The following is a 72089-nucleotide window of genomic DNA, read 5'->3' as shown; positions in this document are numbered from 1 at the left end:
CTCCAGTGCCCTGGTGGCAGCCTGCCACGTGGGGCTTTTAAAAGCTTAGGGAAGGTGTGGCAGAATGAGGGTATCTATCACATACACTTTCAATAATGCGCAGCATTTCCAAAAAATATCCGATGCGTTGATTCATTTCAAAGGTCTGCCAGAATATTGTATTGGTTTATTTGTCTGGGCAGTGATTTCTTGTCGTGCTCCGTAGTGATTAAGCAGAGACTTGGTTGAAAGTCCACCCCTTGACACACCCGCTTCAAGCACGGTTACTTTGAATTCAGAGTCATTGCTCATTTTTTGTGACATCACTAAAAAAAACAAAAAACCCTAATTAGAATCTGCAATCATTCCTAATGTAAACCACATGCTGCAGCAGATAAAAAAGCCTGGTAACATTACTGTAGTTCTAGCTACTGTGCATTATTCGTTTTTTGGTAATACATGGATACATAAAATCAATAAAGCAAATGCATAAAATGTTTCTTGAATGGGATGCTTACAGTGTCAAACTATGAGTGTTATAATAATACCGCCATCTGTGCAGGCTGAGTGGGTATAAGAATGAAAACATGGTGATGTCTCATCCAGTATCATCCTCTTCTACCCCAATTGCTGTTTGATAGTCATTGGAGAGATTGCCTGTGAGGGACTGGAACCTCAGTCCACTACTATGTAGTCATAAGATGTGCATCTAGTCTGTAGCACTTAAGACCACTTGATTTAGATGTCTTTTTTTTTCTGTCTCTCTCTCCTCCCCAAATGTCTTCAGCCTCTATCAGAGCTGGGATACAAGCTACAGCTGCCAGGCTGGAATCCATGCCAAGGCAAACACTACCGAATGACTTTGCCATGTTGAACCGATTAAGGCCTAAATTCGCATTGTATTGACTGACAGAATTGGATAGAGCAGTAGAAATCCAATCGATGATGTAACTAATTCTATACGTTGGTGGGCAAAAGCTTGCACAGCCCATGGGTTCACATAGCAAAGAACACCAATTTCTGAACGTCAAATTGAAAAATACCAATAATTGCATAGTTACATGTTCATGAATATATGCAGTAGTACGGGGGACACACATAGAGATATGAAATATTTGAACATGATTTCTAGTTCAGGCATATACTTAAAGGACCTTTGCACATTGTGTGCACATTTAAAGAAAAAATCCTGCCTATTTTGATTTTGTTTTCCTTTTATCTTTGAATAGGATCCAATGAGCTCACAATGCATTGCACATTTAATTCAATTCACTCATTGTGTATAAAACAAGGCCTGTGTTTGGGGATGGGAATAGTAACAAATCCAGACAATACCACAGTCTTTTTTTTCCACAGTGTCCAGACTTGACATGAATTGTATGGGCACAGGGTTGGGGGTAATGAATCCTGCCCCTGTTGCTGGTTGACAAGAAGGGAAATCACACAAGTGGATCCCCTTACACAGCGTGGTGACAAAGCCTGGAATCAGATACAGACTTGGGCCCACCCACTAATTACAAATTATACACTTAGAGCTGATGGTGGCCTGTTTATATGGCTTTAGGCTATTCTCAGAAGCAATCTAACCCCACTCCTCCACACAAAGCATGGGATTTGTCATCTACTGAAAGCGAATGAGTCACTCCTTGCCAATCTCATAATGTAATGATATAATGTGGGCCAGACGCAGATAATCCTTAGATGGTTTAAGCATGTTCATTTTATCAAGTGATTGCTCTATGGCAATACCAATTTCACACTGCCGCTTTTAAGCCAATTCATCATTATTGACAGGATGAGCTAGAAATAGAGAGCTGAAGAGACTGAAATAGAGGTAAGAAAAGCTGTATTTTGAATAAAAGAGTTTATTGAGAGATGGATTCACAGGAATTACATTGACAGGTGGAAGAGCTGATATTATATATGTTGACAGGAACACATTCTCAAAGAGATACAGCTGTGTTTCTGTCAATACACCATTCAACCCATCCAAATTAATTTCCAGGTGTTTCAGTTAATTTGCAATCAAAATGGTGTTTCTCTGTTGATAGTTTTTGTTTTCATATTTAAAGCTGATGTCATGATGTCCTTGGCAGATAATTTATGGCTTTAATAAGGGATAGTAAAGGCTGAGAGAACTGACACTGCAGAGGAATGTTCCCTGCACTGACTCTTTTCTGTCTTTTTTTAACCCAGCTGCCAAATTCTTAACAATGTGTAATTGTACGTGATGCGTTTGGAAAACACCTTTCATACTTTTGAATACTTTGGGATTAGTGTCTGCTGCTAGTGTGGACAATATTGCTTTTGTCTTTCAGTTCAGTCTTGCTATTTTTTTTTCCCTCTCTCTCTCCAACAAGGTGCAGATTCTTGATACTAATCTTCAGAAGCCTGAGATTTCCATGATGTGTACACAAAGGCTGACGCTGGGGGTAACAGAGGCATAAGCTGCGACCCCTTTAAACAAAAATAGGCTGTCAGAATAGTACATTTGGCAATTTCTCCACCATACACCAATGGTAGAGATGCAGAAGGAATAGTAAAAGGGCATTTATGTATTATTTGTTTTCTTATTTGTTGGATTCACCTGTCCAAGCTCATATACATTGAATGTCCCTACAAATCCTTTGGATTGGTCTAAAGATGGTTTTATAGATTGTGATACAGCTGTCATACTGGGTTTAAATGAAAGGGTGGCAGAAACCAACCTTAGGTCTTAATCTTAGGGAAATGTTGGCAAATCAGAAACACTGTTGGTTTCCTTGAAAGGGCAAGTTAACAGTCCACACCAGCTGATGTGAACATTTTCCTTCCAGTAATACATAGCCTGTCCCCCTGTATGCCTCTAGATAAGGAACAAGGACTGTTTCATAAGGAACACTTGTCACCTGCTTGTGACACTGCGGGTGTAGGCCCCGTCTGCAGAGAAATAATCAAATGCTCTATTGTTTTGAACTCCAGGAAATGATATCTAAAGAATGATGAGGTAAACACTAATGCCTGGCAAGTATGAAAAGTATGCTTATTGCTCTCATCTGTTCAATGAAAGACGTTGACACGTATGTCAGTTTGCCCTTTTTTAAATGAACGTTCATGTTTATTTTGACGTGTTTTATATTAATGAAAGCATCCATTTCCCTGTATAAACTCAAATCACCTCCCTCTGAGGTGTTAGTGGATTAGCTCATATTCAGCCAGAGAAACTTTCTCCTATTATCTTTTTCATTACATAGCTTCCTTAGTGTATGAGATAATTATATGAAATTGTAAAATTATATCTCATTATTTTGTCCCATTCCATTGCAGTCAAACAAACAAACAATCAACAAACCCATCAATGACTTTGTTCTGATATTTGGTTTCTTATTAAATGAACCTCAAAGAATATGCATATTGTTAAACATATGGTGATGGCTGTAAAATGCTGTCATGTAGTATGGAGAGACCATAACATATTAATTACTTCATGGTTCAACGTTCATATTCTAGCACAGTGTCGCTTAAAGTATCAAGCATGAAAGTAAATATGTAAATGTTTACATGTAAATGTAGATTTAAATTAACCCTCACCAATATTATTTTAAAGTATATGATTATAATTGATTTTTTTCATTCATATATCCCTAACCCACAAACACCTTGACTGTCAATGAAAAGATTGCACTGTTTGGGAAACTGAGGTTTTTGGAAGTGTCCTGGTCTGTACAGGACAGACTACATGCAGTGCTGAGATGTATTGAAAAATGAAGGCTGTCAAAACCAGACTTGGTTAGTCTGCGGTTTTCAGTGTAAAGCATTCAGATTATCGTGCTCTCTCAGAGCTATCATTTTTACCTATGCATTTTAGAAATTATAAAACGCAGTTACACTACAAAAATCTGTGAAGTGTGATGAGGCAAATTTGTATAGCCTCACTTGATGCCATCTGTTTGTCTATATTTGTGTGAGTGAGGTGGTAATTATGTGCATACTGAAGTGTTCAGTTGAGTAAAACACATCAAACATCTATCCATTTCATTCCACTGTCCAGAATTGGAATGCAGAAAAAAAGTATTACAGGTGAGAGAATAACTTAATAAAATGAATGTCAGTTTAGATAATCTGGGATAATGGGTTAATCGTAATGACACCAAAAGTCTAGAGATTTGAAGTCTTTTGAAGTCATCTCTTCACAGGATTAAATCATCTTGTGAATGACTTGACACCCAATATGTATACCCATCCACGTATCTCAAATAAAACACAACCAGTTCTTTCAGATGACACCCTACGACTGTTACCTACCAAACCTACAAGACCAAACCTGCTCAGTCATGCAAATCTTCATGAAGGAAAAAAAAAAAAAACTGTCTCACTTTTAACCTCACTTTAGTGAGTGAAAAATCCCAGGTGTTTATTATTGTAAGAATCGACTGTTAGCTTCTTCAGACGTATCCCAGCATCCGCCTGTCAAGCCATGCAGCGAGTGTCTGCTGGAATGCTGTTTGTGAGTGAAAGCGTTCACTCGGCTCTCCACCGCTCCCCTCAGGCCACGCTGTCACATTCCTCTGTCACAGACAGCCAGCTGAAAAGGGAGCTGCATGTTTATTTTGTTCCACGTCTGACCAGCGCTAAGACTCAAGGAAAACTGATAGTAGGGATTTCAGTAATTATTGCTGCGGCCACCATTTTCACACGTTGAGAAAAGACTGCGTTCTCTTTCTTTTTCATTATTTTTTTTTTTTTTGAGGAAACTAATACTTCAAGATTTTAAAAGCATAAAACATTAACAGTGTTTTATTTTATATATACAGCAAAGAGTACACCTTCAAAGTGATGGCATATTTTGTTTGGTCCTTTCTGTTCTGCCTGATAAACATACAGCACTGCAGAGTTAAGGAGACTTGGACAAGCAGTGTCACAGCATGATATTTGCATACTGCTATGTAAACAATAACAGTGAATCAACCACATAACCAAATGGTCCCTCCTGTTTTTTTTTTAACCTCCTGGGATGCAGATCACACAAAACTCCATTGTTCTTTGAAAGAACAGGAGTTGTATTGTGGTTAAGCTGTTTTAGTTCACGGAAATTTACTGTTGAAAATATTGCATTCAATTAAAAAAGGCCAGAAACTGCCAATGGGTTTTAGTATTTGTATTTTTTTCCTTCTTATCAGTTGCTGTTGGCGTATTCATTAAAGAACACAAACAAGGTAATTTATCTGAAATGAAGAGAATAAAAAAAGTCTTTGTGAATCTCGGATATTATGATATAATAAAAGTGGTTATAGGTTAGAAAATGAAGTGCGCATTCTAATTATTTTTTCTGCTCTGTTAATTACAGCTGACACCATGCAGGTGCTTCTGTTGTGTCTGAAATAATAACTGACTTATTCACTTCTGTATGAAAATGATAAATGTGTTCGATAATCGATTTAAAAAGAGAACTATGTCAGTGCACCCCCAGTGATGTGTTGAATGTGGCTCACAAAAAATGCATCTAAACACAATATAACTAAAAACAGATGTATTACCAGTAGACTGTTTTAAGTGCTGTATAAGCATTAACACAACACTCTGGACAGAATAGACACATATCTGCCACTCACAAACACATTATTAATGTGTACTTTCTCTCACACAAGACTAAAAATAAGGAATCAGACCATTGGAAAAGGATGACTGTGGTGATGACTGTAATCAGTGCTGTCATCATTGCTGTAACTGGAAACTGCGTCAACCAATGCAATTTTGCAGCGGGCGTCCTCTCGACATCTAAAGGTTGGATTAACTCATCCTCGCCCCATGCCACAAAGAGAGCAGTAGGGGAAATATTGATATTAACAATATTGACACAACTCTGTGTTCCTTCGCATAAAAGTTTTATAGTATTTATCCTGAACAAAAAAAAGGTTTGGAATCATACGCAATAAAACTATGATAAAAGGCCCAAAGGCCCAAAGGCTTGCGTTTTATTGGAGACAGATAAACAAGGGGGGTACTGACTAAGATTTGGCGTCTGCCATCCTTGTCTAATTGTTGCTTGGCCCTCACGACCTCGGCACACTTGCCCTCTGCCTCTTGTAGCTGAAGTATTGTTAGAGCTGGGGCACTGCTTTCTGGAACTATATTGCAGCAAACAGGAAGCACGTGGGACACCTAAATACCTGGAACTTTTCATGTAGAAATGTTTATTTCAACATTGCGAGATATTTTTTCTCTGCTCTAAAATGGTCAGTCTTCACTTAAAAGGGCACACCTCCCATTGGTACAGTAACATTTATATAAATGACCTCCTCAAAGGCTTTCCCTTGCAACAGCATCACAGCTCCAAAGCACCGTGGCTAAACTGCACTCTGAAGTGACACAATCAGCCCTGACAGTGAATACCTCAGGCCCTTGTCTAAACAGGAAAGAGTTGGAATCAGTACCTCTTTGTAGTGGCTAACTCAGCAGGCAGGGCTCCAGCTCAGGGTGCTGCGATACTATGGAAAAAAAAGGAACAGTATTAAACAGACTCTGTCCTGGAGCTGGATCTCTACTGTGTGTGTGTGTGTGTGTGTGTGTGTGTGTGTGGGGGGGGGGCATGTATTTGTGTGTGTGTTTCTGCGTGTGTTTCTGTGTCTCTGTGTGCATGTGTGTGTGCAGTGTTTCACAGTGGGCCTGTCTTGGATCTCTGGTGCAGTTCTGGGATATGTGAGACACTTCTGTCTCATCCGGCAGCTTTGTGTCAAGAGGCCCTGTGTTTTGACAAGGAGTTCCTTTGCAGAGCCACTGTTCATCACGTCCTCTTGAAATATGCTTTCATTTTCATACACAGAGCATATCCATGGTTAATCCATGTAACACCTGCATGTTTCTTATACTGCTCTCTATGTCAGCTCAACTCTCAGAACTACCTTCACACCAGTAAGTTAAATATTTTACTTATCTATCTATCTATCCATCTATCTATCTATCTATCTATCTATCTGTCTGTGTGAAAATATATAAGTATTTTATATGGATATTTCAAATAACCTGCAAAAACTGCTGATAACAGTCTGGTGTTATTCCATGCTGTGAAATCACAGTGTACAGTATATTTTCCTGCCACTGCAGTTATTTTCCAGATGAATGCATGACTACAGCATATGTAACTCTCACATTGTATCCATTCTATTTCAGTGGGTATACATTTTGGTAAGGAGAAATCATTAAGTGTTCGAAAGATAAACAGCACAGAGCTTTGACTGGCCCTACACGTTTTATTTGCTGACCCCAGTTTTTAACTCCTGGATATACAGTCTGTACGAGGGACTGTTTGCTTTATACAACATAAATTCCACATTGGAACACTCTTAAAATGTAATTAGGTTGTCAAGACCCAGCAGAACTTGAAAAGGGGAGAAAACGGCTTTGTTTGTGAAGCTATTTTTCAGTGCCATGTTGGTGATTGAAGGATTAACTGTTAACCTCACATCACAGCTTTCCAGAGAGAAGTATGTCTTTTATCAAGTCTGTTAATGGTGGAATGTGCTTACGAATGCCACATCGAAGCATCGGCAAGATGTGGCACACACATACAGAGGCTGACTTTGTAAAAATGGTTGCAGTTATTTCCTGTGTTATGTACCCAGATTTTCTTTTCTTACCCCCCCCCCCCCCCCCCCAACTTTTTTGGCAAGGGGTTGATATCCTCTTTTTGAAATATTACTGTAACATTGAATTTTAATCACCAAAGATTAATGTTTTCAATACAAGTATCCAACTCCTCAGCCCAATTATTTTCACCACAATTTTCCGGAGAACTGCACGGAGAGGAAATGTTTCACTGGGGAAAAAAGAGCAGTGCACACAAGACACTGCAGGGAGTGTTGCTTTCAATGACCTTCAGAAACTCCACACAAGGGAAAATGAGACATGACTAAACCCAGTTTATGCTTTTTTAATATCACCAATCAAGACTGTGGCCTGAACTTAAGCAGCATATTCTCAAAGTCTCCAGCTCACATCAATCTCCAGTAATTATCATGACATGGTTGCATGACAATTGACGCATGCATCATGTGTGCTAACTGCAGCAAGGAGATGGGTGGAACTAGACCAGGTATCTCACGCATGTTGCATCAGCGGTCTCTTTATGCAAAAGGACTGTAACCCTTAACAAAGCGAGAGGTCGCTGGTTCAACACTCCATATTTAGGAGAGTATGTGGAATGATCCTGATGAATTGAGCACATCACATTGCATACTTGCCCTAGAAAATGGACTCACCCCAGCTAGGTATCACAGTTGTTTCCCTGCTTGACTCATCCTTAGACTGCACTCCAACACTGATAGAACCTTGCTTGGTCCCCCTTGATCAGGCAACAGTTAAGCTGTCCGGCTACTATGTAAATCAACCTATCATGAGATCTGAGAACAGTGCCCCTTGGTTAAACGCCCAGACTACATCTCCAATTAAATCAATTATTGCCATAATGGACCTGATGATTTAACTCACCTAATCTGTGGGGAGAACGGAAGCGTGATTCATGAAATAATGATGCTGAAGTCAGGATCGCCAATAATCGAGATCGTTCGCAAATATCGCATGATCATTGCGCCGATTGACGCTTGTCATCCATCACCACAAATTGGCCATCTCCAGAGGCCAAAGGAGTCCCCTTCTTCCTTTAGACAGGAACTTCACATTCGGAGTCTCCACTGCAGTTGTGTAGTGCATGTCTGACAGAGAATGATTTTCAGGTAAACGGCTCCTGAAACATCCCTCAGTTCCCAGAGGCTCAGCTGTAGTGGCATTGCCTTCATAAACAGGTCTGTGTTGAAGAGATGTGGGGGCTAGCGAATGGCCAAACTGCTGTTATTGGCAAAGTGTAGCACTAATGGGTGGTGGCTGTAAAAAAAAGGAATATGAGGAAGAGCGAAAGTTTTTTTTTTGTTTTTTGAAACCATTGCCAGATTGTGAAGGAGGCTTTGCATAAATCACATTCTGCCATGTGAGATGATTTCAGACTGCTACCAGTTTCATCCCTTTCTGTGTCTCTTTTCTTTCATCGGGTCCATTATCAGCAGATCATGTTTTCTGAGGGGAATCAAGAGTCCCTGCTATGCACCGCTGGGATCCAACCGCTCACGGTTGCAGATGTCAGTGGCAAAGGATCAGAGTCAGGGAGCCGGATGGGACGGCATATTTTCTGATGGATTCCAAGCACTCTGGCTGCCTTTACAATGCTAATACTAAAAGGGACTGACACTCATAAACGGGAAAATGAAAGACGCCCAAGCAGTCAGACTTATATGGTGTCTCTGCACTAGACATTTGTGGTATTATTTCTTCCTGATAGCAAATTAACCACCCAACCCATTTAAATTGAGAGACATACACTTGACCAGTTGTTGTGGAATCTGATTGTTTTAGCAACATTTTGTCTTTGCCCTTTGCCAGCCCCTTGTTCATATCACATCTTGGTAACCCAGGGAGGCAGAAAAGAATCATGCGGTCCCACCATTAACCTGCTCAATCAGTGAGGCTATTTTAAGATGGCATGCAATTGTGTCCTGTCATGAGCATGACACATCAGTCCTGAGTATACCTGAAGCAAACTGCACCAAACCCATATGCACTCTGAAATCTATACACTCACACAGTGGTCTCTCAGATGACTCCAAAATGAACAGGGGGAAGTTCAACTCTCTGACCATTTATTTGTAATAAAAATTTAGATATGTGTGTGTGTGTGTGTGCGCGCACACGCATTTGTGTCTGTCTGTCTCTGTGTGTATGTGTGTGTTGCTAATTTTTTCAGTGAATCCAGTGTGTTTATTTAACCTCTAAATGTCTGTCATTGTCAATTTATCAACTTGTCAATGAACTGGAATTGTGTTTGACTCCACTGATTAATTGGTTATTTGAAGGTGCCAAGCAGGGGCTGTCTGGAGGGCTGGAGACAATTGCTTAAAGAACACTTTGATAAGGGGACAGCAGAACAAAAAAGAAAAGCAACACAAAGCCACAAATGTGTTAATTAAAAACCTACACCTTGTGTGCCACAGTGTTAACAATGGAATCTCTCTACAGTCTTGCTTTATCACATGGAATCACCTGCAATAGACAGATCTTACAAAATTACATGTAGAGTTCAGGTTTTTGGTTTATCATTGCAGGTGTGGGGTCCAAAATCTACATGTCATGTCAACAGCTATAAGACCATGAAAAAATGTATATTTAGAGACACAACTAATAGAGTTCATTTTTTCTGGTAGCAGCTGGTAATGTTTATGAACTCAGTGTGCTGATAATGAGGTAGTCGGATGTCTGAAACTGATTATGCTGTAGTTTTTTAGTTTTATGATTCGGTGAGTCACATTTTTTTATTGATACAGTCTACAGTTGACATTTGACTGTTTTACTAGAACCTCTTTGTGTCACATCCACAACGGTCATTTAAGCCTGAAATTGCCACAGGCTCTGCCAGCTCTTGCCCCTGTTTCACTGCATCTTGCCTTGACTACGAGCTTCATTTGCTGGCCATCTGAGGGGAGCGATAAACGATAACCTGATGTACGATTCCGCTCAGCCAACTCTCCGGCTCTGCACTTCCTCAGTTGTCGCCCAACAAGACGTGAGCGGGCCAGACGGCTTTGCTTGTTTGCCATTTGTGACTGATTTAATCGTCTGGTTTATGGCAATCATTGGCCAGAGCCGACTTTCAATTAGGGTTTATTTGGTTTTGTTTGTTGTTTTTTGGTTGGTTGTATTTCAAGGTTTTATGTGAGTATGTTATAAATCACTACGTATGACGAAAACTTCAAGGTGCTTTAAGCCTATAGTGTGGGGAACGAATATTTTAAATAAAAATGCCACAATATACCTGTTGTTCATTTTAATAGTCATTTATCTAACACCAGACATTTTATCCAGTTTTATGTGTCGTCAGTTGTTACATCTGGATGATGTCACAATAACAGTTTGTCACAGTTTTTGTCAACCACACATTGAGTCTGCATTGGGGAGACACTCCAGTTCACAGTTGTGTCTGTGGATATTTCTTGCTAAGTTAGTAGCATCACTCACCACTTTGCTGGTGTGAGCAACTCATTTTGTTTTCATATCAAGTGTGAAAGTCCATGCTCTGGTTTATGTCACTGGGTGGCATAGCATGACAGTGCGGTGCAAGGTTTAAAGGCCTGTCCTTGTATCTGTTGGATTGCAGGTTTGAATCCTGAGTAAAATATGGGTTGAATGGATATCTAGCTGTATGAGAAACAAGAGCATATGTCAAAAGCAAGGTATGCAAGTCACTTTGGGAGACTGTTACAAAAATTAAGCATGAAAATAGCTCGATACAGGGATGGTCACTTGATGAAATCCATGACAAAGGTGGATCTAAAAGGGGGATCAGGTAACCCTGCCACACTAGTCTATACTGGGGACAGGGAAGACCCTTACTACATAAAGGGAGACAGGTGCAGTATGCTAGTTAGTCACTGGATAGACAAGGTGCAGGCAGCAATTACCATGTACCAATAACATCTAAAGTACATATTATCAGTGTTTCTATGACTACCATTATTGCCCTATAGTCCTACTGCTGGTTAAAGGTGCAGAATTAATGTATCCCTTAAAAAGTCAATAGTCTACTTGAATATATGCTAATATATTTTAAAATTCCAGAGGAGGACTAAGGAGCCAAGACCAACTGCAGAAGCAGAGAATAACCACATTTACAAGTCAGATTTCTTTTCATGCCCAGAATATCGTATTTTAATAGAGCAGGTAGCACATTCTTAAAACTATTCATTTAACAGCTGAATGAGCAACATGTCCTGGGCAGAGGTTCATTCACAAAGTAAGCAGCATCTTTGATTTGTGAGTGTAGCCCAGAGCTGTGTGCATGGGTGTGTGCAACTTAGAAATGAATTGGAGGGGAACGTGGCCAGGAAACTTGATGGGATCAGAAAATGTGGGATAAACTAAGAAGCATCCAGTTTCTCCACTAAACCTTTTAAATCTCTGAGATCAAATGCAGAATAATCTCTTCAATTGAAAACAGTGGAGGCATATGGTCCATGGTAGTTATGAGTTTATAACCTTGCTTTAGTGAAGAACGGTGGAGGAATACATTATATAGGACTTCTCTTTGAGCGGTACACCTCATATATTTGCCACATACTGAAAGAATCAGAGGTTGCTGCAGTCAATGGAAACCAGTTGCAGGCTGCAGGTTTATTGTGCAAGACCTATATAGTTAAATAGCATAAAATAGTGTGGAAAAGCATCTATAATTTATATCCAGATAGCATGGAAGACCACAGCAGACACCGAAGCCTTAAATCCAATTTGTCTGACATCTTTTAAAAATCATTATTGATTTACTTTACACAACTTAATTTGTTTAAAAATATTTAACATTTAGAGCTTAATAAACCACTGAATGAAGCTCATTTCAGTTTAGGAAAATGGCTGCAGCGCAGAGCTAATGTGTGTTTATGGTAACGTACCAACCTGTTCTGACAATTGCTCTCATGACTGTGCACTAACATGACAGGTATGGATATGACTTACAACATCCTTCAGGATCCCAGCCATTCCATTGATGTGCTAGGATCGATTTGTTCCATGTTATGATTTAGGCTCAGGAACTGGAGAACTCCTCTATCATCTCCCTCTCCTCCAGGTCTGGCCTTCAGGTGTGTTCCAGAAGTCTGATAATATTTCCAGGGTGGGCTAGTGAAGGTGACCTCTCATGACATTTGAATCCCTTGTATCAATAGATAGCTCATTGGGCTCAGCAAGTGAGCATCACTTTACATGTTGTAGCATCTCTATTGGTGAAATTCAAGCCAAAGTATTGGTGAAAGCCAGGTGTTACCTAATGCCAACAACTGAGATCAGGAGCTACATATGGATAGCAGACCTTAATATGTAGAATAAAAGTTTCTACTCTATTTAGCGAATTTATATACTTTCATAGTTAAGAGTTAGAAAGTTAAACAAAACATATTACATGTTGAGCTTCTAAATATGTAAACTTGTGTGAAGGTATTATAAGATGACTGGTATCCACATTAATTTTATTATTAGCTTCAGTAATATCAGCAGTGCTCCTGAAGAGGGGAGATTCAGACTATAATTTTATTGTGGTATGTTGGACCTGTGCACATCTGATAATGAAAGTAGACTCTCACCATAAACTGTTAAAATCTGAATGCCATTTTATGAGCATGTATATTTCATTATTACTGAAGAGGTAAAAGTGTGCACATTCGTAGCAAAGCTTTGTCTTCATTTTTTGTATCTTTTGTATCAATCTTTGTAAAAGTTTTAATAGTATAGTAATCACTATGTCCTAATACCACACAACTGCCATCTAAATTGTGTTACACTGTTACTCATGCTGTATGAATAACTGTCTAATATGTCTAATACATACATGAACAGCATTTGCACACTGCTTGTTTGCAGTTGCATAGGACCTCCATGTTGAACTGCTATGTAATTACTTTGGTTTGTTGCTTTCTTCAGTAAACACTTCAGCTCTTCAACCCTCGGGTTTCCATGTGTAAGTCTTTGGAAAAACTGAATCATGTCAAGTCACTAAGTCAACTTGTGTACAAATTGCTCTAAATAAGTGAGAATACTTGCATACACGTTTTGAAATACTGCTGTCATTGCTTCAGTATGAGGGAAACAGTGCATTGAGGAAGAGTGACAGAGTGCTAAGCATTAATGGACCAAGCACTCACTATATCCAAGCTTACTGTCCCTACACATAATTTCCAATCCATTCAGAAAAAACATATCGATTTCATTTTATTGCAAATAGACCTCTACATATATAGTGTGTGTATATGTGTATCTGTTTTTGTGTGTGTGTGTGTGTGTGTGTGTACGTGTGTGTGTGTGTGTGTGTGTGTGTGTGTGTGTGTGTTTGTTGGTTCTGGGGTTGGTTTCCCCCTTTGCAGTTATGACTCCCCCACCATGACCTGGCAGCCTAGATTAATCAAAAAGTCTGAAACCATGAGAGAAAGAGGAGGGAAGTTCAGACTCCCGCAGAAAAGCAGTCAGAATCATTTCTTTTTTCTTTATGTCATGAAGAACAAAATGATATAAAAACAAGGTTTGCAATTAAGATTATGTACTAACCACATTTGAACCAATTCCCCTTTGCCTATGTTCCTTTCTCGTGCGAGACCGTTACCAATAAAGCCAAGCCCTGGTGACAAAACAGGTCTCCTTCCTTGGGTTCCACAGTGTGACTTAGATGGGCACTGAATCCATAAAACACTTGTAACATAAAATGCATGCAACATGTTTTCAGTATCAGAGACTTGGCAACTGTCCTTCTTTTTTAGTCTTAATCTTTGTAGCAAATGTAAGCCCTCCCATTTCTCGGTAATGCAAATGTGTTTCTCTTTACAACTGAGTTGGGTAACTAAAAACAACAACAAAAAACAGTTTGGAGCCAGTTTGCAACAAGCAGAATATTTGACCAGGATGACACAGGAGCCAGTCTCCACAATCACACAATAACTAGAACCAGGAACACATGTACCCTAAAAAACAGAGGGCAATTAAGTACTCAAATGCTGCTCTGAAGAGCACACCAAGAAAGAAATTAAGATGACTCTGTAATTCAGTAATGCCTCTCACTGTAAACACCCTAATAGGCTATGCTGGGGACTGGTGCATGTAAAAGGGCAGGCATCTGGTAATCTTTGTATTCCTTACAGTACGCAGCAGGAAGGGCCACTATAACCACTGATGGTAAAGAGCAAAAAAAACATAATTATACACTTTCTAGACTTCAGACATCTGAAACCAATGACCCATTATTACTATTATTATTATTATTATTATTATTATTATTATTATTATTATTTTGAGTCAAAAGCATCCATATGGTCAGATCTTAAGGTGAAGTGCACAGAGACTGAAGGTGATTTGAGGGGCGTGAGTCTGGCTTGATGCGCTTGAAGGAGGACTGACAGAGAGCTTAACTGATCAGGTAGAAGTGGACAGAGGTGGAAAAGGTAACCACAATCACCTGCAATTCCAGGGGAATTGCTGAAGTAAGACAGCAATAAGGCCCAGGACGTGAGTGTAGTAGGAAATCCAGTGTGAAATTAGGGAGGTCTTTAATAACCCTTATATGGCCACAAACTCTCTGCTCCCGAAAGCATACTTTAAAGGTGTAACCAATGAAGTGTTTTTCGAAGTAAATGGTGTGTAGACCTTTAATTCTTAGTGTTATACTAAGAATATGATATGTATGTTTGTTGTTTATTGCATTTGAAGGTCCAACAAAACAGTGAGATGAGTTCTGTTTCTATATACATTATACAGATTCATAATCTATTCCTGTGCTTTGGTCAGTCTTACTGCTTTGGTGTCTATTCCTAGTAGTCACTGAATACACACTCCACCACATCCACAGACAGAGCCCATCCGTTTAAGAACTTACGCTCTCGATGAAATCAATGATGAAGGGAAAGGATTAACTTTAAGTGTGTTGTCAAGGACATTTGCCTCACACAGCACAGTGCTCTACTTTTAGCTCCGAGGCTGCTATCCTTTTCCACCCGAATGTGCACCGCACCGCTATGTAATCCATGTTGTTATGGTACCTGTGAAAATATTGCACCGCTTGATGGAAAAGTCATTTCCGCACATGAAATGGCCTCCGTGACACTGAGTGGCAACATGTTACAATATCCAAGTGTCATTTTCCCCCCGCTGATGACAAACCTTCACATACTGGCACACTGTATGAGTGCCAGTTTTGCATGATATCTGTCGTTATGTTTTTATTAATATTATTACAAATGCAATGTAGTTCTAAACTGTGCTGGAAGATGCCCATATCCCTAGTTTCTGCTTTTGAGAGTTCCACTTTGCTACTCCAGTGAGGAATTTCCATTATTTCAGCTGTAATATCCATACCAGTACTGAACAATTATTAATGGGATTATTAATAACATTTGTGACATAACTGATTGTTTCTCCAGTTTTCATTCCCCTGAGCTAAGCAGCGTCGTGTGACTACATTGGGAATGATGTTCCCTGGCTGTGTTCATGCCATGCCTGGTCTCATTAGTTTGGAGGTAAAGGGCTGGAATAGTTATCCTCAAAGAATAAAAAGTCAAGCATGAAACCCCAAGATTGGCTGAACGGCTGGTTCCCTGTATCTGAAGGCTCATTATTTTTATGGAGCTTATCCCCAACGTTTGATAAATGCGAGCTACGTTGATGCTATTGCCAAGGAAACGTAAGCGCTTGATGTCATATTTTTGTCAGCATGTTTAACAAAAATAATAAAAGGGTGCAGTCCTTGCAACTTGCCATTATTAAGTCATGGCAGATCATAAGGACACACATTATCATAGTGTGGGAGGGCACCTCCCACTACACTGCAGCTGATTGAGTGACGGACTGTTAAACATACGAATCCCTTACCTTTCATCGCTGGTTTAATGTTAGCAGCCAGTTTTTAAGCCTTTAACTGGTTTAATATGATTAATAAATGACTACAATATAATGGATTTGAACCAGGTAGTGTTGTTGAATTTGGTATTGTAGGTGGTATTTTACTTGTCACAGCTGTGGAGAGTGTTTGTGGTACATTGAGGACCCTCTGTGGACTTGGGGGAGTCATCATTTGTGTATTTTATCAGCAGATTAAATTAATTAAAAAAGACAACAGAAACCCTGCTAGGCCACCGTTTGCTTCTAAAGAGAGGATTGTCCCCGCCGCTTGACCTTTCCATTTATATCCATGTGCAAATGTTGTTTTCACTGATTTTTGACCCTAGAAGTGTTCTAGTCCTTAACAGCATGACCTTTCAAGACCTCCCTGTTTTCATTCTGCCTCTCAATGCAGCAGGAGGTACACGAGCAGGGAGGAGTGGGCCGGCAAAACGAGGGGAGGCCTCACCAACTCCCAGAATCCCTCAGGGGAGAGATAGCGCTGCCTTCTGAGATGCGGCCGAGCGGGGGAGGGGACGAGCAGGCAAGCTCCCGTTTGCTTTCGGCTGAGCCGGCATCGGCCCTTCCAGCCTGAGACAACACACACGCCGTCCGAGCTGACCCGCGTCTCACAGGAACAGAACTGGAACGCGCCCGCTGATTAACGGTCCCTGATTAACGGTGGGATGATAAAAAGGGTTCCGTCTAGACAGTGGGATCCTGTGAAAAGCAGTTGGTCATACCCCCCCAGCCATACCTCCCCCAACAACCTCCACTCCCTTGCAAGCCGTTGTGGATTGCGGAGGTCAGGTGACAAGTGCGGCTTGCACTGTTGAAATCAGACCCGACGAGATCCAGATGCCCTCATTATGAACTCCAAAGTGCCACTGATAGCACCGAGCAATGGGGAAGAGCTGATTTTATTACCAGTGGGACTGGATCATGGAGTTGAGGAATGAGCTTGTGAGGGAAGCTGTGGTAATGTCGGGCTTCTCTGCTAAACTAGGCCTTCGCATATTGTAATAGACAGATCATCTTAACTAGTTATTCAGGCTGTCTATAGTATTGAGTTTCTTCCCATGCATATGGGTGCAGCATTTTGAACTGGAAACAGTTATAAAATATTTGATGACTTGCTCTTGAGCTGGGCCTTTAAATGATAAATTAGAAAACTGCAAAGGCTGTAGCAGATCTCTTTAACTGTAAATTTTAAGTTGTTTAAATTCTGACCCCCCAAAATTATTGTATTGATAGTGCCTTTGAAATAGTTCCACTTCATATTATCCCTGTTCTCAGTGCAGCACAAAGCAGGGAAATTTGGATATTTCACTTTTATGAGTAAGATTTTAAGAATCGGGTCTGCAGACATAAATAGAATGTGCAGTGCGGTTCGCCGGCTAGGCTCAATGTAAATGGAGACCATACTTGTTCCTTGATTTGTACCACATTGTAGAGCCAGAGACACTAACGTATATGACAGATGGAATCTCTCTTTATTTGGTATAATCTTATGTATACAGATCCTGTGTCTCTTACTTTAGACTGTTGTTAAAGCATATTAAGGAGGGGAGATAATTTGTTTGCTCTGATTCCTGGGGGTATGGTTCTCATTTCCATGTGGAAGGTAATATTTCGCCCCTGCAGCAAAGGGACTGGGTCAAAAGAGGAAAAGGACATCCGTGTAGAAAACTTTGGAAATGCACTGAAAATCTTCAGAAGTTGTTGGTGTAGATAAAGAGGGACTGACAAGGCTCATTTTCAAAAGGAAGCAATTCAATGCTTTACATCTTCATATGCGTGTTTAGATCATAAAAACCACAGCATTTTGAATCATAAGCAGAACGCACTCGAGACCCTGCTGGATTCCAGCATTCTCGAAGCCAACGTGATGGACAGTGAGCAAGTTATTGCCGAGAGGAGGGAACCATTTAAGGAGTCCCTCAAGGGTCAGCCCTCAGCCCCCTTTTTTCTCTTTATCCATAAACAATTTTGTACACTGAAAACTTTAATCTGGCAGGCCAGTGCCAAACACAAATAACTTTTCGTCAACAGCCCATACAGTTTTTACAATTAAAATAAACCAAAGACAGATTTTGTAAATACAAAACTTTTTTTTTTTTCTTTTCTGATACAACCAAGCTCAAGCTGACAAAAGCTGCCCAGTGGTGATGTTTATTTATGAGTGAGGAGGAAAAATCTGAACAAACGTTGCCTCTGCAGGCTTCTGGGGAGATTTCAGCATTAAAGCTCCATTTTCTCACATGTGAAAAAAATCCTCCCATCATCTTGTACCGGCAGTTTTGGCGGACAAATCATTTTTCTTCCCATTGTATAGCTGAAAGTCATTTTGTGAAACTCCTGTTCTACTTCTGTTCTACATTAGCACGACTTTATCACAACATGAGAATTCCTTCCACCGGGAAGCCACTTTATAGTAAAACAATTACTTGGCTTATTTTAACTGCTGTGTTTAATTAATTGAGCCTGAATTCCCTGAAATTTATTATTGCTTTCCATAACATATAATCCAAACAGGAAATGTGGACCAATGATTCAGTACTCTCATTTAATAAAGAAGATTAAAAAGGCGTTTTAACCAGTAAGTCATATCATTTGTAGAATGTCAATCCAAACCAGTCATCTTAAAGAGAAGGTGCTATTCAATGGATAAATTACACACTCAGATTAATCCAACTCAATATCACAAAAAGTAAACCAAGAATTCAACACTACTAAGCCATTTTAAGAAAATAAAATGCTGTAATATAGTGCTGCATTTGTCTTGAAGGTTGTTTTTGCCCATTGAATACCTCTTTTCCTTAATTTTAAAATCTTTGAATTTCACTGAATGCAGTGGTGAGTCTTGATGAGTCTCAAACATGTGATGTGAGGTTGACAGACATAAGTCATGATTTCAGCATGAAGCTGAAACTTTCACTGGCTGCGTGTTCTGCTGAATGAACACCAGAGTCAACACTCAAATCATACGTGAGCCTAGCACGCTTCTGCATTCTTTCTTTTAATGTTTTACATTGTTCTGCTTCTGACCTCCAAAGTGTGACCTGTTGAGTGGGTCACCATTGTGCTGAGTGAGGATAGGTGGCGACAGGGTCACAAAGGCTTGAGTCATTAAACATGTGCAGAACAATGCCACTTAAAGCTGTGTTCTCTTGATGGAACTGTGTACAGAGGACTGTGGGTAGGTTGCCACACAGGGTTCCCGAAAGGAATGCCATTGTCCAGGATGCAGGATCAAGCACCCACCTCTCCTTTATATTCAAAAGCTTACCCGCCCCCTCGGCTTTAGAGCAAGGTGCAGTGGCTTCTTATTGTTGCTGATTGAGGTGCTGCACCTGAGAAAAGGGAATTTCCACTCAGAGGTTAACCTGGGTCATCCAGACCCTTGGCTGGAGAAAAGGCCTTCACTGGGGGTGTCTGTGAGTGAACAAGACACCAACCAAGCAAGGACATTTGCTCTGAAGAGATAAAATGGGGCAAAGTCCTAGCTCTGAAACAGGGTTCTGTCTAAACCTCTGTTCACTGAGAGCGAGTCTTTTTATACAGTTTGTTTCAAATGGCACTCAGGCAGGTTCTAAGTAAGGAGGATTTCAAAAGTGGAGGCCATGGGTATGAACTGATAATACATCAAGGACGAGGGACACCCTGGCAACACAATAAAAGAAATGCAACAGCCAGCCACTTCCATTTGAGAGATGTATAACAGTGAGGTTACTTAACTTTAGGTGACATCAATATTTTATAGCTTTATATACTGATACATCTCTGAGTGCCTACCAGAGCCCCCAATTTTGAGAAAATACATTGTTTAATAGCTATGCACTGTGTGAGTGAATAGGTGAACCCTGGGTGAAGTGGCAACAACATGCAGTTAAAAGTCAAGAGAATTTTCTCATGTATTGTACTGTTGGTTGTCTCTTTCACTCTATCAAAAGGATGGCATTATTGAAACCAGATGATCAGTCTCCATAGCTACTGAAGATTTGCAAACATTAGATTTGTAAGTATGTTTATCTAAATGTATGTTTATAAAACATATATTTAAATTCCATATGTAATGCATGTGTAAATATTCTGTGTTTGTAATATGTAGGTAATATGTTTGGGCAACCTGTCAGCGGAATGGCCACTATTTAATTTCTAACAAAAAAAGCCAAATAAGAACCATATACATGTAATCAGCACATATAATTAGAATTACTTATAGCACATAGCTTCTTTCCATTTATAATATTCTGTAAACAAGTTCTAAGTTTTAAAAAGAAGACATTCAAAATGAAAAATGAATTCATCAGATAATGTTGTCTTTGTGAGGCCACACACTTTATTTTTGTTCCCTCTCCAAGAAGGTTGACCCATACAGCGTCTCCAAACAGCAATGAAAGCCTCTGGATCCGTGGCTCTGAGCTGACACTCTCCGCAGTGCATCTCCCTAGCTGTGCTTGCAGCGGTGTTTGGTTGTTTATTTTGTTTGCTCTGTTATTATCTTTCGGAGAGTACGTTTAAAGTAATTTAATTTGCAAAGCTTCCCCGCCACGGCTTCGTGAGAGGGGGAAAGATGGCGGCAGGCCAGGACAGCAGTGCTCTCCTTTGTGATGGGCTGCCAAGCACAGCAGAGCGGAGGAAGCTTCGGCGTAATCAGCAGAATGTCGTGTCTTCTCTCCAGCCGCGCCGTGTCACCGCTTTATGGAGTCCTCGCTATCTTCTGCTGTTATGATGGGGATCTCAGGCTGTGGGGCTGCAGGTCACTGCCGGGCCAAGCAGCGCAGCGGCTGGAGGATGGAGAGGCAGCTGCATGGAGGGGCCTCGTTTGTGGGTTTGTGCATGTGTGTGTGTGTGTGTGTGTGCACATGTGTGTGTGCGTGTATGCGTGTGTGTGTTTGTGTGTGTGAGCATGTATTTGTGTGCATGTAGGTGAGAATGTCTGAATGAGTATGCATGAGTGTGTTTGTGTGTGTTATGAGTGGGTACATGCATGCATGTGTGTGAGGGAGAAAGTCTGTGTTTTTGTATGTATGTGAGTACCAATATGTGAGAAGAGAGTGTGTGTGCATTCGTGTGCGTGCGTGCGTGCGTGTGTGTGTGTGTGTGTGTGTGTGTGTGTGTGTGTGTGTGTACATGAGTGAGCGTACATATGCATGTGTGTGGGTGATATTGTGTGTTTATAAGAGAGAGATCTGGTTCATCAGTTCCTAGACACAGAACATGCTCCATCAAGTAAAGGAGTCATTGAATGAATATGCCTAAGATGTCTTTTAAAATAAGTCATTTTAATTGAAAGATAAGCCCATTTGTAAACCAAGTGCTGACTGCAACGAATGTTAGCTCCACAGGGTGGAAAATGTCTCTGCAGTAATGTTAGGTCCATTTGGCTTAGTGTTCCAGAAGAAAAGACTATGGTAAATCAACCTTTGTGTCAGCTTCACGTCAAATGAAGAACTTACAGATGTAGTGAGGCAGAGGAACTGCTCTCAGAATCTGCTGTCAAGGCCGCACATTATGCGCTATAGACTGAATTCACTTTAACATCTTCTCTTGGCTAGAACTGTTTGGAGCATTTGGCAGTGTTTTGGTCTGTCGGATAAGTGCGGATAGTTCTGTCATCAGACTGATTCATCTCCGGATTATTTATGATGTAAACAGAGCCAAAAAACTCCTTAACTCTAAAAATAAATATCTCTCATGTACAGAATTTCACAGGAGAGAATACCATTAAAAAATGTTGATTCCGTTTGTGGTGAAATACAGTATTTGTCCAAATACAACAGCAGCTATGAAAATACACACTGCAGTTTTATTAGCTTTCCCCTCACAGCCTACTACCGAACAGTTGACATGAGAATAACTTCTCGACTGTCTGTAACATTTGTCACGCTCTTGAAAAAACAAAGCCTCCATTTCCTCACCAAATTGAATTTCAGTCCGCAAGTGTTTATTTGAATGAAAAACTGGGCAGTAGATTTCCCGGGCTTTTCAATCAGGTAAAGGACATTCTCAACCTTGTGATAAATCTCAGTTTCTTATGCTGCAGGGAAACATTATTTGAATGTATTGATGTAATGCTGGAATGAGAATAAATGAATCCCTGACGCATTTTGGTGAGGCTGATTGAGTTGTTAATAATCACTTGTCCATGTATGTCTTCATCACGGCCCTGATTAGCTGTGCAACAAGATTGTATTTTACAGACAGCTGAAATGTGGAGTGCAGTTCTGCAAGCCATCTAGTCTGATAGGGGCAGTGTATATCAGCTGAACAAATCAATTCCCTTTATCTTGGAGAGAGTTGGAGAGGTGTGTTTCGCCTTTCAGACCTTAGGGTACTGTTGATAGAGCCCATGCCCTGTTTATGATAACTGCTTACAGACCAGCCCAGATGCATTTTAGTAGAGAGAGAAATACTATTTAACTTTCAGCTAATACAGAGACACAAAGGCCCCTCCCAGCTTGATGGATGGGGGTGTGACAGTGTCGGTCAAAGAAAGGGATGGAATTAGTTTAATGATTGATACAAATGGGTAATGCCAGGAAAGTCATACAAAACGTTTACACGGCTGGGTTTCAGCAACAGCCCGCAGCTAAAAAGACACAACACTCAATAGTCAGACACGTGTTTAAGATTCTAGAAAACTGTCACACCAGTGACAATGTACATAAACAATAACGTTTATCATTCACAAAAAATGCAATGAAGAGTAATTATTAAAAATCAGAGCAACATTTTGAAATAGTCAGGTTCCAGTCTAGTCAAAGTGGTTAAAACAACTTTTTTGGTAGTAATAAAAATGACTGAAACAACCACAGTGGTTGCTGTATTCGAGAGAGGTTAGACAAGAGTGCATATTCCTCTGTGTGCAGGATTACCGCAAGTGCCTGATGATCCTTTGCCTTTGCCTCTAATAAAGTGGAAGACGGTCTTGCCTGTTGTTCGTGCTCTCCAAGAGAGGGTACAGAGGGAGAGGAGATGTGAGGGCTTGTCTACATGCGAGGCCTATCTGATGGTCAGACATGCAGCATGGTCTGATCTTAAGACTGTTGGCTCATTTACGTTACGATCATGCTGCTTTAACGTAGCCTTTATGGAATACAAAATAAATAAAAATATCACACTAATTAGAAAAACACTCTGGTCCCGTATGGATGTATGCAAGATCAAACTGCCTGCGTTCAATTAAAAACACATTTAGAACAATCCTTTGTCTCACTTCTAAGAATTTTTCGTGTATAATTTTTTTTCCTCTTTTGTTGCTTGTTTTGTGGTTTCTTTATGACTACTTTATTTCATATTCACATTCTGGTATCCATTACGACCAAATTCTTTACCTCTCGATATAAGCAAAATATATTAGATACATTACATATAAATATATTAGTGCAACCAATGTGTAACCTCTATGATCCCAAACAAGGTATTCACCTCTGAATCTTAATAACCATCTTATAAAGGTGCACATGAACATGAATGGAGAGCGAACAGAGGGTGCAGGCAGGACTCGGTAGGTTTTGGATAGGCTTGAAAGATTGACAGATCCCAAATTGAGAGATTATTCAGAGTATACACAGCTACTGGTTCAAACATCTTTTCATCCCACAATGTTAAGAGCCAAGCAGAACGTTTGTTTTACTTAAAATCTTATATAGAGACATTTTCAGATGTTTGAAATTCCCTCGTCCAGCCAGAACACCAGATTTTTTCCCCTTTTCTGAAACAGAACACACAATAGAAACTGAAATCAGTTTTGATTGGCTTTGGTCCAAAGTGCTGTACATCTGAGTGAGTGTTTTAAGGGGACTGTTCTTGCAGCTGTTGTGAAATTTACCACTAGGGAGCGACATTGCTTCCTCTCTCTGCTCTTTCTTTGCCGCTGGTCAGCAGCACATTCACTGAAGAGGCAGTGTGCAAAACAGGGTCTACATCTGTAGCAGAGACTACTTCTTTATCTTACAAACACATTGTGCTCCATTCATCATAAAAATTACGTTTTTCCAGTATGATTATTTTATTGTGAACTGTATATGTTCATAGGTACAGCCTTATACTGTACATGGGATTTTTACCTGTTTTGTGCTTGACCAAAAGGGTTTGATCACGATGGGATACCACTGCTGTTATCTCCGATCCTCATGGTTAAAATTCACTTTACATTACTCCTGTATCCACAGCCCGTCACACATCACAAGGAGTTTATGGTGCAAACAAGTACATAGAACCACGGGAAAACGGGTTTACAATCAGGAAGAACTCAACTCCTGATGAGGAACAACATCAAATTCCTGATGCATTCTGATTAAAAACAACATGAACAAAACAGTGTGTTCCTCTGCCCCTTCTTGCTCAGATTAAAATCTCATACTTAATGCTTCTGTAGCTATGCTAGCCCATGCCATTCATTTTATGTCATTTCTCTGACAGGATGAAGTAAACAGTGTCCTCTTTGAGACACAATTCCTGTGGGGTACAACACTAATAAAATTTAGCAGGGGTACTTTTTAAATTTTTTGATTTTACGTTTCATTTTTCAGATATAAAAACATGTAAACTCAAGGATAGAGTGCAGGTTTCACACGAGTTAATTTTAGTTAATTTTCTATTTTGGATTCAACATACTTCATTTTATGCACAATAAGCAGGGCTTAGAGCTTTGTTTTAAAAAGATGAAAATGAGGATCAATTAGGGGGATTCACCAACACGAAACGCTTATGTTGGAAAGAGCTGGTAAATCGCATAGCCTGGGTACATATTGTTCTTGTTCAGTCGTCTCCCCTCTCTGGTGTCTTTAAGTGGCAGTGAAGATGTTGCCGTTGGACAAAGACCTGAGACAGAGTGTCTAGAACTTTCCACAGAGTGAGGCATGGGAGCAGGGGTCCAGGGGGGTCTCTCTGTGTTCACACAGGTTCCCCTTACTGAATCATCAACGGCAGTGCTCTCAGTTTATTTTCCTGATAAATCTGAGGAAGCTGCACACCCTGAGAAAAGCGAAGCCGTGCTGCAGATTGTGGCGGCATCCACATGAACGCGGGTATTTATGCGTCTTGCTGCCCATTGACCTTTTTTTTCTTTTTTTTTTTTTAACAAATGCAGCAACGAACAAAGTTTAAAAAAAAAAAATAAAAAACAATCTCTCCAATGCTCTTTGCCAGCGCTGTCTATATGGGATCGCAAGGCGGTGAACAAATAGTTCAGCAGCCACTGCTAATAAATAAAAATGGCAATTAGATAAGTGAAATAAAAAATGAAGCATGATAAGACTGTCAGATACCATGAATTTCTGCTGGTCTGGAGAGGTAGACTTCATACGTAAACATAGTATATCATTCCAGCTCTCTCCAAGTCTGCGCTAATGAAGTGTGCGGAGTAGCCAGAATTAGGCCCAGAGAAAAAAAAAAAAAAGAAAGAAAGCAACGGGGTGAAGGAAAGTTTTATCATTCTGGCTGGGAAATGGCACAGAGATTATTGCTGTTGGCTCTGCAGCGTAATTGTTTTTTGGGTCTGATTAGGTACTATTAGGTCAAAGGTCGCGTTTATAAAGGTTGCTGTGCGCCATTACGGCCTGGGACAGCTGCTTCAGCTGGGTGACACAGAGCCCAAATCAAACCCTCGTCTCCCCATCTTACCTCATCTGGTCCCAGACGCTGGCTGGACTGATTGTGGGATCCAAGGGATCCAAAGCTAAGAGGGGAAGGCAGCACAGAGGGTTTCTGAGGTTTGCTGTTTAGTTCAGATTATCAGCAAATGTCCTGCAGCAGGAGATAAAGAAGCCAAAACAGGAGTGTTCCATTTCGAGGAAAGTGGAAATCGCTGTGTTTCCCATGTTATGTTACACATTTATCTGCTGCAGGGAAAAAATAGATGGCACTGAAGATTGAATCACGTGTCTGTGCTATGGTATGAATGCTTGGACAGAAATCTGTGTCCCACGTAAGTGTGATTAATTTCAGTCATACTGAAATTCATAAACATGCTGCAGTGATGCTGTCATTTTACACAACAAGTTCATCATCCACTGTAACACAGGTTTTATCCTTATCATTAATTTTTGCTTCATTTCATTTTACTTTGAGCACGCACGTGTGTTTGTGTCTTTATGTAACTGTATAGCATGTGACCCTGCTGTGTCCAGCCATTATAAGTGCTGGTATTTTTAGCTAGATATACAGACACTGAATTTATGTGTCTCTGTGGAAAATTAGTAGTAGCAGTTTTTTCAACTAAGAGGATAACAGGAGCTGGTAACCAATAAATATTTTACTGGCCAATAATTATTAGGTTTTCTCCCACCAAACATTTTTATTTTTCCCTTTGTTTTGACTGGGGTGCCCTCTCTGTCAGAGAGTTACACTGCAGTACCTGATTTCCCACCCTTATAAAACTGTACTGCATGATTTTATTGTCCATTAGAATACTTGGTAGAAGCACTGCATCTTTTAAAAACCAATTCCTGTTGTATTAGTTTTTGCACAGTTACAACGGGTAGTGTTTGGCCAGGCCAGCTCAGCCTCCCACTGTGTGAGAGATGGATGTTAAACCATGGGTATTTCTGCAGTGTGGGGATAAACCATCAGCATTTCCTCTGCTCCCCATTAATTGCGTTGCTGTGAATAATATATAACTTGCCTCACTTGCTATCAGAAAAGTACATTCATCACCAGTGCTTTTCGTACTTTACTCTGCATGGGGCTTATCCTCTGTGAGAGCTGTTTCTGATAAATATCTCACAACTGCAAAGATTTCATTTATCCCTCCAAAAAAGAAAAAAAAACAACATTTGAATTTCCACTGCAAGTGTGGGAAAAGAAAGAAGCAGAAAATAAAGTTTTCACACTTACACCCATCAAAAGTAGCGCATCCATATTTAAGCACAATTATTTTCATAAAACATACTGCTATTTCTGAAAACAATTTTAAGCTCTATAAATATGAATCACTTAAATGACACTTGAGATGAAAGATTTATTACTTTTTGGCACTACTTTTAACATGGGTTGGTAATAAAATATTACATGTTGTGTCCAAAAGGTAGTAAAACAGAGTTGTGTTTTTCCTTCGATTCATCAATTTTAGGGGATCACATACAAAAATATTTTAACAACCTTGGGAAACGTTCACAGCACAGGAACATCATTGGCTGTTTATCGGATCTCCTTTGTAAATTCTTGACACCTGTAGGAATTTTCTTCTTTTTATAGAACTGGAATTATTAAATAAGTGTGTGTTCGCACATGTGTGCGATCACATGTCTGGGTGCCCTCACATAACAGTACATTTGCTTTGAAGACACTCTTTTTCGAGAACAATATACAATTAATTTTACATGTCGTCCATCTATACAGCTGGGTACTCAATGAGACAAAACAGGTTAAGTACTATGTCCGTGGGTACATTGGCATAGTACTTACCTGGTAGTGTGTGAATGTGTGCAATTGTGTTTGTGTGTATGTGCACATGTGTTTGTGGGTGTAAGGCTTTTGAGTGTGGTGAGGGACAGTTATAATTTACGACCTCGAACAGCATGTGCGTTAATGAGCGTTGACTGAAACAAGTGGAGATGTAGGAAAGAGAGGCACCATATGAAGTGTGGTGTAATGGGGTTGTGTCATGAGTTCATGTGCCTGGGTAAGCTGTGTGCTGGAGCATGCTGGTGATGGAGGGGTGGGGGGTGGTGGAGAGAAACTGCAGCCCAGCATCAATGCACTTGGCTGGGCTTGGTTTTCAGGGAACACCCTGCGTCTCCAGAGGGTTGAGGTTCAGGGTGTTTCTGAGAAATGGAAAAACAATAACACTCCAGAAAATGTTCATAGATGATGTGCTTCCACGAGAGGATTTTTCAATACTCCAGAGAGGAATGGTTTATGCATTTACACTTTAATACATTTCATGTACCGGCAATTTTACCTGCTCTATTAACAAAATCTGTTATTAAATTTTTCTGAAATCACAATTGCCAAGTCTTTCCGGCATAGGCCTAACTGGAAAAAAATTAGAAAATAAGCCTCCTGTCGATAGCAATTAAAGTCACTGTGGTGATGGCTGAACGATTCAAGCCACTCCTGGGTTTTTGGCTGCTGTCTTCAGGAATCATTGCAGTGAACCACCTTGAGGTCTCTACATGCTGAAGCACTGGATAGTTCCCAAGTTCCACCCTCCTCCATTCAAGCGCTTACATGTAGGTAAGCTGTGAGTATCGTGACAGGAAAAGGGCCTGGTCAAGCGGTGAGGGTTTTTGTCTCTTACTGCAATCTGCTCTACATTTCTCATCACTTAACAGCATCAGGACATGGTGGAGATCTTTCTCATGCTTCAGGATGTTAATAAAATAGAATTCTGTTGATTCTGTTATATAAGCAGTCAAAGGTTACATGTGCTGGGTACATATCAGATGTCAGTTTCTGGCATACATGCACAGGACTTCTGGCACACCGAGCAGATTTACAGCTCCAAAATGCCTGAAATTCCCCAAGCATTGGTACGAGGCTGCTGCAATGCTCTTGGCTCTTCTCACGGGTCTGATTGTTTATTCTCATTTTACAATTGAGATGTCCGGAGGTCATCCACGTTTAAATTTAATATGTCATAAAGCATACAATGAATTTATACCTTAGGCAGTTTCCACAGAAAAGAAGTTTCTGTAGCTTCTGTGAAGAGAAACAAATCTCTTTAAATGCACTAGAAGTAATAATAATGAGAAGAAGAAGAGCTGTTATGAAGTAACACTTTAATATTTAAAGGAGGCAGCTTTGGAAACAAGATAATTGTCAAAAATAACAGAAACATTAAAGCATCAAGGTGCACTTAAGAATACTAATGAAAGACAAAGGGAATACAATAAGCATGAGTCATTCAAGTGTCCTGTGCATGATTTCTTAGTAATCAATCTTTTTTTTTTTTCGAAACCACAAAACTACAATATCAAATTCATAACCGGCAAATGGTGTAGTAACACTGCCCTAAGACAAGCCCCAGACAACATGTCCGCTGGCTTGGATTTATCATCCTTTTGAAAAAAAAAATCCTTGTTTTGTGTTCTTTTTGGAATTTATTTATTTATTTTCATGATGATGGTTTTGTGGCCCGGAGATTGTCAGAATCTGATTTAGCAAACCCAAAGCGATGATGGATGAGAGAGATAATGTGTATTAAGCATGTCCAGTTTCTTGGAAACCTGAAAGTGGCTGAGAGTGCGGCCCTGCTCTCCATCACGGATATTTCTCCTTAAACGAGCCATGTCGCAGTGGCTGTAAAACTGGGCTGTATCTCCTGGCCCTTTTCTGGCACTTTCCCTCCTATTAGAGCATCGCCTTGGAACTTCAGCCGCTCCTCAAAGGCCAGAGGTCACCGTGCCTTATTCCCCGCTCAGGATTTTCTGTTTTCCATCATCAATACTGTCGTTAATGATAAAAAATTTTGACACCTGACCAGTCATGAGAATAAACCATGTGACTTACCCATATTTTGATCTTTTTTTCATTTTAAACAATGTCCACTTTATCAAGCTCAGGTCCCAACAGACCTCAGATCTTGTACTTAGAACATAAACACAATCCTTAGTGTGAGATCCAATCTAACAGGACTGCACTTAAATTTGAAAAAAGAACAAAGAACTTGAACAAAGAACTTGAACAAACAAATTATCACATTTTCAATTTCTATAGAGTGTAATATGTATTATTTGAATCCTGGGAAATCCCCACTTCTGTTAAGGTTAGAGGGAAGTTTCCCAGCATTGTAATAATTGCTCTCGCCAGTGAATACAAACCTAAATGAGACAAAATACTTGTGGTCATCCCAGACATTTTTATATGAAGTGAAGGAGTACCAGAACAGAGATTAAAGTCAAACAGCACCCGTTGTAAAGTATGTTTGAAATTTAAAATGAGGTTTAAAAAAGTAATCAATATGTTTTGGATGTCATATAAAGGTTTCTACCTTAAGATGTCTGTCTCAAATTAGTATAGTATCTACCCAATTCACCCTGTTCCAATAAACTACCACTCCCTTCTCCCTTCCATTGCCTCATTGCCTCATTCATTCAGGGAAATTCCCAGTGAGATCCAGCTATAATATCACAGTCATTTTAAGTCCTGTTCTGATCCATATAAGGTGAGTGAAAGGAGTGTCATCAGCCCATCACAACCTCACATCTGCTCCCTCGATGGAGTGCACAAAAACATAACTTCAATGTGAGGGAATATCCCATAAATCTTACCTTGGCTCAAAGCTTTCTTAAAATCAAATGTGGTCATTGTACTATATTTAAAGCACTCTTCTTATGTAGAAGTAAACTAGCTAACCAAAGTTAAAATGGTGAAGACCACTTAATTGGCAACTTATTTGGGAGGAGAAACATGTATCAATGTCTATATGTGAGTGAGTATTAGCTAGTCTGCTTGCTTTATCATCATGTAGCTACACAATAACAAGAACGATAATTTGGTTATGCTAATGACATGTCAGTTATTTTAGTGTGTATTTCAATTATGGAACTGGTTATTGTAGAACTGCATAATGCATTACAAGAATTACCTTGCTTTGTCAGTGGCTTTGAATAAAAGCATCTGCCATATTAATATGTGCAAATGTGTGATGAAAAATACACATTGTCAAAATACAGGTTGACTGTGAAAGTGTATAATTATAATTTTGAATATTACTGGTAGCTAGGTATTTACTTGTGTGTATGAAAATTTTCAGAAATGTTCATTTTCCTTAGGTTGATACATTGCTACCTACATTGCCACATCTGCCACGTATGGTTTTGATTTTTTCGATGTAGGTTTTCCAGCCATGATTCAGAGGGATAGACTTGCAAACTTCACAGTCCAACAGTATTTTACACTCACATATGAGGTGCATTGCATGTATTTGTAATGTATTAAAGCATACTCAGTCAATGTCATGCAATAACAGGTACCATCAAGGCCATTCAGACATAAATACCCTCTAAATACCTTTTTGTGTTTGATTGTTTGTTTCTTTATTTTACAAAAGAGAGTGTGCCTACATATCATGGCTGCTTTAATCTATTCTATTAAAAAATTAAGACCAATATCTCAGGCAGCTTTCACCTCTCCCCAAAACCCATTTGTGTATTTTTGGTTTTTTTTTGAGGATCCTCTGTCTTCCATTTTACATCCTTCTAAATAATCTGAATCCAGTCAATTTCAATTGCTAACAGCTAACAAATGTTGCTAACAGCTTCTTATCATTGTCTTGTCTTGTCATTCTGTTGAACCAACTAATTGGTTAATTGGTCCCACCTGCTTAATTAAGTACAGGCTTGAGAGCAGGGCTCATTTTGTCAGTTGACTCTGTGTGTTCAGGCTGGTTCCTGTCTGTTGATTTTTTTTATATATAATAATTCTCCTTCTCCGTTTGTTTTATGTGCAGTGCATTGGCCAGCATTGTTAGAGACCATTCATATGACACTGAAACAGTGTAAATACATTTTTTTATATTCTATTCTACGACTTCATACCTGATTGAAAAAAAAAAGAGTTTGTTCTTCAAGCCAAATGGACGCTCCAAAAAAGGAAAGGGACTTAGGATAGGAAAGTATCAAGAACATTTAAAATGTCTTGAATGAGAAAACGATTTGGTGGGAGCAACTGATGCATTAAACTTTGTGTGGGAACAGGGATTACGAAGCCTTTAAAATATTAAAGCTCAACAGTACAAAGTAAGTTACTTCAGATGAAGCAGGTGCACCTTTAACAACGAGGGTGATGCTGAAACACGTCATATTATCTGAAAGTAAAAATCTCGCTACATTTCTTATAGCTATAGGGGGAGTCCAACTTTCCGGTCAGTTTCAGCAGAGGATGACAGCATTAACTAGTGAGATGATTTATGAGATGGGTGGATATGAGAGGCCCTTCTGTGCTTGGACAGGGTTTTGCAGCACACCTTCCATGATACCTAGCCCTTGTTAGAACTAATAAGACTTGTAAAAAATCTGTTTTTTTCAGAGAGAATAAGGTAAACAGCATACAGGTTTGAGTTAATTATTCATGCAAATCCATTTATGGCACACTCGTGCACTTACACGATATGAAACATTTAAGTACTTATCCAAAATGGAAATGGAGCTGGTTTCCTTTCTGCTGATTGTGTTTCCTCACTCACATAATGCTGTTAGATTTTTGATATACTGTAGATATATAATTTATTTTTAATAGAAATCTATTCTTTTCTCTGATCATAATCTGATAATATAATTCTCATAGAGTCCTCAGATTATTTTGACATCCTGGAATTTCAGGTGCACGCACACACACACACACACACACACACACGCACACACACAAGGGCGTAGGTTTGGTCTCAACATTGGTAGGGACACAACAACCGAGGGCACATCGGAATTATCTAATGTGACTTCACTCCAAAGATAATGCGAACGAGTTTGCTCAAATATTGGTAGGGACATGTCCCTACCGTCCATATGCAAACCTATGCCCTTGCACACACGCATACACACACACATGCACACACACACACACACACACACACACACACACACACACACTTGTACATTTCCTTGCAATATATTGGAGGCAGAACAATCAATGTTTTACAACATTGTAGAAGTGTAAGGTGCTTCCAAAGGTGACCTGTTCAATTTCTGCAGAAATGAACGAATCCCAAATGAGATGTGTCAAAGGAGGCATGTGTCAGAGGTAGCAGTTCTGGAAAGTGACTGATAAGGCAAAAGCCTTGTGCACTGTAAAAAGGATATGGAGGCATAATATTTGAGTTTTATCTGTGTAGTGTAACTGTAGGAGTGAAGTTGTCCTCCCCCTTGAATTTCATTTCATAAGTCCATCTGTGTAGAATTTTTAATTGAATTGAATTATTTATTTATTTAGTTTTACTGAGATCAGTCATTCCAATGATGTCAGCAGCTTCCCATATGTGGGATAAAGCTATTTAAAAAACCACAAGAGGCTCACAAATATTTTTTTCTCCCATTTCAAAATTCTTCTTCAACTTCTGAGAATTTTAGTGAATAATTACTTCAACAGATATGTTGATATGTTGACAGCAGTGCTAAAAGACCTCAACATCAATATTTTGTTCCCCAGAAAAGGTGAAGGCATACACTCTTGTATAGTCACCATATTTATGTGATCATGATATGGCATTAAAGCAGTACCATTGGCCATGTTTGGCAACAATTTTACATTAAAAGCAGCCTATTGCACAAAACTGTTATCAAAATGTCTAAAAGGGGGATTTCTACCTAGGCAGCCATGATAGAGTAAAGACATAGAGCTTAACAGCTGGCAAGGATACAATTTTTGAAGGGTATGCTATATCTAGACTTGAAATTGAACCAAGAAGTAAGATACTGTACAACAGAGCCACTGAACTGTGACACAGAGAGGATATTACAGTGTTTATTAAAAAAAAAATCAGATTTCCTACTGCTGGGGACAAGCAGTACATTTCATTGAATCCTTTGGTAAATGTTAGAAATGTGAAAGCCAAAAAACAAAAATTAATAAAAATGCTAACATATATAGGAATCAGACACTTATAAATCAGTTTCCTTACATTAAGTGTGCTTTGAATAACTTCAATCAAACAAAATGTAATTTTACTAATATTGATGTCTTAGATTCTTTCATGTAGATATTCTCCATCAATGTAGTATTTCTTATGAGCTCCAGATCTTTCCTCTGAGAAAGCACTCAGGTTTTGTTGTGCACGGCAAAGTAAATCCTCTCTCCTCCCTGTCTGCATGAGTGGCTGGAGCTGGGTTTCCCAAGTAGCGCAAGAACATGATGGCTGAGAACCCCTTAAATGCTTCTCCATTCAATGGTTACAAAGTTAGGTGCAAGGCATATACACCTGAAAATGTTGTCAACACTTGGAAGTCATCACAGTTGTGTGTGCTTTCTTTGTTTTTCACTTCCTTCACTGCCGTCATCTTTTTTTTACAGTTTTCAGAGATTACTATTTTTACATGCACCTCATCCCATATGTGATAGTCTTTGAAAAGAAAGTTACCAAAAAATGGCACATGTTACACAAAGAAACATGCCATCAAAGAACGGCCATACACATTCTTCTGTCTGTGCTCAAGGCCGAACACAAAAGGGGCTCTGTTTTTTCTCCATTTTTGTCTTAATGTTTGATTAAAATTCCCGTAAAAGCAAGTGTTTATGTTCTGCATGTGCACATTTATTGTGGTAACTCTCTGTCCCTGTTTTATTTTGCCCACTGTGTAAAAAGTCCCCGTTCCACATTTCAAATGCATTTGCCGTAATAAAACTCGCTACACTTTTTACTGAGACATTCCATTTGCTTTTCTTTGGCTGAGTAGAGTTAAAAAAACGCTGTGCTCTTTAAAGCTCCCAGTTGGTGCTTTTATAGCGCTCCTGGATGTTCTTCGCTGGTGAAGCAGCATTACAGAAATATGCCTGAGATGATTCTGGAGCCCTCCCAGCACACCTGTGTTTTCGCTGCTGGTCTTTTCTTCTTTTTTTCAGGCCTGTGAGATCATTAGCTGGATGTGCTCGCATCATGAAATGACACTAAAGCTTGCTCAAGCAATTAAAGTGATGCAGGTCCAAGATGACTGTTGTCCACACACACACACAGATCAGACGGCTTTAAAGGTCTGCAAAGGCAGTGCTATCACTGCCCTGGAACATCAGCAGAGTAATTTATGATATCGATAGGGTGTGGGATCAGGAGAGCTCTTCTTTCTGCTCAACGGTCATGTAAAATGTCCTAAAACAAGCATCAGCAAAAACAACCAGCCATTCCAGCATTGCAATGCATATCAACACCCCTTCCTGTCAAAAATGAGCCTTACAGCCATACATACTTTTAAGTATGTACAGACTTTACATACGTAGAGTACAGACATTTCCACAGAAATTAGCTAATTGGACATTCCTATTTTTGAGGTTTTCTTCATCTGAATTCAGATTTATCACATTCTGGTCTAGTGGAGATTTCCATCATCATACAGAGGAATAAGGAAAAACATAGACAAACACCAAGACAAACATCTCCTTTGAGGTCATTGTTGCTTTTGGAATGTGTTACAGATCAGTAATGTTTTAGAGAATTATTGAGTAGCCCACAGAGTGGCTGTGGTGGCTGTGAGCTGTCCACAAAGGAGCTTAATTCATTATCATAAATGCTTACAAAATGTCTGATATGCACTGTATAGACTTATGTTTGATTCATGTTAAAGGCAGTTACAGAGAAAGCAGCATGTGCTTCTAAGAAATACAACATTTTCAACAGTGTGTATAGTACATATAGGGATTTTAATTGCATATACACTTACAGTACTAATCTTCATTTCTCATCATTGTGTCATGGTTGACTCTTGTCTTCACTTCACTATTTATTGAAAAGTTGACGTGGGAGAAGATTCTAGAGAGTTCTATGTGAGTGATGAACTGACCTTTATCACCAATGTCACCCTTTTGGTTCTTCTGTGATATACATGCCCCTATCCATTGTGAAAAAGGACCAAGAAGAGGAACCTACACAGCTTTAATTCAGATGTCTCTTGTTGAACTCAGTTTTGTTACCTGCCAAGAGGCTGCAGATGCATAATTCAAGACTATAAGTAGCACAGAGCATCACAAAGGGCAGTGTGAATAAAGACCAAGAATGTGCACAGGACAAGACAACATAATACTGACATACTGTTATGGCTCCTGTAGTAAAATGACAAGACATTTCATTAAAAGGTACATAGTGAAGTACTAAGCAAATACATGTTCATAGGTGTTTGTAGAGGGGTGTGTGTTGAGGTGGAATAAAATATTGGCAAAACTTGCAGGACATGGGGGGTATGGTGGATGAGTAACCTTAAGTCCTAAAGGGAGGATTGGATAAGATAAAGGTCTGAAAAAAGAGGAGGACAAGGGGTTGAGAGAGTGGGATGTGATCAGGGGCTGGGAGTTTTGAGTGCTGATCATATGCTTGAGTTATGGAGTAACATGGGGCAGGGAGGGAGACTTGAGTGAGTTGTGGTTAGATGACTCATGTTGACAGAAAGAGGGGAGGGTGTCAGCCCAGAGATCCACTGGTCTAGTCACAGGGCCCGGAGCCCAATCGGTGAGAAATATCCAGATTCCAAGAACATTGCTCAAGACGAGGTGGCAGCCAGGAGCAAGCTGAAGTGTAAAGCAAGAGGGGTCAAAAGGGATCCAGAAGATGAATGGAGAGAAAGGGAGAGACAGGCTGCTGGAGGCCAGATAGATAGAGATGTCCAGCGAAGGGGCTGTGGCAGGTTTAAAAAGTTGAACTTGAGGGTAAAACGGGAGTTTCTCTGCTGAGAGGACAGTTCTGCTGGACTGTGAGAGTGGTGATTAAGCTGCAGATGAGAAGCCTGACCATCCAAACACTATCATGAGGAAAATACCTAATTCACACGTTTCAACTGAGTACTGACTGGTACTGTGAGACAGAAGACAGGTATGGGTGTGAAAGCAATTCATATGACTCCTAGTCTCTTGTGAGTCCTGACAGAATGGCAGGAGGAGTTACATCACATTTCATCTGCCTAGCATGTACAGTTGCTGTACAAAACTATCCAAAACAACTTATATAGCATACACTTTATTGACATGTTATCCCTTTATACACCCAGATATTTACGACAACCATATGTGCAAGGGTATAAGGACAGTGCTTCACTGCGAAATCAAACCAGACACCTTTAAGTAAGAAGCCCTACTCCTTTTCGTCACATCATATACCTGCCCATGGCAAGTCTTCTCTGGTGGCTGCTAGTTGCTTGTTGAAAGACATGGCACTTTGTCATCCAAAGGGGACACCTTTCTTCTTTCAAAGATGTTTTACATTCCCTTCCTGCCATTATGTTCTTGTGCTTCCAAATAAATAAATAAAACACAGAGGAGTTTTTCTAATTTTCCTTTTCTGTCTCTGACTGACTTTGTCAAAAGGCAGAAGAAATTCACCACAATTGACAGAAAAAGTATGATCTAAAAAGTCAAACCAGAATTGAGCCCCCAAAGTAATACTTTGAAAAGTTATTCCAAGTTTACAAGTGCAATGTAAATATACAATAGTGTATGCATTTACAAGCAAGGGTCAGATTAGGGCACAGATTAAGGTCATCTGCCACAGCTATACTATGGGTTTATATCTCACGTTTAGACCACTAGACCACTTGTTGGTTGTTGAAAGGTTGTTGAAACTGGTCCCTGTATATCATCTATAGCAAATGTTGTGACATAAAAAATCCCTATATGCTTGGTGTCAGGTTGTTATAAAGCAGTAGCAGTCATGAATGTTTTATGTCATTTTGATGACATCACAAACGGGTAGTAAGACTACGAAGACCCTTTGTATTCTATGTGCATCTATATTAATTGTGAACTGTTTCCAAGAATTTAAAATGCAACATTTTATGCATTCAACATGTTGCTCGAAGAGGTAATCTGCTGAGCAAATACTTAATATTTCATGTAGAAAGGAAAATGCTATGTAATGCATGCTGTTTTCTAGCTGTGTATGCACATTTTAGACAGCAATATATTTATTAACAAGCGGATATTTCTGAAAGGTCGCTTTCTACAAATTAGTGCCCTTGATTAAGTAATCTTTCTCATTGCATTAAAATACAGAATAATTAAGTCTGTCAATGAAGCTTGAATATGCTTTTTCTCCCCTTTGCCTGGGATGTTTGTCTTCTTTGACCACAATGCCATGTTTTTTATTATCGTTTTTCTGGAGCAGGAGTGTGCTGTAAGCGTTTCCAGCGTTTGAGTGTCTGTGCCAGCTAAGGTTGAGTTATCTCAGTGTGTGGTGGGTGACCAGGACTACATGACTCAGTCTCAGTGCTGTCAGTCCAGGCCCAGCATTCATTATCCCTGACTGTGCAGCTTCTCCGGCAAAGAGGCATCTGGATAGTGCAAACCGGGAAGGTCAGCTGGTGTGGGAGTGGACCGGAGAAAAGAGAGCTAGTGAGAAAGTTTCTGGTCACCTCTGACCAGCTTTCACTCTCAGAGCTGCGGCCCATCCCACGACTCGGAGCTGGTCGTAGGAGTCAGGTCGCCCTCTGTCAAATCCAATAGCAAACAAACTCACCACAAGGAGTAAAATGGCCAAGAGAATGCTTAAGGGACAACAATCAAGGCATAATGCGCTGAAGTTTAAATGTGTTCACCGTGCAAGTAATGGAACCGCTCTCTCTGCAGGAGTGCATGGCCAAGAAGACTGGAAAAAGGCACAGACAATTTGCTAATTATTATTGAAATATTGCAGTATGTGTAATGCAAATCTAAGTGCATTCCTGAGAATTAAGACCTTGGGAGTTTCTGTTCGGACCGCTCCTCTTATTTGTCCTCAGTTTGCTCAAGTATGAATTACGAAGTAAATCTGTTAAAAAAACAGGCTGCCTTAATGTAATTAATGTGACAGCCCCTAATGAACTTCACATTTCAAGCTGTCCTCCACAGTGAAACAAATTAGCGGATAGGTTTACAGTACAGTTAGGCTACGGGGAAAAGGGTTTAGCTGAGAGACTCGGCCGACAACCGTGTTTTCATCCAGGCCAGCTCCTCAGAAGCGGAATAGTGAGTCTCCTTTCCCCTTGATATGAGTCAATTGTTTGTTGAAGACACTAATATTAGAGGTGATTCACTCGTTCTTGGCACCTTCCGTGTACGACCATTTTCCCATTAATACCTAGCAGGGCAAGTCTGCGTTCTTAATGCGGCAGAAAAGAAAGATTAAAATGTCCACGTACTGAAACCACACAGATGAGATCCAAGAAAAAGTGGCTCCTGTCTTCCTTTAGATGGACTGCAACTGGAGCCTATGGACAGCCAAGGGTCAGGGTCCACAGCAATAGAGTCCTGGCACAGCGAGTGAGTATATCTTTTCACAGCGTGGACTGTTGCCAAGCAATATAGAGGATGCTGTGCAGCAGGGGAAAGTGTCTGATACATCTCGGGAGAATTTACAAGGGCTTCTGTTTTGAAGATAGTTTCTTAGGTAACAGAATAATAAGACGATGGGAGGATTTGTCAAATACCAAAAACATTTGGCTGACACAGGAAATGAAAATGTAATATCTCGTTAAAATCACTTTTGTTTAGTTTCAAAAAGATATTTATGGTTTTCCCAGGACATGGTTTAATGGTAAGATAGCAATGCATTAAGTATGCCTGCAGTTTGAAAGAAAAAAAAAAGAACGCTGTTCCTTTTAGGTGATTTTGCCTCCAGCCATGCAGTATGCACTTAGGGATGGAGTGCATTGATCATTTATAATGACTGAGCTGCCCACTGATGACTTCTTATCACCATGTTATACTCTGTGATGGATCAAATATTTCCCAAGTCTCTCCAGTAAACACTCTGCTCTTGAATGTGCATTGTTCTGTGAGAATCAGACGAGCACATTCCAGTTTGAGGTATAACTCTTCCTGGCTCAGCCTCAGAGAACAGTACCAGCCCTGTTCATATTGCTCCCGCCTCGACATGTCCTGGCTCGCAATATTCCCTACTTACCTCAACCAGCTACCTGGCGCACCAAGCTCAGCCTTGTGAAGGCTTATGGCAGCCCCACTTTGAGTGTAAACTATATCAGCAAATATTGATCACTAAGGGTGTCTGGACATGCAGGACCAGGTTAGATGGGCGCACCCACTTAAAGCCCCCTCCCACATGGATTGAATATTGCTTGCTATACTGGGAAAGGGCCTTTTGATGATGGGTCGCAAACATGGACATATACAAATTTTATGAGATCTGCAGCTTTTTCATTTCAAGGGGATAGCTGCCACAAAAATGTAATATGAATGGAGTCTGGATTTTGTTTTGTTTAGAAGTTTGGATTGCATTGCGACATTTGGATATGGCTGGTGAATTTAGAAAGTCTACTAAGGCAATTGTCCTAATATTTGGCACTTAATGTTTTTGAGATATGACACATATAACAATAAAAATGAGAATAACTTGCATTTTATTTTTTAAGATATCAATGCGAGTATTTATCTAACTTGCAAACGTGACTCCAGCCAGATTTGACAGAGTACTGTTCAAATTGGATTGATTTATAGACCTCCAGTTTGGTATGCATCAGCCAGGCATCATTAAGATAATCATATCAATTTTAGTAATAGTACATAAAATCCATCCAGATATTACTACTTGCTGCCTGATACCTTTTGGTGACTAAGTTAAATTCCTTTTTGCTAAATTAGCTCAAATTTGCATAGCTTACTCTGGCAGCTATAATACACATTGTATAATAATTGTCTTATATTCATCAGATACCACTAGTGTTATGATGAGTTGAATTTCTTTTTTGAATTTTCCTGGGCTATAGTACCATATGAGCCATATTACACACTCAAGTGGCTTTAAAGTATGGGGTAGTAAAATTGTTTTGTCAATCAGGGTTGGAAATGAGCTAAAAGAAGAGGAGCAAAGAGATGGGAAGACAAGCAGGACAAAGGGAAATCTAGTAAAAGAAGGAGAAATGATCATTTAATAGACCTGGCTGCATCTATTTTTCATTTTTCATTGGAATAAATTGTTTCTATGTACTTTGCTCATCTCTCAAGACACACTATCTCCCTTTCTGTCTCTCTCTCTCCCTTACACTCACACACACATAAACTGGTTTGACCACTGACTCTAAATTTATCTCAGTTAGCATTTTCACTTTCTGTTCACAAGGTGGTTAAACCTACACTGACAACCTCCCTGGGAAAAAATAGCTGTACTGTGGTACAAATAACTAAATAAGAATTTGGCCATGTTGAATTAGTTACAGAGTCATTTTAGTATCAAGTATCAAGAGCACTTGTTATTCTTTTGGACGTTACAAAATTTTAATATTTAATGTACAGGTCATACATACATACATACATACATATTTAATGTAATGTATAGGTCATCATAATGTTAACAGCTGTGGGGACTGTGGGATCAGACAACCTAGCTGCAGTAGCTAAAAGTTAAACTTTTAAAGATACAATTTCATAAAATTTTCATATTTATGTAAAAGGTGAATTTCATCATTATATGGCTATCGCTTAACATTTTCATCATTCATCCATGTTTTCCCCATCATAGTGGCAAGACCAAATAGTGTCTAACTCACATTGCAATACATTTCAATAGCAAGAAGAAATTTGGAAATGTCAGATGTATAAGATGTTATACACTATATATTTGAAAAAAAAATCAGATGCATTATTTTTAATAATGATAGATTACTATCACCAACAATGAAGGCTTTCATCAGAATGTCAAAGTTACATATATGATGTCTGCATGCACACACTATGTGTGAGTTAAAAAAAAAAAAAACAGAGCAGGTCCTATGGCTGCCTGTAAAGTAATGGGTGTGGACCAGAGGCCTTGCTGTGCGCTCACACTGAGCTGAGTGACATAAAAAGCACACTTGATTTTCTTTACTGGTGTTTTTGCAAATCATCGCAAGGTGATTAAGAGCAAGCTTCAAAAGCGGCAGGGTTTTTATGGGTCCTGCCTGCGCTGGATGAAGAATGAGGCAGAGTCTGCTCTTGTCATAAACCAGATGGACAGTGAGGCCTTCTGGGATGTCAACGTTGGCCTGCAGGTGGAAATACAAGTTCCAGATCACTGCTTTGCTGCTCTTGCAACCCAAAAGTATTGTAATTTTCTGAAGGGGGAAAAAAATGCTTGAATCACAAATAGGATCACATTTTCCAGATCTCTGGAGCCATCAATCAATAACGTTTTAAAGGCTTCGTGTCCGCACAGCCGTTACCGTCTGCTGATTTACAGTGTTTTCTGAGTATCAAAAACTGAACGCTCTTCAGCCGCAACATATTTATTGCATGATATTTACTGTCCGTCCACTGTCTCACAGTTTACACACAAATTCAAATTAAGTATTGTGAGTGAACACATTAGTACATTTTTATTGGGTTTTATGGCATTGTTTATGAGCGTAAGCCATATGATTGTTTAATGACCCTTGGGTCTCCTCAAACATAGTCTTGAAACATCCCAGAGAATCTCTCCCCATAAACTGTCTTGGTAAAGTCTCCTCCTCAGAAGCTCATAATGAAGACGTTTTCTACTTCTTTCAGTTTGCAGTCAGGTCCTCTTTTCCGTGCATTGAGTCGAAGGAAAACCCAGCACTCCATCATTTAATCTGGATTCTTTTGCCACAAGATGCACCTTGTATAAAGAGCATTAGAGTAACAACATAAAGTATGCATTGTCAAGTCAAACAAAATGAGGCTTAAATACAATGCATTGTGATTTTCTTCTGCATCACATTGCATAATTTAGCCATCCTATTTCTCCTTCCCAGGATTCTACCTGTGTGAGCTTCCTGATGAGAGAACATTAATGATTTTCTCTCTGGCGGAGAGCGGATACAGTTGCCAATTCCCAGTCAATTATCAATTAAGATCTGTATCAAAGTGATTTTGCAATAGTCATATCTGAGATAAGATAGATATAACCCTAAGATATTTAGTATATACAAATTTAGTATACTACAAGTATAAATTCACCACAGAGAACAAAACAAAAACAAAACCGATGGCTTGTCTTCATGCGGATGTATGCCATTAAAAAAAGGAGAAAAATTAATAGAGTTCCCACATGCGTGCAATCAACCATCAAATGGTAGGAAGGTCCGTTTTCCATGACTAAATGGAAGAAAGGCCACGAAAAGCAGGCCCAGCCAAAACCAGAGGAATGAATCTCCAAAAGCAAACTTCACGGCACGCTGACATTTGCTCACTGCTGAGTTCTCATTTGCACTTCTGTGCTCTGTTTTCAAAGGTGCCTACTACTGTATGAAACAAAAGCCTCAACTGGGACCATGTCACATGATTTATTAGCAAGATTTATCTATTTGGCAATAAAAACAGAATTCTGAATTGTATATCATAAACACACCGGCCACGTTTCAATAAATATTCAGGAAAAAAAAGGTAAGTCCCAATTTTTATGCGCTGACCACATTTTCTACGCTTCATGTCTTTTTTGTCTTGGCGTTGGAATCCTTGCTACTACTATCTCCAAACACGGCTTATTAGATTTTAATGACCGCAACCTGAAACATCAAACATGTGCCGTCAGGGCACTGTGGGTCTGCAACGGTCGCCAGGTGGTGGTGGGATTGGAACGGGCCGATGGGGGTACCGGGGGAATGACCGCACACCGGGTGCTTTGCGGGGCTTAAAAATAGTAATTGTGGAAAGTGAGCCCAGAGAATCTGTGACACAGTCGTGATGAGAAAGCCAGACCCCTGCTTTGTCTCTCGGAAACCATTATAGGGCTAACACTGAGCCAGTGTTTGAACAGAGTCTAATGGAACACATAAAGGAAAATTTTGGGTCTTATTAAAAAGGAGCATTATTATTACTACTATTATTAATGTTTACTTAAGATGGATGGCCTTTTTTCCTCCACTGTTATGCAGATTCGTGTCCATTGTTGGAATAGTCTGAAAGTTAATCGAAGAACTTGGGGGGGATTCTGTATGATGAATAATTCAACAAATCCTGAGATAAGCAAGCAAGATCTCAATCAATTTACTTCTTTATTTCTCAGCTTTAAAAATGTTCTTTATTTATGGAATGCATTCTTTTTTCTTTTCTTTACTTTTTTACATTTTTTGTACAGCCCCCATACAGAAAGCACAATTAACACAAACGGCCGTTAAATACCTCAGCTGCTTCTGGTTCACTGTGCCGAATCACCTCGTGGCTGCCCCCAAATTGTTTCTCCATCACGTTTCCTCTGGCATTGGCCAGTGCAGCTCATTCTACATTACCTTTTACAATGTACAGCACTCTCCCTACACCGTGTAACAACTCTTTATGTCAGAATGAAAAATGATAATGCATAAATTAATAGCAACCACATGTTTTCTGTTATTGCCTCCACTCCCCTCCTTTCCATATATGGGTTTATATTCTTTCTCTCTCTCTCTCTCTCTCTCTCTCGCCCACTACTAGTTGTTAGTTTTTGTTACTCAAAACAAAAACAATGTCATAGTGTACTATTTTCAAATAACATTTCAAGTCAGGCAGCCCTTAGCCCAACACATAATGTACCACCATGATCAGTAGCGCATCGGTAACAGACAGTGTGATGTGGACTTAAGCTGCCTGAGCAAGCTCCCCAGGCAGGATTACAGTGATGCTTTCTTGGCTGTGCAAAGGGTGCTAAAGTACCGCTTGACCTAAGGCAACTGTCCCAGGCAGTAGGAGCTTCAGATGACCCCACCCAAGACCTTGACTGACCTCTTCCAGTGGTTTGCATTGTGGGACATGAAAGTGTTGACAGGACATGAGATCAACAACATAGGGAGAGTTACGGGGAGAGTTAATGTTAACAAGTGTTACGGAACACTGGCTGCTGTAGTTTCTGTTTTTTTTTTTCTGCAACAGCTCCATTCACACTCATGTTAAACAACACAATGGGTTCATGTTAAAGATTATGCTGAACAAAAAACAGTTCTCCCATCACCAGCATCGCCATGGTTGTTGACATGATTCAAAACCGCACGTTGAGATCAAAACTGAAAATTGTCTTGAAACTATTAAACAGCAAAATAGGGCAGGCAGTAACTGCAGGATTTCACAGATTGTTGTTTCTGCCCCGAAGACTCCCATAATTCTTAGCATAGAAGATTCCTTTACAGATCAGCACAAATAAGCGTTCCCCTCCATGACCCTTCACTGTAAATCACCCCGCCATTTTATTTAGAATAAAAACACAAGCGGAAATTTGCAGCCAGCATTCACAATGATTGACTTGACTCGAGGCTGATCTTTACTACTGCAAGGCCGTGGACCCTAAGCCACTGTTGTTGCTCTGTTTAAATGTGTTCTGTTTTTCTGCCAAGAATGTATTTATCATGTCACAATGGAGGTCATTGTTTCATTGTTGCAGATACCAAACCATCTGAATCATGCTTACCCAGTAAAATGAAAAAAAGACCACTTTTTTCACTCTCTCTGCTTGGAAAATGTCACAATTTGAGTTAGTGTTAAGTGATATTTAAAAAAAAAGTTGGTGGGGGGGAATCATGTACAGGTTTGTTCTCAACAAATTATCCAGATTGAAGGTCGCAGTCAGTTGTTTGTGTAAAACACAAATACTTTTTACCTTCCTGTGATCTCTGGTGGCTGTTGTCCACCTCTCGCTCTCAAAGGCCAACTTCCAAGCGCTCCAAAAATATTGTGTTAAATATTCCCACATGTTGTTGCAACTGTTTAAATAAATAGTGTACCTGCATTCTTTAAGTATTCCAACATTTTGACAGTTTTTTTTTTCTTTTTTTCCACATGTGAGCTTGACATAGACATGATGAAGTTTTACAAAGCTTTCAAAAGGAAGGAGACTGGAGGTTCATGCTGGCCTCCTCTGCCCAATGCAAGGAAACCATTACCTTCACGAGGTTGTGGGTTCAGCAATGTTCCTGCCTAATGCCTGAGTACCTCCAGTAAGTGGAATTTCAGCTCTGATAATTAGAACTATTAACAGATTATGGTCTCTGTATTCACTTTGTACCTTTATCAGTTCTCACATCCTTGCAATTAAACAATACAGAATTTAGCACAACATCTTTAGACTTTCCATACTGTTAGTGGCTGTACAACCTTGCAGGAATCCTACACAAATCCCTGGGGTGGCCACAAATGATACTGTAGGATACATATAATGTGTATTTGAAATAATTTGCAGTCTTAACAATATACCCTTCAGTACTTTTAAAATACTTTTTCACCCCCCCCCCCCAGTATAAAATCCTTATTATGTAGAACATTTTGTCTCTTGATAAAAATGTGCATCCTCTCCTGTGTATTGGTTACTGCTCTGAATGTTTGCTTTATTAATGTGGCTGCATCAAGCATTAATTACATTTATACATATTCATGATAACAATACTTTATCAGCTTCTGTATCAGCTTTATCTAAACAATACCCAAAGCACTTGTCATAAGCATGAGTAAACTTTACGACCATGTTACAATCATTGACATAAGGATATGAGTCATGTAATGACAACAATTATGACAATGGTGATCATATATCACACCTCCTACAGAATCTGTTTGTGATAAGTTAAGGATAAGAGTTATGCATGCTTATTACATCAGTGCTGATGCATTATATTAGTGCTTATGAGGGTGTGATGATATTAGGCAAGTTCCAGGTGAAAGGTTAACATTCAGCTGATGAATCCAAGCTTCAAAACTCCTGCAAGCTTGATTCAATTTCCACTGCCTTCATTTCTATAACATAACAATACTGTACCATATAACATATCACTGTTCAGTCCAGTAATTGCTCCAGCAATTACTAATTAACTACCCCTGTTCGTCCGATGGCTTGGGCTCATGTCAGACAAAGTTGTATTGATAGGGGTGGAAGTGGAAATAGTTGTATTGCCAAATTCTATTCTAGCACACATTGCTTCCATATATTAGTATATTCATTTTGTAAACAATATGTAGGAATTGCCTGTTATCTGCATTGCCAGAGGGAACATCCTCTAGGTGTGTTTGCAAGCTACCCTTTGACAGATAACAAAAATACATACTCTGCTGCACACATTTCAATACAAAGCAAATATAGAAGGGGTAGTAATGACCCTGTACTTTCTTGTGCTGTAGTTAAGCACAAAGACTTTTAAAATTGTTTTTGAAAAAAATTGTAAGGACACTGTTCACAGACCAGATGGCTGTGATTTCTTGGATTGGCCATGCTTGAATCAGATGGTTTGGGAAATAGCAATCCATCAAGAGGAGGTCAAGCAAGAAAAGCCGTTAAAGAATGATGGCACCTTTGGTGACCTCAGCTAGAATGGAAAATGGTCTAAAATGTGCAAACAGCACAAAATTGGAATCTGTTATTCCCCGCTGACCTCCGCTGTGTGTGTGTTCATAAGTACCCCCAGAGTTACTCCTGAGAGCGGAGCCATGGCAGACAAGCACCCTGCAACCAGAGAGCTCTGCAGAGGGGAAAAGTTTACAGCAGCAAGACTCGCTGTATGAATTATTCCTAGTTATGGGTGACATCTGAAATTCTTTAAAGTTATGGGTCTTTGCAGACAGGAGTTTTTGTACACGCAATTTGCAGTACGTCAACCCGAAATGCCCTTCTGGAAACCCCCACAGAAGCCTAAATCAACAAGCTGAAGAAATACTGCATTTAGCTCAGTTAGCTTGCCACAAAAATCAACCATATATCTCGTAAACTATCTTTAAGGTTACGCAAGCAAAATTCTGAGAATATTTTGCCATGGATTCATGTGTGTGGTTAGTATTGTTTTATTTATTTTTCTGTGTCATTGATTTGATACCTTAGGCTGCCATTTTATAACAGTCGTCATAGATCCTTACATGAATATGTACTAACCAATCTACAAAAAAATGGGGGGGGGGGGGGATTTAATTGCATTCCTGACTGTCTTGAATGGGCACAGCACTCAATATAGTTATTTACGTGTGTATGGAAATAATTGTAAAACTAAGGATTGATAGGTAAACGCATGCAATTCAGGCTGTCATTTTTGGACAAGAAATGTGTATTTTACTCAAATTTGATAAATCTTGTTAAGAGTCAACTTTTCAAAAGCAGTTCATTTTTTGATAGAAGAAGCATAATCATAATACAGAAAACAGTTTGGTAAAAGTGTGGGTCTGGGTAGGGTGTGTATGTGCATTAGCATGCGTGAATATACGTTAGCCTTGCTTTTGCCTTGGACACAAGGAAATCCTGGCGAATTTATCAAGCAGTAGCCTATGGCTTAGAGGCCTTGTTCACAGTATATAAAGTGATTCAACACAGACTTGTTCAAGTCCATAAAGTCACCAATCAAAGTTTTAGCTTCACCAAGATGGGCCAAGACCATCTGTGTAGATTGACCTTATTAAAGCAAAACAAAACAAAAAGTTAAGGCAGGACCTAGATCATACCCTGACATGTGCCAGCAGTCTCAGCACAGGGGAATCTGGTTCCCATTCTGTACTTATGGGCACTCATTTATTTACTTACCTTTGCCAAAAGATTTCAGAAAGCATTGCATTTATTCAGCTGTTGCATGACCTGCACACAAGCTCATTTCTGATAGCCAATGTCATCTGTTTATGGTGTTGTCCAATACATATACAATCTCCATCATTGTCTTAATGTACACGGGGCAATTTAAGACATTTGCATCTTGAAGAGCCACTGTTCTGAACTGAAATGCTGCACATTTGAAACCGTCTTATTTTTTTGTCAGTTCATCATAAATCTTTGGGTGTTTAACACAGTAGCAGTGTGGTTAAGGTCTTTGACCTGACCCCAGCAGCCTGTGGGTTCAGACTCCAGCTGAGTAATACAAAACACTTTAAACATGGTCCCTGCTGTCTCTCTGCTTGGCCCATCTTTAAAAGAGATGGTCTGGAGCAGCCTTTGATGGCCTGGTATTCTATCCATTTAGTGCACTTGAACGTCACCATACCACTGGAGCCAGAGTAAACTCCTTCTTATACATAGCTTACATTTAAGTATGGCTTCCATAGTGATAAAACTATTATATTTGCGGTTTTTACCTATCATTTTTATGATATAAACTGTACAGAAATGTAAGAATTCTTAATCCTGATGTCAGCAACCCAGCCTTCAAGCATGTTTGTGCATGACAAAAAAAAGAGAGAGTGAGAGAGAAAGGCATTAACTATAACATATCCAGGGAAACTGCTTTCTTTTCCCTTGATGTCGTAAGAATAAACAGTGCTGTCAGTAATTAAGTTGAATTTGTGTTACAGAAATGCAGTGCTGGCAACACGGTTAGGGAGGTCAGTTTAAAGCAAATGCCATAATTCTGCCCTGATTAAGATAATGACTTCTGTGGATCTTGTTTCTGTTTTTTTGGCGTCCTTTTATCGGATTACAAGGCCTTTCTGGAACACTATTAGTCAGCACTGTCATCTCCAGCTGTGGGACGATACTGACATACTGTACTTAAATATGATGGAAGATATGATTCCAAATCCACCTATTTAGAAAAGATAATACTTGACACTCACTGGATGTGACATTTCATTTAATTGACCTCAAACTGCTTCACAAACCATACATAATGTTCATCTCCCACATTAGGAAATCAAAGGCTACTCTGAGTGACTGCTTGTATATAAATGAAATTTGGAATGCCCTCAATGACATCTTCACTCTTATCACAAAATCCTTGAGAATGGCTCCATTTACAATTTTGAGACTGACATTTATGGAGTCAAAATATGGTGACTTCCTTGTAAATGATATATTGATTAATTTCCTTGGTAGAGAAAAAAAAATTGTAAATGTAAACAATTGATCAATCAGATAAGTCATCCGCATAACTGTTTGTCCTGTTTTAACTCCCACTAGCTCCTTATTAGTGTCTCAACTTTTTCTTTTCGGTACCATAAAAAGTACATGTGACAAAACATGATGCAGTTAACCACCATGCCGCAAATCCATTAAACACAGTCCTTGGCCAGTACAGTTAGGTCTATTTGCAAGGTGGAACGGACTTGTGCTCTTGTAAAAAGGAGACGCTTGATTCGCTTAGCGTTTTAAGTGTTCCCCATGTTCCCCTTTCCTCCGCCGCATGTGTTTTAACTTCAGGTTCTGGATATCGCCACATTTACCATGCTCAGCGCCAGCTCTCACTCCGGCTTCTGCCATTTTTCTTCATCCGCAATTATATCTCCATTAGGATCTGCAGGACAGCAAGGCTGAACAGAGCAGCCAGGGCTCTGTGGCCAGTTTGGCACCTCGGGGCCCTCATCTCTCACCTTGGCGGAACAGCGAATTCATCACCACAGGGCCGCTGCCACAGTAGGGCGGCCTGCTGTGTTTCAGCAGTCTTCAGCGGGTCTTTAAATCTGCACTGCTGAAATGGGTTAGCATTTATCTCCCAGAATCAGCCTGTCGAAGTCGCGTTTAAGCCCCGGGGGCAGAAACGAATGGCCTTTTCCAGCCTCGTTGACTGATACTACAAGGTGCACTTGTTCTTTTTTTTTCCTTCTTCCTCCACATAAATAGGCAAAGCCACAAACAGATGTAAAAATAAATGTAAATTCAGTTTATATGCCAGACGTAAAACTGTGATTTCCGCAGTGATATTATGGATTGAGTGGAGACACATCATTCAGAATTGAGCAGACAGGCAGTGTGAAGCTGTGGAGCTGGAATAGAAGGAAAACAGAATGAAACATAAACCTCCTCACAGATGTAAATGACCTCCTTTCTCTATAATACACAGTAGTTGAAAGCTGGTGAGACCAAGAGGTGAGGTTCTGTGAGAAAAGTTAAAAGTAATTATCACAGCGAAATACATGAACAACCTTCACAGTTAACATGTAAAGTACAATAACAATGTTTTGATGTTGCTGCAATGTTTAATTTTTCAATAAACAGTTGTGTTATCAGAGGTTTATGAGAGTTTAAAGAACCTCAGTTTTAATGATTATTTTCTTGCCGTTTTCTTTTTTATTTATTGCTCTCTTTAGACATAGCTTTTATGATTATTATTCCGTTGTATTTCTTGTACACCAAATGCCAAGCACAGTAAAAGAAATTATAACTGAATTACTGAATGTCAGGCACAATGCTGCACTCTCATACATGGTCCAACAATGGCATTATATTGTCAGGTCCTGGTTTAAGCTTTCTAGATGCATAGCCAATAGGTCCATTAACAAATCATTTATCCCCAATGCACTATGCACCCCACATTATTTTAGTCTCATGTCTGTGAATGAGAACCTGACATAAATTTTATCTGATATAAAATTGGACTCTTGACTTCACTGATTCAATGTCTTGGTCCTCTTCCTAAGGTAATTCTGCACACCCCTTGTTTTCATAATTTTCAGAATGCTTCTTCTTCAGAATGGGCTCATCTTCTCACAGAAAATCATAAAAAGTAATACCAAAAACATAAATGGTAGTGGGAGTACCAAATCTGCAGCATACTGACCTAAATAGATGTAGTGTGCTGTTGAGATTGGAGAATATGATAAAATAATAATAAAAAACATACAATAAAACCAAGGGAGAGAAATGAACTAAACTTAAATGTGTAATAGGGAAGTTATTGCTTTAATGCTGTAGTTCGTGGTTTGAAGTATGTCTCTGTACTTGGAGGTACAAATTAAACTCCAGAAGCTGCTGCCAATTCCATTGTTTGGCGAGGATGTCCATGTCCAAAGCTATGCTGTGTTTCATGTTCCTCAAAACAAAATTTAGTGAGGTTTTGGGCTTACAGATTATTCTTGGGTCTCAGTATCAGTTGGCAGATCAATGGTGCTTTTTGTATCACTGTAGTAAAGCTACAGCCATCACAGTGTGTAAGTGAGCCTCGACTCGGCCTCCTTATTCTCAGTGTTACATTAGCGTTCACAAGACAGCAGAGGTAGGTTGGGACAGCCGACAGGGAAATGAGAACCAGAACTCAGTTGCTGCCTCTTCCTCGGGATGGCTCTGTCACCAAAAAGCTGAGCTGATCCAGGCGCTCGGATATGACATCATATGTCCGCCTGGATGTTTCCAGGGAAGGGAGGGAGAGAGAGTACAGGAGAGAGTCATGATTCAGTTTGAGGACGGTAACTGTTTAGTTTATCCTTAACAACCTGGCTGTGGAGCCAGGGCTATTTGTAGGCTCTATTCAGTACAGTGTCATTAAATGACCAAGATGCCAGGAGCCTTATTCATTTTGTATACACCCACACTGAGGAAATGTATTAAGGGTCAGGAGGGATGTTGTCAGAAAATGGAGAAAAAAAATGAACAGAGCAGGAATTCTCCCTCACTTGGGAAACAGCTCCCCTTGGTGAGTTTGAAAATCTGTGTTACCCGATTCAAATGACAGAGTGAGGTACATGCAGTGGCACTGAGGTAGAGTGAAACAACAGGCAGTCTTCAGGGAGAGATTCATATTCATTCAACTGTAAGCATTCACAGGCATGCACATAAAGTGCCCTTTATTCCTTTCAATGTACAGTATGCATGTACCATTGGCAAACAGTAATGCCAAAAATGCACATGTATTATTAAACTCTTTATGTGTATTATTGACAAGTTTATACCATACCCTCCAATGTGGGTCAAAGGGCCCTCCAAGTTTTTTCTGTGGATGCAGAAAATGGCTTGAAATCTCTTTTGCCCTTCTCTTTCTCTCTCTCTCTCTCTGTCTGTCTCTCTCTCTCGCTCCCTCTCTCTCTCTCTCTCTCTCTCTCTCTCTCTTTCTTTCTCTCTGACTAATAGGAGCTGCAGTGTTATCTAATACGTACCTGAACAATGCCCCGTGGCAGTACATTTTAACACCTGTCATGAGACAACTCATCTCCCCGCCATATCCCTGTAAACAAATTGCTCCACATTTCAACTGACAGCTGTGAAAAGAGATTTATAATCGACCCAGTGCTGCTCACACAGCAGTCAGCATGCTTTGAAATATAATATCAGGTAGACGTACCCATCCATTTAGTAGCCCCGGTTCACAAACAATAAAATTGTTAAGCAGCATCTGTTAAGTATAAGGAACTCCTTAATGCTGCAAGCAAACAAAGGCCCTGTTATTTCATATTTGCCTTTTTAAGGTGTGCATGATCAGGGGTATTGCACCGTTTGATGGGAACACAAAGCTAAACCATCTCGGTGCTCATACCAGAGGAATGCCGTGGCAATCTACTACAAGCTCTTTTAACTCGCAACCATCATTTTTCCTTAAATGACAACTAATTAAATGTATTTATAAAACAGAGACTGAGGCAATATTTTTACTGGAGTAGCTTAGCAACAGGTGATTGGATCTGGGTCCCAAGCTCCAAGAGCAGGCCCTGCCAAATGAAGTGAATTCGCAGTCATATCTCTCTGGGCTGGCAGAGGCAGGACTGGCTGTATGGTTGCGTTCTGCAGGCTGGATGCAGAGGGCAGGGTGACATCATGGCTGGTTGCATACCCCTCTCAGAACAGCTCAGGAAGACAGCGACAGCATGGAGGCAAGCACAGGCATGGCTTGTCTCTTTACTTTCACCAGCACAGTAGAAGTTTTTTTTTACTGTTTTCGTAGATGACTAATCTGCAGAAGTATAACTGTTCAAACTCTAACAGAAGTTTCGAAGTAGTCTGCAGCATCTCCTGTTTAGGTTTGACAAGCCCTCCTTCCTGGAGAGACATGCAGTAGAATTGGCAGCCCATCATCCTCCTCGATAGAGGAACAGACTACCTGTCATACCATAACTTATAATTGGCAATACATCATGTACAAGTGACGAGTGAACAGACTAAAAAATAACAACCATGTATGGTTCAGTTATTGCAACATTTTTTACTTTTTCTTCCACATGCCTTTGTCCAAGGCATTTTAAAGTTACAGTATTTTAGCTGTGATGCAATACAAGTTCAGTGTGAGGTATGAAGGACAGTTTATACAAATTGCAGTTTAAACAGGTGCAAGTATATTAGTCATTGATAATTAACCACCACAATAGCTACAGAGTAGGTCATGACAATGGCATTGACAGTATTTTTCCATGCATGTTGTTAGACACTGGGCTCATAGGATTGTACCTAACTAAGTATACACCTGAACTGTACATTGCTGCATTCCATTCAAGCAAGAAACACTGGCATATATCTGAACAAAACTGTAGCTGCTGAATGGGAATTGTATTATTTTCTGCACATGCTGTTGCTCTCTCTAGTGCAGAATACAGACCGGTCTCAAGGATGTTGATGATGTCAGCCAAATCAGTTTTTTGATTCATTTAGACAACTCCTGTGATAAACTGCATGATTTGGGCATTAAAACCAGTTGAATGTTCAACCACAAACATAAATTTGTTTACTCTACATCATCAGGCTGTAACCTACCATTAAGAGTTATGAACACTTTATAAGAATATTTAGATTCTTTGGTGACACCAGAGATATAAGCTGTAAATATGCAATGAGACAATTTATTATGGGGGAAAGGAACTGTTGCCAGACTTTTTAGGTTATAATGTATGAAGATGTAGGCATACAACAGAGGAAAGTACTTTTAATAAAACATTGGTGAGGACTGCTGGCAAAAGGCAACCAGCTGCAATGAAGGGAATGATACCTCCATGAGTCACAGGGTCAGCTGTTTTTGTCTCCCTCTCTGTACAAGGCAGCAATGTGCAGTGACTCTGTAAGTATGTTAGACAGCCAGTGGGGGCCATGGCAGAGCTGACCAGCATAGGGCGTCTGTGGACTGTAGCCAATGGAGCATAATCAGAATGACATGTGAAAGGACTGGCATTGCCCACCAGAGACCCCCCCATCCACCGCTGGCCAATCACAACAGCCTGACAAGCCAGCAAGGTGATATTACAGGAAAGGCATCCAGCTCTGCGCATGGTTAATATTCCCTATGCATCATGAAACATATACTCCTGGTTGTTTGTGTGTTACATTTATGGCCCTGAGGATGTGCAACAGGCCTCACTCCCTCTCTCATCACTCTACAGCAGACAGACATATGACTTATATGGATGTGATGCATCTTTTTACTCAAATACTTCAAGGGGTTTATCTTGAGCTTTATCTTTTAAGAAGTCAATGAGTATTTTGGTTTGTTTTGTTTTGTCTAGTTCCACTTGTTTTTATTTTTTTTGCTGTCAGATTGAATGCTCTCCTGTGCCTCGTTGATGAGCAGTCTCTCAAAGTTTAGTATAAATTTACATGAGCAGTGAGACTGAGCATGGACCTCATGTGTGTTACAGTATAGGATCTTATGGTCATACCTTACTCCACGTGTCCCTGTATTCTGAAGTTTTCTCCATCTCAGTGTCAGCCAATCACAAAGGTTGAAATCATTGCCCGTGCCTCTAACCTGTAGTGGCTTACCTCTGCCTCTTCAAACTTTTACACTTTTTTGAACTTTCAACCCCTCCTCATGCCAAAGAGTGGTAACATCAGAAATAGGAAGGGTTTCATATCCCAGTAGCACACACAGTAGACCAGGATCATTCGGGTTCCCCTCTGTTCATTGATGTAGGTACATTAGCGAGGAAGCTTTGATCTCAAACAGCCCGTTCACTCATTGGACCTCTGTTAAATGGGAGGACAAATCTGATTAGACTTAGTCTAGTGGTAATCAAAGTCACAAGATGCCGCTTGAGACACTCGCACAGGTGGAGATGTGATTATATGCTTCATAGGATGTTACTGCATAAAACTGCATTGGATTTCAAATTGGATGTAAAAGGAAAATCATGAATCAAGCTTTACCACATGGTTCTTGCGGTTATAGAAGTTAATATTTGTACATAGTAATGGAATGCATAATTCAGGAATTTTCCACTGACAGGAATGGCACATATGAATGCTCTAACCAATATAGACACTTTTTAAATGTAATGTACTTTTATTGTATGCTTTCATATGAACTGCTTTATGTTACATTAACCTCTGGCATAGTTGCAAAGTAGATTGATGAGATGTTTTTTTTTTTTTTTTGTTCGATGAGAGGCCATACTGACACATGTAAAATCCTACTGTTGGAAATAAAAGAAAATGAAATGACTTTTCCACCAATTTAATGCATACAAACATTAAATGTATTTTAGAATATTTTCCTGTTACATATATTCGTGTCAATATATATTCCAATGATCTCAAAGGCAATATACGAACAAAAGTATGTCCCATTCAAATAAAATATATAAAGACTGCAGTGAATTTTCATAACACCTTGTTGGGCAAACCAACTCAACTCAATAAAATGCAATAAAATAACAGTACAATCACTACATTTCATGCCATTCTATTTTTATAAGGACTGGGGGTATATTTGCTTTAATATGAATAAGAAGCTTATTAATCAAATAGCAGGCTAAACTGAGACAGCTGAAATTAGTTTATTTGCTTTGGAAATTTCCATAAAGATCCAGTTTATCCACATCTATTGGGCCATTTTTCACATGTTAATGTGTAACAAGTCTTGTGAAAAAGGTAGCCGCTTTGGTTAACCTTTTGTGAGACAGACTGACAGTGGATGAAGAAATGATGAAAAAAAGTATACGTTCCCTGCTTAGTCAGCAGATTGAACAAAAGCAATACAGAAGGAACTGCTCCCCTAACATGCTGAGCCCTTGAGGGGGTGGTCTGTTCTTAATACACTGACTATCAAGCTGTTCCACAGGAACTCCAACTGCAACCCTACACACATCAGGTGAGTTGACATAAACATTACATTCTGCTGAAATGGAAAAATACAGGTTAAGCTAGGTGGAATCCATGATCAGTGCCAAACTACACAGCAGAGAGAGAGAGAATGTATGAGCTACAGTCCAATAAGACAGTAGTGTAAATACATGATTGCACATACCTGTGACCCCAAACACCAGATCCAAGCACAGGAGCAGTGAATCTCTGAATTCATTCCCAGACCAAATCCACTTAATATATATTATAAGTGGATCCACTTATTATAGTGGATATGTATATGTATGCACATACACACACTCACATGGACACACATGCATGTTGAAATGTGCTGATCCCTGCTGGTATGAGTATTTTATTCTATGCTGAAGCCAACCAGACTTCTATAGTCAGTAAAAACATTTTGCAGTTATTAGTCACATTAAAACCAAAAAAATGGGCCTGTAATGATGACCCCTCCACTTACTAAATAAATAAATAAATAAAATAAAATCTTATTTGAACAGATTACAAATATAACCAAATGTACCCTGTGCTCTTGTTTACAGTTGTACTCTATATTATTAGCATTGCTTTGAGCTGAAGTTTTTTTTTTCCCCCAGAACTATATCTAGGGCTTTAATACAGTTAAGACAAAGGGAGTGAAATGGCTTCTTTTTAAAGCCTGTTGTGAGAAGAGGCAGTGTTTCTCACCAGCGAATCATACCGCAATGAGCATTAGGCTAAGCTCCTCATAGTAAGCCTTTTATCTGGGTCTGAAAAGCCATTCATCTGAGTTCAGGAAGAAGAAATCATTTCCAAATACGCCACCATGCATTGTGCAATTTGCCATCAGAGAATTCCTGGGAGTGACGTCTGATGATAGTTATGTGCTCTTTTGTTGTAGGGCAAAGCAAAACTAAGAAAGGGAAAGTGAACCTAAGCAAGAGGCATGTGTTAATTAATGTTTGCAACAGAATCCTTTTTTCGAGTTCTTTGGAAAATCAAAGGTACATATTCAAATAGATGTTATGTATATGCAGATTTGATGTCAAATTGATGCTAACATTCATAGTGTTTAATGTTTAAATGGATTCAGGAAATCTTCACTACTGTTCAGTACTAGAGTACCTTCAGTGGGAAAACTGACTATTAAGGAAAGCCATAATTTCAGTAAATCACGCTATCAGTTTTTCATAACCAGCCAGAAGGACAAATGGTTTAATGATCAGGTAGCATGTGTGTTATGTTGCCCATTTAGCTATCTGAAGTTATTTTTAGGCAAGGCTGAAGGTGGCCACTCCAGTCTCAGAGATCAGAGATAACTCACTATCCCTGCAGCTGTATTACAAAGCCCCAGTGACAAATGTCATTAACTGATTTCATTTTAATGAGAAGGAAATGCATCCATTGCACTTGTGAAAACCAATCAGCGCAGGTAACCCCCAACCGGAGAGATTTAGAGGGGCAGGCAGAGCATAGGAAAGTCAAATATCTTTGGGGTTTATCTTTTTTGACCAATCACATCCTCTGAAAAAATAAGCAGATCTTATTTCCCTAGAAATGCAGACGTCCCTGATTCAGATCAGTGTTTTTAGCCTATGTTGCTTTCTCAGATAATTAAACATATGGAATTGTATCTGGTCTCTCCATCAAATTATTTGTGTTATACACTCTTTCATTGCAAACCAGACATTAACTTCTTGAAACCCAGAGCTCCTGGCTTTGTCCACGGATGCTGTGGCAGCCAACATGTTTCTGCTGCAGGTACACCTCTGCGTTGTAAATCACTGGTGGTTTGGTCCAATCACACGTGACCTTTGATCTACACACTGATCCCAAAGCACACCCTTAGCATTAATAGTGGGGTCCCTCTAGAGGAAGAAATGGGAACCGCTGTCACATACCAACAGTATCTTCAACATGTGTGTTTCATCACAACTGTTTAACTTGTTCAAAGTATTGTTTTGATGAAGTTTTTTTTTGGTTTGTTTGCTTTTTCTTTCCACTGGGGATTTTAGTAAAAACTATTTTGCAATATAAGTGATTGCCTTGATTAAAATCTGATGATCATTGCGTAGTATATGGAATCATGACCTGAAATCTAATCAAAATCTGTCTTTGCACGTACCAACCACGTATGTCTACCAAATGTTGGAATGTTTTTTTTCAGGATGCAATAATTACAGTATCAACACATGTAACACACAGGTATTTAAGTATAACCTTTACATTTATAATTGTTCAAAATACCAGCATCTCTAACAGGACATCACAACTTTCAAAATGGAAATAATAATAATTATTTTGACACATCTCTTACCCCAAACTTTAGTAGGAAAATTACTCTTAGGTGGTGGGAACTAAATAAATGAATACCCTGTTTTCTTAACTGGTAAACAGAAACTAAATTTAGTACAGCTGCTGTAGATTAGACTGCCAATATCTCTCTAACAGTGAAAAATAAACATCTTAATCTTCTTATCTCTCCAGATTAGTGAGCCATCTCTTTGGTTACTGAACTGCCACATCTATGAACACCTCATCTCTTGCGTGGCACAGCCGTGTTTGTTGTCTGTAGAATTACAATAATAAGGGCACTTGCTTTTTGTGCATTCGTACACAAGCGTGACACACATAACCTACTTCAACATGTAAAGGCTTCATAGAAAAACTGGGTAGCTGACTGTACAGAGAATAGAGTACAGACGGTCATCAAGGTACTATGAAACCCACTGTATTTGCAGAGTATACAGTAGGCTGTTGTAAGAGCTGTGAAGCCTGCTATACGTTAAGAAAATATCCTTTCACGGTCAGGGGGCTGACATCACTTTTAATGGTTCTGTTTGTCCATTCTTTGTGGGGACTGTTTACATTATATTATGTCAGTGTTAAGGTCTGATGACCGGCAATGGCATAAATACAGGGAGGTGGACCTCAAATCCTCGGCTATAACCTCGCTAGCTATATATCTCTATATGTCTCCACCTCCTCAAGATTAAGGACAAGGGTTAAACTCCTCCAATCAAACCTTTTAATGAATTCAGCCTGCTGACTGAGAGCTCTGGTGGAGTGAAACCAGACACCACCGTTCTAAGGTAAAGCCAGAGTGATCTGGGTATGATTCAAATTCAACACCCCAGCTTTCAATGTCAGTCTTGAATACCACCAAACAACTAATATTTGTTAGATGTTTTGCACAAGAATTGTAATATGTAACATTGTGTTTGCTCTGTGGTTGCCTTTCGAAACACAAGGAATCCACTTTGACACAAGACAATAGAGAGGGGCACACAGCACGAGTCCCTTAGGAGAGCAGGACAATGGCTGGTCATTTCACTTCAAACTTTCAAGCTATTGTGCTCTTTTGAGCACAACCTGTTTGTTCTCAGTCACAAGAAAAGTCAAAGGTTTGTCTCCGTGATTGATAACTATAGCTCTTACGTGTGCAGTTGCTTAAGATCCTCCAGTGGGGAGGGAATGATCCCAATCAGGCGGGAAGAGTAGGAGAAAGAAGCAGATTGCATATAATTACAATTATCTTTCAATGAGTGCATTCCAGCCTCACTTAAAAAATATGATTCCTAATTGCTCACCCTCCAAAATGAGAACGAGACAGAATGATATCAATGGCAAATATAACAGAGGTTTTAATGAACGGCTATAAAGGGGGAAAATACAAGTAAACGATTGCCTCACTGATCACATGCCACTTTGCTTTCTAAAAACGCAGCCACAGAGGTAGGCACCACTTTTGAATTCTGTTCTTTCCTTTATTTGGAAGTGAATTGCCCGAACATGACCCAGAAGAGACCTGCGTGAGATAAGGGTGATGAATCTGACCACTTGGGTTCTTGAAAGCGACCCTGTTTACACTGAGAAGGACCTGCTCCCACTCTGAGTATACAATGGCACTCATAATAACCTTTTAGCCAGGCTGCAAGGAGCACTTTGATCTCAGATGGCTCCAAATGGGACTCCTATGACTACCGCGTGTTGGGAAATGTGGGCCGAAGCTTGAATAAAGTAAACAGAGGAGGATAGCGCTGGACACACACGCGCACACACACACACACACAAGCAGCTCTTGTTTGCGGAGTGTCCCAGGCAGCACAAAAGGGTGAAAAGTGCACACATACACACAGCTCCTGACCACATGCATTAAAAGGAGGATTAGAGCACATAGCTACAAGTATGTACCACTAAGAGAGAGTGTGTGCATGTGTGTCTGTGTGTGTGTGTGTATGTAAGGGTATGGGAGCTATGGAAAGGTCAGTAAATGCAAATATTTGGGCAAAAGGGCTGGGGCAGTTGATACCCGGTACAGACATTATTCATTCATCAAAGAGATACTGCATCTCAGGCTCATAAGCCATTGGTAATGAACCAACAGTAAACAAAAGTAAACAGCATTCCCACTCAGTTCACTGTATAATTGCATTAATTTCCATTAAAATCCTAACCCCTAAGTAAAGGTTCTTGTTCCATATGGCACACATTGTTCAATGAAAACTTAACACAGTTTTATCGCAGTTTTACACAGGTAAAACAGGTAAACAATGGAAATTCAAATTATTCAACTTTGCTAAGATTTCAATGAATTTTACATCTTTCTGGTTCTTGAAATTTGAAATATTTGCAGAAGAAACCCTGAGTGAATGGAGGAGTCAGTTTCTTTAAAGGAAAGAAAACACATTCTTCACCTCTGCCTGAACAATAGCACAGAAACAGAAACAGAACATTTCATGACGTCGTGCATTTCCAATGTCATATCTGGTGAATTGTGGCAAATTAATGTTTTCTTAACAATTACATCACTCAACAGTTTCCCACTCGGACACATGGAAATCAATCATCGTTGTCATTGTCCACATGCCTGATGACTGAAGTTCTGAGGGTTAAACATGAAGAAAAACAAAAGACTGACTTGAGGAATGGGCTTGTTGTCCAGTTCTATAATTAATCATACTCTAGGTGCTGGAGCACAGGCATGCTTGCTATTGCTGATCGACCTCTCGGCTGCTCTGTTGAGTTCAATGCCCCAAATGGCTGTTTGATACAGTGACTTCTGGCTTTTCATGCCCTGGGGCAAACAATAGTCATCCAGTAGGAATGATTAACCCTCAAAAGAGTTCTGTGAGAGGAAACCTGAAAAATGCACTCATCACCACAAGACATACCACAAGCACCCTGACCCAGGCTTCATTTTGTTAATGAAGAAGGAACACTGAAATGAAGATGTGATAACACACACAAGATTTATTTGGTTTTAGCAAATGCATCATACATTCTCTGAAAGTTAGCTTTGTGTTTCCCAGGCATTTTTCCAGTGAACACCCAAAGTTACATTCCTGTTGGTAACAGTTCAGTCTTCACAGAAGCTTTGGTCCTGGTCAGCTTCTGATCATGTGTATTCCATCCACCAACAAACCAGACACACACACACGCATAGGTACACGTATCACAATAACTGAACCCACAGAACCTACACACAATATACATTATCCTAGTGACTGACTACACAAGCTGATGAATTCTTAGAGAGGTAGTGTACATACAGAGAGAGTTTCTGTGCTATAAATATGATTGCTTGAATGAGTTAATGTCTTCTAAAATACTAAAAGCCTACAACATCATTTATCTTTGTAATCCCAGAGCTATTGATAATACTCAGTGAACACAAGAGCAGTGCAGAGCTAGAAAAGTCTTGTCAAATTTTTAATTCTGCTATTGACCTCAGATAACCTTGAAGCTTGAGCATGAGCTGATTGGTTTGACATCTTGCCTGTCGTGCTGTAACGTTGAGTGATTCTCGTAACTACTTTATCAAGAAATCTTGGAATGAGAAAAATGCTGGCAGCCTGAAATTTACAAAATTTAGTCAAGAATGTTCCAAAAACAATACGCACTCACCTATATAGTGGTATTTCATCAGACAGAGAGACATTTCATTCCTGCACTAAATGCTCTTATTTTGTGGATTGCATAGAGGTGCAATAAGTTCAAGAAGTTTAAGGAGTTGAAGATCAGTGATCTTGAAATTAATGATTTGCTTAGCAGATGGCCTTAGACAAGGATAGCATACACTTGAGCTAAGCTCACTCGCTACTTACTTATAATTCTCCATATAGTTATAATATATGTCATATTTTAATGAATCTTGGTGCATTGCAATGGTAGTGTCCCACCTGAGGATGATGATGATGACAAAGGAAAGACTTAGTCTTCCAAATGCTTAAGATATATTTCCTTCAACAGTATAAGGTGTTCTGCTGAGAACCTTTACATATCTAACTCTAAAAGGACGGATGTGGTATTGTAGAATGTGGTAATTTATTCATGTGAAACAAGGGATATAGGAAGGGTTACCTGGAATTCTCCAGATATTACTTATTTCTATTTTTTCTGTGCCTGTGTAACTGGTGTCAGCTACTTAACTCTTTTAATAATCAGCTACAAATTACTGGTAGTCATGTTAAAAGTAATACGTGGGTTGACTGCTGGCATTTAAAGATGCATAACTGCACATTAACACACAGCTCGTATTACAGCTTACATCTTCTGGATTTGGTCTCAACATTACAACAAAAGCACAATATTGGCTCTTTCTTTGTCTTTAACAGGGTACGAAAATAATCCCACAGGCTCTGGGTTCCATCAAACCCATTCAAATCCAGAAGCAAATATTTAGATTGAGAAAAAAATCAAAATTACAGGAATCAGTCAAAGCATCATTTACTTCTGTTAATTTCCATAATGACAAGGGCTGTACCCAGAAAGGGTTTTATCCGTTTGGTGCGGCCAAGCATTGCTTTGAGTTATGGCTTGCATCGGGAGGCAGCTTGACAGCCTCACTGATTTTCATGTGCGTTTGTGTTCTCTGAACTCAGTTCTGAACAAATACCTGACAATTAGAAGAGCTGATTGCAGCCGAGGAGGCTGCCAAGTTGTAATTTCTATTGTTAATAACCGAAAGAAAATATTTATGTCTGCAAAATACGGCCATGCTTTAAACTGTTTTGCTTTTTGCAACCGTGACCCATACCCATGCAAGGTATTTTATTATAATTAGCTGGAAAAACATAATTGGGCTAGAGTTATCAAAGTGGAACAATTTTGTGAACTTGTGCCATATTATTTCAATTAGCTAACCATCCTCAGTGGTTTGGCCAGGCAAACATGCAGTACTACTGTTGCGCTCCATTTTGGAATGCTAAATTGATAAATGATTTTGTAAAATATTACCACAGCTCGCTTCCCAGATAACAAGCCAACACAAACACAACATTTCAAATGTAAAAAATATGAAGATAAAGGTTATATATCTCACCGAAGGGAGGGGGGGTGGAAATGGCCTTGTAAGAAAGAGGAGTATTTGGACATCGTAATATAATGACACAGGCTGGATTGGAATGAAATTGAATTCCCTTGCCAAGCCTTTTTTATCTATAAATTTGCCACTATTATAGATCACTGACACATGAAAAAAGCTTGGATTCCCCCTGAGAATGAGAAAAAGAATGTTCCAGACCAGAAAAGTACAATAGTTTTAGCTTGTTTTTTTTCTTTTACCCCCCAAAGCTTGTCAGTACGGGTGCACATTGACCCAAAAGCGTCAGCATCACACATTTCCAGGATCTTCACACTTTGATGCTTGGGTGGTATGTTCAGCTGTGGTGGCTGGAGCAGTAGTCACTACCGGCTCCTTGTCAGTATTATAATATACGTAATATTTTCAAAAAAAAGTTGAGAGCATTGGGGCAGCACTCCCCTCTGTGCTGGCAACTGAAAGCCCCTGTTCGGATTCATAAATCGTCTACAATTACTTTCTGGGATACAAACCGTTGGAAAACTATCGAGGCGTATTCAAACACTGCGATAAATAAGTAATGCTTTGTGACGTGTTTATTGAATGTTTATACGTCGCTCCATATGGCCCTTAATTGGTTGTGAGTGGAAATGTTTTAAGTAACTGTCTGAGGGATTCACGCTTTGGCGACTCTGTGGTCATTCGATACTGCACTGGGTGGGAGGGATGGTCTACTCAAGCGCAGACCTGGAGGCAGTGAGTGTAATGGCTTGTACAATGCAGTGATGACATCCAGCTCTCCGGCGTCATGGTGAACGCATTGTATTTGCTTCGCTGACAAACAAAGCTTTAATAAAAAATGAAATAGAGAGAATCAGCATTTGTGGAGTATAAACAATGCCTTAAGCTATAAACAATTTGCTGAGACGGAGCTCTTGGTCCTTCAGAAGGGATAAGCTTAAAGGTCAGCATGTGTTTTCAAACCATTATCCAAGACCAATAAAACAGCAGCATCGCCCTGGAAGAAGCTAAAGGACAGAGCCGAGGCCATTAAATAACTCCCAACAGCTTTAACGGTGCGGCCTGAAATTCCGCCCGCTTTGGCTCCCAGTGAAGTAGGGAGGCTGGCTTATATCACAAAGACACGCTGAGAGCTTTTAAGTAAGCTGCAAAAACAATAAATATCCTCAAGTGCCGGAGCGGACCCCAGAATGAGGCAATATTGATTTCAAAACAAATAGCCAAACGTCAGAGGCATTATTGGTAATTGCTTCATATCAAGTGCTGATGGCGAGAAAGGGCGTCAGCCGAGCTCCGTGGCGCGGAGACTCTTTGGGAAAGTGAGCCGGTTTGGATGACAGCCGTTTGCTGTCACTCGGACGAATCAGAGGACAGCCAGCTGCCAAAAGTGTTCAAGAAGCGCACATGAAAAATCAAATCAGACCTATAATTGGTGCAGATTTTCTATTTCTGCGTTATGAGTGTCTGCTGTAATGCGCAATATCAAAAGGAGAGAGATGTCCAGGAACATCCTCATTTTTAACTGCACACACACTACAGTAATCTCTACAGCTGTCATTCACCAACACCTCCTGGAACAGAAAGATACATTTAGATTTAGATGTAGAGTTTTTGCATTTATCATTCTTCATCATATCAGCACAGACTCAGTATACGCAGTGCTTGGGAACGAGGTTCTGATACAAAATTTTTTTCCCTTTTCAACACCCCACGTTCTGTTGAGAATGTTGCCTAGATGACAACATGAATTGTACTCTACATCATAAGCAGTGCCTGCAACAATCTACTTAATATCCTGGCCAGCAAGGTGGTTTAAGTGTTCTGTGGAGTTGTTGAAAACTTGCCTCTAATTGAACGCGGTCACTGTGTGAACTGCACTGATGAGGGCTTAAGTAACGGACCAAGGGATTAACAGGCCAGATCTGATTGCATCCCAGACTCCTTTCCCCCAGACGTGGTGTTCCAGGGGTCAGGGGTCAATAGGTCAGGGGTTATTATGGGGCCCACTGCCCCCTACATCTGACACCACAGACAGAGGAAATCCTACAATTATATGATTAGGCTGAATAGCCCTAAACACTGCCGGAGATTTTAAGCACAGAGACTCTCACTTCACGCAGCCCCCAATGCCATCTCCTTCAATGAAGCTTTTCCATGTTTGCCTGTTTGTGTTCTTCTTTCCCTTCAAAGTTCAATATATCACACACATAGAATGATTACTCCTCTCAAGGGATAATTTCAAAGCAATTATTATCGGCCATAATGGATGATCATGTAATTTTACTGAATTGGGTATAATTGCGATATTCTTAACTTTGTTTCCTTATTAGTTTAAGCTCTTCCTGCACATTGAAAAGCCTTGAAAAAAGGTGTTGGCACACCTGTCTTATTTACATGACTGAAATTTGCAATAGCAACACTCTAAATGTTGTGATACATAGAAATTATGTAATGTGGAAAATGTACAATAATTACATTATTTTCTTTGTATTTAGTGATTCTACACTGCATGTTATTAGCTGGAAGCTGGGTTCTATCAATGCAATTCATTTTTTATTCAATTTTGTTCACCTTCGCAATCAAGACAACAAGATAATAGGTCTCCGACATACTAATGATAAATATGGATAAACATAGATAAACATTTCTTTTCATTTCGGGCAATATTACTCGATAGTGTGTAAAAATAATTTCAGCAGTTTGTACTGTGTAACACTGCTTAGTTCAAGAAAAGCTCCAACACTATTTATGTCTGTATAGTTGTGGCTACAGGAAAAAGGTCACCACACTGTAAGATGCATTATTTTTGTTCTGTCAGAGTATCAACAGAGAACACCACACTTCATTATGACAATTGGGTATCTGCCAATAAACCAACATTTAATACATCACTACTCTTTGTTTTTACTGTGTGAGATAATTGTGTGAGATAATTGTCTGCAGGGCCACCTGGAGGTTTATCACAGCAATTGCAATGTAAAAACAAAAACAAAAGCACATCATAGAAAACATTCAGTCCTTAAACACAACTTAAAAGAGAAATAAGCCAAGCACCTTGCATCTGCTGTGTGATGGCTGGTGATGTCTCTACATTCCTTAAATACTGAGACAGCTGACTTGTTCAGGGTCGGTACACAAAAGTGTTTCATATTCAAAAGAATGCGATGTAGGCAACTCTATTAATTATTATTTTCTTTTTCCTTTTAACTTGCTCTGGGGTTCAACTTATGCGTAAACTGCACGGCTCTGCCATTTGATCATGCTGTATTGTTTTGTTTTTTGTTATTTTTTAAGCGTGTGGGCCATTCCTGCCTCTGCTGAACCTTTAGCTCAATTGCAACCAGCTGCCCGCTCCTGTTTGACTGCACAGCGGCTATCTCCTCTGGGATCGCCCCTTTATTTATTTATATGAAATTATTGCACCAGGAGAGCCTCTTTGAGACGTCACTTCTCATTTTCTCCGCTGTCCTGAGGGGCGCTTGTTCTCTTGCTTGCCTCATAGACTTGAGACACGGGGGAAATAATGATACTATTGTGACATGCATGCATAGAGTAGCCGCGCCGCGCCACACTGCGCGAAACATGTGGGCTGCTGCCGTCAGAGCTCGGCTCAGCATTACAGAGAGTGCTCTGGAACTGGAGTGACACGGAAAAGCATTTAAATCACTTTTACTGGAAGGGGGATTCAGATGGAGGCTCTGAATTCAGCAGAGGTCTCACCATCTCATATTTCTTCCTTTAAAATCAATAGATGAGTCCAACTGAGTATAAGAGTCTTTAAGAGGAAGTCCACACAAAGGACCTCAGTTACTCAAAGTTTGGACGCCCATGTAACCTACCAGATATTGATAGCATGCCTAGGGTCTTTTTTTGTTAAGTTACAAGTGCTTCACCCTGTTTCTGTGATTTTATGTATGTTGTCCCACCTTATCTTAGGTTGAATTGTTTTTTTTTTCTTTGTTTGCTTTTCATAGAACACTCCTGGTTGCATTTTAAAGGCAATTTATCAATTGTCTGTCTAACACCAAAAGATGTTAATAATATATATAAAAGCAATCGCCTATTCAGCAATCGTATGTTTTCGATGATTTCGTTAAGAAAAAGAAAACAGAGCATGAAATTTTCAGGGCTACAGTCCTGTCCATAACTCACACAAGGGAACATGAGAATGCTGAGTGCAACTTCTTACAATAAGAAGCACTAAATTCAGGATGTGTGGTGCATATTTTCTTGTTGAGAAACACATTTGGCGGGGCCGCAAACGTCATATTTGAAATCGTCCATGTTCCAAGAAGAATTGCATAATTGAACAAAATATAATCCGTGCACATTCCTGTGTTTAAGAAAAAAAGCCCTGATGAAAGGCAAAACTGTAATGCACGCAACTGTTTTCTTAGCAGAAATCTTAACGAGGTCCCACAGAATCAAGCTCATTTACATGGTTCACTGCGGAGTGAACCTGGAATGATAGAAAACAGCACTTCAGTGCTTTGACAAGATGAGTTTGCCTTCTTTTAAAAAACACACCGATTGGCGGGCTTGTTAAACTGAACAAACAGGCTGCGGTGAACAGACATCAGTCGAAACTATCCCAGGGATCATATTGCCTTTGTTATAATATCCAAAGCCATCACAGATGCTTAACGAGTTTCTTTAAAAGGATAATATTGATGAAATACACAGAGAAAACAACACAGTAAGGCTAGAGGGGTTGAAATGTGTTGAATGCACTTTAAATGACTTAATAGTCACATTAATCTTTATCAAATGCCTATAATCATTATGGGCTGAATAATCAAAAAAAGAAAAGAAGCTACATATATGAGTTAAATGATTAAATTATGAGTCAACGTCTCTGAAAACCACGTTGGCTCCAGGTTTTAGTCAACATGAACTGATGGATAAGCAAAAAGAAATTATTCACAACGCAACAGACAATCACATGCTGACCTTTTTACACAGACAATCACTGTAATGAATGTTAGTGTGTGTGTTTTTTTTTTTTTTTTTTTTTTTTTAAAATGGCAGGCCTACCCACTGGATTGCAGATATTAGTAAAAGCTACACTGCTTTTGTGAGGTATTTATCTTAGTGTGCCCTGTACACATGTCCTGACATCCAGGGCTGTCACTGCTGCCATAAAGGAATTCCCATTTACCACACAACAGCTTAGCTACTGTAAATAATGTAGCCATTTATCCATTTCATATCAGAGTACAGTACAGAGAGGCCCAATGCATGAGTAAAGAAAGGAGGGCTAGGAACAGTGTGGTAGTGTACACTGTATTTCTCAATAACTTCAGATGTTGAAAGTTCACTAAATGCAGAGCTTGGAAAAATATACTGATATATACTTACAGAATGGGCAAGAAATTATCATTACTGTAATTCTTAAAACAAGAGAGAGAGGTGACTTGAGAAATGTTAAATAATGAATGTACAATGTTCTGTGATATTTGCAGAGATGAAAGAATGATTCGTGCTGTGATGTTAGAGACAGAGCAAAAGGCAGGCAGTGTTCTTCAGTCTTGCTGTGAGAACGCTGTGACCTGGCCTTACTGCAGAAACACGTTCCTGGTTCCTGGCATTAGTCAGTGGGCAATTTCATGGAGCCGGTGATAAAATTGCTCCTAAAACAGGCAGCATTACAAAAATAAAATAATAATAACAATAAAAAAATAGAAGTACCCATAACTCAGAATTTGTTTCCTTGAATTTCAAGGTGCGGCCAAGTCAGCCCAGAGAAACGTAAGTCAATAGCCTCAAATTTGTTATATTAAGTAAATGACTCATTCCATGTTTAAAACATGCAGTAAGACTCCCTGGGCAGTGATGGAGAGTCACATCTTTCAGAGAAACAGCGATCACGGTCACTCTGAAAGTGCACACGGTGGTGTGTATTTTTTCTTTGCCAACTGAAAGCATTTATCTACTTCAGGTTCCACAGCGGTGCGCACGTCTGGTCAGACGGTCTGGGTGACTGAATAAATAAGGCGCTCGCAACAGGAAGCAGCTGCCGTTGAGGGGGGGGGGGGGCGTGGGGTGCGCCGCAGTTACTGATGAAGGCAGTCATTCGGTGAGCTCACTCATGAGGCGTGCTGGGAGTTTCGTGCGGTGCCCCTGGAAAAAGACCTGCTCCTGACCTTTTACGGGTAACGCAACAGAACAAGCCCTGTCTGAGCAGGCCGTAATGACTGAGCAAGTGCATGGCGCACACTGACGGGTAGCAGATTGAAGGACAGGCCGCAAGTGAGCCAGGGAATGTTATTAGCTTTGACAAGTGTGAGGACAAGAGACGTCAGCCCACTTCACTAATACACACTGCAGAAGCTCTTACCTACAGCGGGGCAGTTTGCATTGCTTACATCGAACTTGCTGCGCAATGGCAAAGCCTAATTTGCACTGGCACTAGCATTGATAGAGGGAACAGTAGCAGCGTGCCGCACAAGATTTTTAAAGCCTCTGGCCCTTCTACTAATGTGTCTGTTATTTAAAGCACTTCTTCTTGCTGCTGTTACTTATCACATTGGCACGTTGTGGTTGTGGATGGTATATAGACTGGCAAGCAATCAGTCTTGGCCTGTGTTATACATCCAATTATGCCACTGCGGAAGGTTTCCCTCATTAACTTGAGTGTAACAGTCACAGTCCAGGAAAGTAATGCCAGAGAAGGTGGAGTTGACTAGAACCATGTGACAGGAAGCAGTTTCAGTAGAACAACAGTCGCTGTGGTACCTCACATTCCAAGTCTGGACCCAACAGTCTGCAAACACTCAACTCCGAAAGAGAGTGAAACTTGGCCACCTGCAATAGATATATAAAAAATGTGCTTTCATGCTTTTTCCATTTAAGGTTTCGGCGGGTTTTGATATAATAATTTTATAGTAGAGTAAAAAGCTTTAGCAACTGTAGGTCACTGGCTGAAATATTTATTTATTCATTTTATTTTGTCAAAGCACATGCATCACCTGAAGCCTGTCTTTTTCATCATTCTCCTCACATCAGAGGTACCAGCTTTCTTTTTTTATTTCAAAACAAGCCAGAATTGTCTGTTGGACTGAAGAGAAATATAATCATTTGAGTATTTATTCTAAAGTTTTACTTGCTGAAGTTAATAGTGAGAAATATTTCATCTTGTCCCTGTTTAGAAAATGGTTGATTTAATAACAAGATCTGTAAAACCAAATCATTACACTGATGCCGCATTTCACCCTTCCCTTTTTGTTGGTCAGAATATTTTTTTTGCACTTACATCTTTGTGTCTTGTAAAATTACTCTTTTACTTCCAAAATATGCTTATTGTTTATTCGGTTGTTTCATGTAGTTCACATTCAATTCAGTGTGATGTAATATTCAGTCTAGATAATATCTACTGAACAGATAATTACCTTCATTACTTCCAGATATGACTTTTAGATTCCCAGAAAATAAAGTGTTTGGCCCCAGCTACAAATAATTTTAAAATAATTTAAAAATAAGTGTCTGAAAACGTATGATAGCATTTTAATAACAAACAATCACACTGAAATGTGTTCACTTTGAGAAACAGTCACCATTACATTGCATTGGAGATGCATGAACACCTGCAGATTAAAGTAATTCTTTGGCATATTTATGATAAAATACATGCAAAAGTGACAATTCACTGTACTGGCAAATCCATGTGCTTGTTCAATAGAGAGATTTTTATCCTTAAAATCTCATTACTGGCAATTAGTATGTGTTTGATGTTAACTGGAAGGAAAAACAGCTGTAATTTGTGTTTGAGAGGGATGGTGTTTGCCTCAGCTCTGGTTTAAGCCCAGTTGGTATCCCAGTTCTTCTGTCGTTTGATAGCATTCTTGAGAGTAGCAAAATGAACTGTTCTCAGTCGTCAAGCATTTCCGTTTCTCTACTGCTGCACACTGTCAAATTTTCTTTCTTTTTTTTCACCCTTTAGACATAAAATATTAATTTATATCTCTCTGAAGGCATATTCAATTTTACTCTTGATTATTCTTTCTTTATCTGACAAGGTTGTTTAATGTTTTACCTGTGTTAGAAAAGTAATCAAAATTTGGATTCAAATTACACAATTGGTCCCTTGTTTCAAAGAAGAGAATATTTTTCTCATTCAGTAACCATGTGACAATATTTGAAAATCATTCATAAGACTTT

The sequence above is a fragment of the Megalops cyprinoides genome, chromosome 12 (assembly GCF_013368585.1).
Source record: "Megalops cyprinoides isolate fMegCyp1 chromosome 12, fMegCyp1.pri, whole genome shotgun sequence".
NCBI lineage: Eukaryota > Metazoa > Chordata > Actinopteri > Elopiformes > Megalopidae > Megalops > Megalops cyprinoides.
Note: the sequence above shows the minus strand (reverse complement) of the source record.